Genomic DNA, 72,089 nt, shown 5'->3' on the forward strand with positions numbered 1-72,089 from the left:
TTTATTTTCAGATAAGGACGCTGGCTTTTTGCGGTTTGGTTTTGGTTTTCTTCTTTCATGTTTGAATTTTGTTAATAAAATGTTCAAAGCAATACATTTGTAATTTTTCTTCCATTTTCCTTCCAGTTCACAATTTTGTGCCGGTCTATCACATGAAATACATGTACGTTTTTGGTGGTAAATAACATGACAAAATATGTATTATTTAAAGGGGTAACTATGAATACTTTATCAAGGCACTCTTCCTTGATTACTGAAGGCCCCTTTAACACTTGTGTGGCGTCAAAGTCACGCAATTTTTTACCGCGTTTTTTGCCGCAAATTTTTCTTTTTGTGCCCCCCCAAAAATTTTGAGCACCAGCCGCCACTGATAACTATGTTACTAATGATAATACATTTATGTTTATCACTAAGTATATTATATATAGAAACAAGTATAACCCAAAATTGGTACTCCAGCCTAATGAGCATCCATGGCAAACACTGCTTTGATGGGTGTAGCTCTAGCTCCCCCCTTCATCAGCTAGTCTGTTTCTCTTATCTTTATCAAACAGGATTTTATAAATGCATATTTTACTTATTGCCATTATCCTGTTTGAATCGTCCAATCTCTATAGAGGGAATATGTGTTTATATACAGTGGGGATCGAAAGTTTGGGCACCCCAGGTAAAAATTTGTATTCATGTGCATAAAGAAGCCAAGGAAAGATGGAAAAATCTCCAAAAGGCATCAAATTACAGATTAGACATTCTTATATGTCAACAAAAGTTAGATTTTTTTCCATCATTTACAATTTCAAAATAACAGAAAACAAAAAAATGGTGTCAGCAAAAGTTTGGGCACCCTGCAGATTTGATATCTTGTACTGCCCCCTTTGGCAAGTATCACAGCTTGTAAATGCTTTTTGTAGCCAGCCAAGAGTCTTTCAATTCTGGTTTGAGGTATATTTGCCCATTCTTCCTTAAAAAAGTCTTCCAGTTCTTTGAGATTTCTGGGCTGTTGTCACGCACTGCTCTTTTAAGGTCTATCCATAGATTTTCAATTATGTTGAGGTCAGGAGACTGTGAAGGCCATGGCAAAACCTTCAGTTTACGCCTCTTGATGTAATCCCCCGTGGATTTCGAGGTGTGTTTAGGATCATTATGCATTTGTAGAAGCCATCCTCTCTTTAACTTCAGCTTTTTCACAGATGGCATTAAGTTACCATCCAAAATTTGCTAAAATGTTATTGAATCCATTTTTCCTTCTACTCGTGAGATGTTCCCTGTGCCACTGGCTGCAATACAACCCAAAAGCATGATTGATCCACCCCCATGCTTAACAGTTGGACAGAGGTTCTTTTCATTAAAATCTGTGCCCCTTCTTTTCCAAACGTACGTTTGCTCATTCCGGCCAAAAAGTTCAATTTTAACCTCATCGGTCCACAGAACTTGTTTCCAAAATGCATCAGGCTTGTCTATATGTTCATTTGCAAAGTTAAAACGCTGATTTTTGTGGTGAGGACATAGAAGAGGTTTTCTTCTGATGACTCTTCCATGAAGACCATATTTGTACAAGTATCTCTTTGTAGTGGAATAGTGTACCACAACTCAAGTGTCTGCCAGATCTTTCTGGAGGGATCGTGCAGTCAAACGTGGGTTTTGAATTGTTTTTCTCACAATCCTGCGAGCTGTTCTGTCTGATATTTTTCTTGGTCTTCCAGATCTTGCTTTAACTTCCACTGTTCCTGATGACTGCCATTTCTTTTTTACATTCCGAACAGAGGATATTGACATCCTGAAAACGCTTTGCTATCTTCTTGTAGCCTTCTCCAGCTTTGTGAGCGTCAACTATTTTCAGTTTTCGTTTTCTACACAACTGCTTAGAAGATCCCATGGTGCTGATTTTTGGGGCAAGGTCAGATGAGTCTGGGCATTTAAAACCTAATCTGTAATTTGATGCCTTTTGGAGATTTTTCCATCTTTCCTTGGCTTCTTTATGCACATTAATACAAATTTTTACCTGGGGTGCCCTAGTCAAAGAGACAATAACACTTCACCATTTAAAGCTGAACTACAGGCAAAAATAAAATGCAAACATTCATGTAGCTCTGAGTTCATTACTGCAGCAGTATAGGTATCTGGAGGAAAGGAAAGGGTCCCGCGCGAAGGTTAGTGTAAAGCAGGGGTAGGGAACCTTTTTGTCTGCCAAGGGCCATTTGGGTATTTATAAAATCATTTGGGGGCCGTATACAATTATCAACTTAAAAATGTGCCTGTTCTATTTGGTCAAACATTTAATTAACTCACCGTAATGTGATGGTTGCAACTGCTTCTCTTTGGTGAGGTGTGTGATGTTAGCTGGTATTGATGATGTTGCTACTCGCAACTGGTTTTCCAGGTTTGCGTCGGTTAGTCTGGAGAGCAGTCGACTCTTTGTGGTGGTAAGTTTTGAAAAGAACTGCTGGTGGGTACTGCTGGTGGGTACTACTGGTGGGTACAGCTGGCTGGTACTGCTGGTGAGTACAGCTGGCTGGTACTGCTGTGAGTACTGCTGGCTCTGTCTGGTACAGCTGTGTGTGCTGCTGGCGGGAAATGTTGGCTAGCAGCGGCGCCATGGTGGAGGAAGAGGCGATGTTTCCTGTATTATTGACAGGAGTGCATTTGATATCACTCCGCCTGTGACTCACTCAGACTGTCAGAACTGAGCCGAAACTATACAGGAAGCATCGGCTCCATTCTGACAGATCAGCTGAGAGACACAGACTCAGCTGCATGAGGGGGCCGGACCAAATGACTTTGAGGGCCGCATACGGCCCCCCAGCCGTAGGTTCCCCACCCCTTGTGTAAAGGCTGCAGCCTCCCTAAGTATATAACCAGAGGTTATATAAAATGGTAAAAAAAATTGGAAGGGATGGTGGCAGTAGCACCACCATCCCTTCCTGTGTAGGTATCTGGATTTTACTTGCAGTAACTTTACAGCAGGGCTCAATCTGTAAGAGGGAGAAGCAGCACAAATAGCCAGAAATATTGCACTAGCATGGAACGCGTAGGAAGGAGGGGAGATCAGAGTTACAGAAATTAGCTAATCAGTCTATTGCTTCTCCTTTCACTGTCCAATCACAGGCTGGGAGAGGGAAAATACTTGTACTGTAACACAGGAAAATAAAGTCTCCTGCCCGGCCAGACAGAGCTGTGTCATTCTCAGGACTGCAGGGACAGAAATGCAAATCGATTGGCAGGTTAAACAACCCTGTATCGACTGTATACTTTGAATCGAAATAAAGAAAAAATGGAACAAGTAGAAAAGGAGTAGGATAAAGTGACTGTGTGTGTGTGTGTGGGGGGGGGGGGGGGGGGGCACCTTTCTAGTGACAGCAATATCCTGGGTAGAGTTTTCATAGCCTGTGGCTGTTCCTAACAGAGAGCTGGAAACTGGTTGTAATTCCACAAAACAAGAGTAATGTAGTTAGTAAAAGATTCCTGACATGGTCTAGGAATACTGCTATGTATTAACTGCTGGGAAAGACTTTCAGGGCCATCTAAATAGTCATCTGTGTTTAAATGGAAGAACATATGCTTAATAGAAAACCCTAATCTTTGTGGAAAACATGGAGATATTGGTCATTTAGGAGAAATGAAATGGTTAAGTGTGTCTTGCATTGCTTCACTGAGATCATCCACAGTCCCCATGAAGTGTAAAAGGTTTATTTGAAATCTGTTACCCCCGAATTGAGTCTATAAAAGGATTTGCTGGAGGGAGATTTCCCCCCTCCCAGTGAATCACAAACACTTCCCCTTTCCCGCATCCTTTAGGTATCCAGAGAATGTCTTGAGATCCCAAAGTCTGCAGATCAGTGAGACCTTCCCCTAATAAGGAGTTGGGAAGATCAGAGCCCGGAGGGGGGAGAAGGTGGGCTGAAACTGCATGCAGAGCCACGGGGAGACTTTTATCTCCCCATCCTTCTCACTTCTCACTCAGTACTTTGCATCCTGGAGACAGAAACAAGCAGCCAGTAACAACCTGTGAGTTGGGGAGGGATGGATGTGATGGCTGGGGAGGGGGGCATGGGATGATATCCTTACCTGTCTAGATACACAGTGCTATTAATGTATATTCTCTATTATATCTGCAGTGTATGCATGATGGATAATATCACTATGTGTTGGCTTATTGCATGGGTGACTTAATATGAGCTACCCAGTTGTTGGATTAAAGGAAAGTGACAGATGAAGGCAGCCACTGCTCACTTTTTTATATGCTTGTTGCCTGGCATTTATGGAACAATTTTAGAGAAAATTAATTCTGAATGAACAGCTTCTCTTACTGTTCCTCATCAATGACTCAAATAATTGAAGCCAGTGAGTCACCAAAACAGCCAGGCACCTAGCATTTTCAGAAGGGAGTTCTTGCTATCATGACATGCTTACTTAAAACCAAAAATGTAATATATTGCAGCTTACCAACCATTAGATGTGGTGGCTGCGTTTTTTTTTTTTTTTCTGATGGTTTTCTTCCCTCTGTTCTCATGTGGTGATCTGGCCAGTAACACCCCTTCTGTATGAGACTTCTTAAGCCCTGTACACACGTACCGATCGTCGGCCGAACGATCGGCCGTCTTTTGTCCAGGGCTGTCGTGTCTGTTGAAAACTGCAAAAGACTGCACACGAATTTTGGCGGGCAACAACAGCCGACTGCAGAAGTGATGTCATGTAATGGTTAACTTTCCTTGTCTTTTTTCTTTTCTGAGCATGCCCAGTCTTGCTAATCTGCTGTCTGTCGGCCGAATTCTGTACTGACTGGCGAACAATCGGCCGTTCTGGTGTTGGCCAACAAAAATTTTAATGCTTGCACGACAGATTCTGTTTGGCCGAAAATGCGCTGTCGGCTGTCGGAAGCATCATACTAACAAGCCTACAATCGGTCGTCGGCCAAATATTTACGGCCGACAATCGGTACGTGTGTACGGGGCTTTACACCCTGGATGATGCAACAAAGAATAGACCTTTGCACCTCCGCATTGTTAATTGGTGGAAGGGTAGTGTTAGCTGTATTTTGGCTTCAATTTGTTAGTGTATTCAAATATGCTAGTCCATCTAACGCGCAGTTACAGCAAACATTGTTTTTTCTTTTTGGGGTAAAGGTTTTACATAAAGAAAAGCTGAATATTGTAAACTGTCAGTGTTAAATTATTATTATTATTAAGAATTTCTATAGCGCCAGCAGTTTACGCAGCGCTTTACAATATTAGAGGGAGACAGTAAATATACAATACAATAAAATACAAGAGGATTAAGAGGGCCCTGCTCAGAAGAGCTTACAATCTAATGGGGTGGGGCAGGTGTTACAAGAGGTTGTAAGAGTAGGGAATGAGCTGATGGCAGATTAGTTGGCGGTGTGATAGGCTTCCCTAAATGGTTTGTCTCAACCCTCTAACTATGACATCTGCATGACAGCTTGTTCTGTTGAAAAACAACAGATTACAGGCTGGATCGCCAGGTGAAAATAAAGGGAAAAAATTGATGCAGCCGTCACATCTAAGAACTGGTAAGCTGCAATAGAAGCAATAGAGTCCTATTGTGGTTTAATACCGTTTTAAGTCTTGCAATTGTATAGCATCTAGACGTACTGAGGTTGTCTTCATGTCATAGACTATCTGTTTTGTTGAGCAAGGTAGCACAATGCACGAATAATACCGTGAATAGCGCAGTAACCCATGGTAGGTGCTCAAAACACTGTCTACTCAAGGGATACCCAAACTACGGCCCTCCAGCTGTTACGGAATTACACATCCCATGAGGAATTGTAAAACTCTGACATTCGCAGACATGACTGGGCATGATGGGAATTGTAGTTCCTGAACAACTGGAGGGCCATAGTTTGAAGACCCCTGGTCTACTCTGATCAGATGAGTGAAAGCTGCAGGCTGTATTACTGAGAACATCAGACAAAACAATCATAGGCAGAGACACAAGAGATGTGTGGAATACTCAGAGTTCTTTCCCTATGTATCTGTCCTTGTGTTCTCAACAGAAAAGATAGTGATAATAAATAGAATATACTGTAAGGGATATGATATAATGAGAGATTGCACTTAGAGGAATGTGCCATGTGCTGTTCACACTGAACAAAGCAGAGTGGTTATTTGATTCCCTTGTAATGGCTCACAAGTATTAAGTTGGGGAACAGGTCATATCTTGGCTTAGCTACCCTTATAGTTTGTCATAATCCGCCATACTTGTGAAATGCACACAGCATATGCAGGTTCTGGTGCAGCCATTCCTCCATAAATTGACGGGAAAGTGAAGAAGACCTATGTGATTTTAAATAACTATAAAGGAGAACTCCTCCAATTTTGGATAAAAAAGGTGATTAGAAATCAAACAGCTAAGCGTGTGCTGGTTTGGAAACTGTGCACCCTGCGACTCCACTAATGGCGTCTTTCCTTTGCACATCTAAAGAATCATGTACTTATCAGAATGGTATTGTCAGCATGCATTTAGCAAAATCAAAATGTGATTATAGTGGTGATTTATAGTCTGGGTAGTAATGGAGCGATGGTTTGGTATAATTTCATGGGTTTGCCACTTAATCATGTCTCTGTTTGAAGATCCTAGCTCTAGTTTTGTTTTGATTTCCTGTTCTTAATCTTCCAGCATTGATAATTTGACTTCCTAATTTTTCAATTGTGAAAAAAACCTGTTAGATCACAAGTTGTCAAACTGGCGGTCCTCCAGCTGTTGCGGAACTACAAGTCCCATGATGCTTTGCAGTTAGAAGTAGGACTTCCATAGGCAGAGGCATGATGGGACTTGTAGTTCTGCAACAGCTGGAGGGCCGCTAGTTTGACACCCCTGTGTTAGATGATCACCTCCTACCATTTATTATCATACACAAGGAAGAAGCTTCAAGTATCAATTCTGTTTTTCATGTCAAAACTTGATCATCTTAGGTACTGACAAGGGTCACCAAGATCAGCAATTCCCAGTTGGGCAAGGTGTACTAGGGTTGTGCTTACAGAATGACCATTGTACTTAATCATTGCTGGTCTTTCATATTCATCTTAGGATATTAACTGAGGAGTGGCCATGGGGCTTTGTGTGCCAGCTGCATAACCTTTGAGGTTTGCTATTCACATCTGTCATATAATAGGAGAGAGGGACTGGCACAGTGCTTTATATAGGACATTATGCACTATATCATACTGGGGAGTTGACAGTTGCAGGTTGGAACACGAGAAGAGCAGTTCGTCAATTGACTATAAAGGGTGTGGCATGGTTAATGGACAGAGAACACAATGAAGCCTTGAGTGGACTTGAGTTAAGCCTTGAGGGAGTTAATAGATAATCTGGCAAACGAGAGTGCTCTTGTGGGTATAAAAGGAATTATATCATGTGTAAATCTGACATTTCATATTCTTGATATACAATAAAGATAAAAATTCAGTGCTTAAAATCAAATGGATGGGTAAGCAGCTGTACACCAGGATAGGTCAAACCTACCAAGACCTATAATATGCAGTAAAAGAAAATAAAGTGCAGCGCTATAAAATTACAAATAGTGCATAAAATCATTCACATTAAAATGTATAAAATGCCCAATAAAAAGCATGTGGATCATAAATCATAAAGCTGCGGGTGACGTCAGACTCCTTCCCCCGTATGCATTACGTCAATAGGCGTGACTTCCTCAGCAGGGGTGACCTCTGGCACTGTGACAGTGCCTTGCTTGTGAGTGTGATGCTTTATTTTTTACTTTAATAAATGTCCTTAATTAAGCGAAGAGCATTAGATCGTTTTATTTATCTTTTCCGGATTGCCATACATGAGTTTCTGAGAACCTGTTGGGTCCTGGATATACAGATCTTCTGGCTGTCTCCATATTGATGCTTACTGATACAAAGTGTTGTGACCCCTAGTGGTCGAATACAGGAGGTGAGAGGCTGTATTATCTGTGGTGGAGGAGTCACGTTTGCAGTGGTGTTTTACTTATTCCTGCTTTTCACTTTGGAAATCAGCTTTTAAGGACTTTATGATTTATGATCCACATGCTTTTTATTGTGCATTTTATACATTTTAATGTGAATGATTTTATGCACTATTTGTAATTTTATAGCACTGCACTATATTCTTGATATATGCCTGCTGTACCATGTACTTGTATGTATGTATGAATGAATGCATGAACTAGTATCCTCTTCTCTTTGCATTGCTTCCTTTGTGTTATGCCTGGTATCCCTGCCAGTCCTTCTGCTTTCCTACTAAAACTGACCACACTAGGCATGGGAGCACAATGCAGTCAGTTCTTTGGCTGTGCTGTGAAGTGAGCTTGCTCTCCTCCAATGATCAGAGGTGTCCTGACACACCCCCATGCACAGACATTCATTCGGTAGACCAGTGTTCCCCCCCCCCCTCCTCTTATGCAGCTGAGAACAGAGATTATGTGATCACTTATTACAAAATATATATATATATATATATATATATATATATATATATATATATATATATATATATATATATATATATTTAATATCTATACACAAATATTTTGACTATCATTTCTGTTTTAAACTGAATGTGATGTTTTACAAGGTGAGGGTTTAAATGGATTTTAAGTACAGACCGTAGACCAGAAAAGAAAGGGGAAGAAAAAGAATCTTAGGCTATGCGTGTATGAGGTTGTTGCCTTGATACCTAAAACATTTGACATTTTTAAAATGTAATTAAATATTCATTTATCCAGGCCATAGTACAGCTAGTAACAGTCATAATTAATTTGACTTGTCCTGTTATGTCTCCACTTATCATAGTAGTTTCTTTAGTTGTGTCAGGAACATACCTCAACACGTAGTGTAGCCACATGGGTAAGCCAGTTACCCCAATCCAATCACAATGAAATGTATCTCACATTAGATGTTGATTGTCCAAGAACATGATGGGAGGAGAAAAAGTTTTAGAAACGACCTTGTTCTAGTTACAGTACCCGTTAAAAAGTGGCTGATCTAGTGTGGCTTCGATGGCCATTTTCACAGCCTTTGTGACCAGTTGTCCTCTCTGTCCAAAATGTGCACCACACTGTCCTCAAAAAAAATGTATCTCTACAATACATAATTATTGTCTTTAACATTACAGAACACGTTCAGATGAATATGAATAACTGCTACAGGCTAGAATTACATATTTTATTCCTCTTTATAAAATATGATTTGTTTGCCCTAAAAGTAAACTTTTTTTAAATTCCATAGCAGCTGGTGGTGCTAGCTTGAAATAAGACCTTTGAGGATGCAGAAATTTGCTAAATCTTTGTTTAAAGGAGTTGTAAAGGCAGAAGGTTTTTTTTTCCTAAAGCATTTCTATGCATTAAGATAAAAAGCCTTCTGTGTATAGCAGTCCCCCCAATACTTACCTGAGGTCCCTCTACGGCCAGCGATGTTGTAGGAATGTCTCCACCATCTGGGACTCCCCTCCTAATTTACTGGGACAGCAGCGCGGTGCCACTGGCTCCTGTCAGTCAGGGAAAATAGAAAGTGGACGGGGCTGGGCCACAGCTCCATATCTGAATAACTCGACTTGGGTGCCCCCATAGCAAGCTGCTTGCAGTGGTGACACCCAACGAGGGAGGGGGGCCCAGGAGAGCCAACGAGGGAACCAAGAAGAGGAGAATCAAGGCTGCTCTTTACAAATCCACTGCAACAGAATAGGTAAGTATGACATGTTTGTTATTTTTAATTAAACAAAACACAAGACTTTACAATCGCTTTAAGGACTTTCCTGCCCATTTGTATTACCAGAAAGTTCAAAATCACATGAAAAGGTTTTTCAGCACCACATTCCCATAACACAAATATCTTCAGCTTTCTGGCTTCCACTTTGCAGCAGTGCTGCTCTGGCCTCTTATTTCATGCCCTTGTCCATTCTTCCAGACCGTCTCACAAAGCTCTGTGTTAGTATATACACACGGTACAGCTTACAGCTCCCTACTACACTGGGACATACTTTAACTTCTGGGCAGAGGCCTCCTGTCCCCTGGGTGGAGCTTTGAACCATAGCCCCAATATTAGGAGGGCACACCTGCACAAACAGGATCCTAGCTGCTGGTAGTTGGGGAACCAGGGATAGAGGTTTTATAGAACTCCATATTCTGCAAACTTTCTGGGCTTCAGAACCCAATCTTCTAATCCTGAAGAAAACTGATAATCCAGTCCTTCTCGGCATCCTAGAGCCTGCATTGGTGGGAACCCTGGGCACCATCAACTCCTCTTCATATCGTGACAAGATGCAGCACAGAAAATAGCAAAATCAACTCTATTCTATTAATAATCAAAATGGTAAAGGCCTCAGACTAATACACTTTAATTGGTGACCCATTTGTTTAATTTAATTAAACAATAACATATTAAAAAGGAACAGTGTTGTATTTGCTAAATTGCCAGACTACTAGTTTTACATTCTCTATGAACAGAACTATAATCCTGGACTGCTGGAGCTGGAAATGGGATACTTATTAGTTTTTTTATGGGGTACCTGATTTTTGGCATCCCTTACACTCTCCCCCGCAAAAGTTTGTCATCCCTGACCTACGCAGGTTTTAGTATAAGAACCATTTCTTTCTCCCATCTCACAATCTCACAATAGCCATAGGGAGCCAAGGTTAAATAGTAATCCAGATACTAGAGGAACCGTCCTCCCTGCGCCATCTACTCCCAGTTATGTCACAGCTTCCCACTAGGTCCAAAGCGCTCATGTACCTGTTGGGATATTGTTGCATATAGCCAACTAATTAGTAAACCTCTACAACACAGGTTTTTAAAGATTATTGAGAAGATTATTTTTGAAAATGGGATACCCATGGTATGTTACCAATTACTTACTTAAAGCTATTTTTCTTTACCTGGAATATCTGTAGTGAGAGTGCAAGGAATTTTCTTTTGTTAACTACAGAAAATTACACCTAACATCTTCGGCATAAGTAAACCACTCTAACATTGTAACCATTGATAGACCGTAGCATAATAGACAATACTACTTTTACCATTCTGAACTTAAATACCAGCTAGGGCAAACGAGTAGTTTATGAATACAGTCTATGACCTGTACAGCTGCATTTCTGGCAACACTACTGGGTTGACCCGAAGTGTAAAAAGTCAGAACATTTGGTAGTCTCCTGTTCCTGCTGGGCTGTATCCTGCATAGAGGAAGGGCATCTGAGGTGTCCTTATACTCGCCTTCATCCCTGTCATCTGTCTCTGTTGGCTTTCCAGGTGAAGGATTTTCTTATATATCCCCTGGTGAACATGCAGTTTGTCCAGGTTGACCCACAGGCTCGTCCTCTGTAGTTTTCACTGTAGCTTCCTCTGTACATTCCTCTGTAACTTCCTCTGTACTTTTCTCTGTAACTTCCGTTGTAGCTTTAAGCTGACAAGGATAGAACTCTGCTGCTTCTGGAGTCAACTCTGTGTCTTTTCTTGTGTGGTCTTTCTGAGTTACTGGAATGAAAGATCTCCATTGTTCTTGTTCATGGTCAAATTCATCTTCTGATACTCCCTCAAATATCTGTGTAGACGGTTGAGTAGTCTGTGGAACTTTGCCTTGTTTTCTGGCACTGGGTCTGTCAGGTATCTTCTGATCTCAGGTTACAGGTAGGTAACTCGCATGGTCATAAATTATGGTGTAGAATCCTTGTTCTGCCTTTTCCAACTTCTGGCTTGACCTAGTACACTGGACTATCTTCACACTGTATGGCATCTTCTAGAACAATCTCAGTTTTCCTGGTCCTCTTTCAGTAAGATTTCTTACAATGACTCAGCTGCTCTGCTGCTGAAAGTTCAACTCCATGAGTCTTATTGTCATAGTGTTCTTTTCCTTGAGTAGCTACCTTTTGTAGCAACCTGATAGGCCTCGGTCATCCTATCTGTCCTCGTTTTCACATACTCATGTGAGTCTTGTTTTTTTTCCGTTACTGGAGTGCCAAACATGCTATCTATGGGTAATCTTGGAGACCTTCCGAACAGTAGAAAGAATGGAGAATACTGCATATTTTCACTTTTGGTGCAGTTGTTTACATGTACTATCTGTGCAAAACAACTTTTCCAGTCCTTCTTGGAATCTGGCGACAGGGTCCGAAGCATAGACAACAAGATATGATTAAATCTTTCACATTGTCCATTGTCTTCTGGATGGTATGGAGATGTGGCACTGCTTCCCCAATGCCAAGAACAATTGATTTTCAAATTCTTTACCCCATTCATGGTGGATTCTGGTTGGAAATCCAAACTTCAAAACAAAGTCACTGAATATCTTGTTGGCAACAGTCTTTGCTGCCTTATTTTTGGTGCTTAGGCCTGAGCATACCTGGTGAAATGGTCGACTACCACTAATATGTACTCATAACCTCCTTTACAAGTCTCAAGATGGATACCAGCTCAAAAGGATAAGTGGTGGCAATATTGTTCAATGGAGCGCTAATAGGCTTATGTGGGCATTAGTCTTTCAGACAAGTGCACTGGTGGTTAATGTATTGCTTAGCGTCTCTCTGCATATGTGGCCAAAATAATTTCTCTGATCGGGTTTATGGTCTTTTCGGCTCCTAAGTGTCCCATTTCTTTGTGCAATTCTTTCAACACAAATTGATGATACAACTTGGGCAACACTAGTTGAAATCCTGATGCTGTTTTCTGTCTCAAGATTCCATCTTCATCGAGGTATAATTTGGTCCATTGTTTCATTAGTGTGAAGAGATCCACCTTGTCATTCCTGTTTTGATGGGAACCTGTTTTGGCTCTTGTACTTTCACACTGGGTTAATCACTGAGTCGTCTTTTTGGGTTGTCCTTATGTTCCCTTTGGGTATTTGAGCTACCTTCTTTTAGGTCCCATCTATTGTTAACGTTGTACGCGCGATGGTTATTGGACACAGCCAAGGCATTTCGTCTCTCTGACGTACTTGAAGTGATTGGGTTATGCACCCGATGATTTTGGGGTCCACTTCTTGCGAACACTGTTGCATGTATTGTTCAGGACTTCATGGCATATGGGAAAGTACATCCGCGTCCGCATTCCTCTTTCCTGGACGATACTTGATGGTGAAATTAATGTCTGCTAATTCTGCCACCCATCGATGGCCTGTTGTGTTTAGTTTAGCTGTAGTGAGGACATAAGTAAGGGGGTTATTGTCAGTATATACTACAAAAGATGGACAGTAGTATAAGTAATCTCAGAATCTATCACATATGGCCCACGTCATTGCTAGGAACTCTAGTTTCCCCGAATGCATGTGATAGTTCTTCTATCACATGCACAGGTGTGAGAGTTCTTAACCCGCAAGCAATGATTGTTAACTTTTTCTCCTGCTCTTGGTACAACACAGCTCCTAGTCCTTCTTGCGAGGCTTCACAGTGCAGAACAAAGGATTTACTGTAGTCAGAGTAACCTATTACTGGAGGATAAGTTAACACCTCAATCAGCCGGTTCAGCATTACCTTGTGGTGGTGGTGAGTCCAGACTATAGACTGATGGGAAGGTGGTTGACCTCTTTGCTTTGGTGATGGCTTCTTCTTTTTCCTGGAATGGCTAGTCGGTACTGATTTTGTGGCAGGTGTTGTATCCGCTGACAGTAATTCATAGAGGGGTTATGCAATTCTGGAAAAGTTATGAAAGTAAGGGCGATAGTAGGAAAGGAATCCTAGTTATTGCCTGAGTTCAACAGTCTATGGTTGGTTATTCTTCAGGGCCAGCCCGGGCACAGTGTCTGCTGGATCTATGAAATGGCCATCTTTGGCCAGCTCTTGTCCAAGAATCTGAATTTGTTTTGGAAGAGTTTACACTTCCTAGCGATTAACTTGACTCCATGTTGCGGATATCGCTGCAGTACCAACTGGACATGCTCCACATGTTCTTGGAATGATCTGCTGTGAACCAGGTTGTCATCGAAGTACAGCAGATTGATCTCATCCCTCAGTCCCATTAAACAGGTTTCCATACTGCGATGAAATTAAGCTGGTGCAGTGCTGAGGCCAAAGGGTATTCAGATCAACTCATACAGACCCCAAGGTGTGATAAAGGCAGTCAGTGGTCGACTGGATTCTTCCACAAATCCTTGATGGTAGGCTTTCCCCCGCTCTAGCACTGAAAACCATGAACTTCCTCCTAGGCTGTCCAGTATGTCCTGGAACCTAGGATTGGATGGCAGTCAGGGATGGACTTCTGGTTCAATTCTCTGTAGTCTTCTTTCTTATGTACACTATGGTTGAGGAGTATGAAGATTTTGACTCTGTAATCCATCAGCGGTTCAGCAGATCCTGCAGGTACTCTTTCACTTCTTGGTGCAGTGGTTTCGGTACAGGCATGCAACTCCTCCTAACAGGTGTGGTGTCTTTGAGGCGAAGTTGCAATTGTAGGTAAGGAATACATCCTACATCAGAGTCATCTTTGGCGAAAGCATTACATTGCTCCCTTACCATCGTCTTGGCTACCTGTTGATCCTCCTCTGGTAGGTGTTCGATAGGCACTGGTGGATCCCAATGTCCTTGATTAGCATCACTTACCAGTGACTTACTCGTGTTTAGGTTATCCCCTCGGCCTTCTGGCCCTGGCCTGGATGTCTGTGGCCAATGAGTTACTAAGTGAGTGACCACACTCACTGATTCAGTTTCACCTGAGCTGGGTATGTTGCCTTTATGGGCTCGAGGCACCCCATCCTAGTCTGCCCTGCTAACATAATTTCTCGCTTAGTTGTGTTTCAAACCGGGATGGATAGTTTGGAACATCCCTTTTGGAATGATACTAATGTCTTACCAATATGCAGTCCATCAGGCAAATGATGGGCCTCATCAGGTGTAAACAAAACTGTCTGATCTTGTAAAGCTGGTTTGGCGTGAGCCCTACACCTGAGATACATCAGTGTTTGCTGGAATTCTTTGGCTCTTAGTACCAGTCTTTAGTGTAGCACCACTTTTTTCCCTGTGATTGGCTTGTAGTAGATTTATAAGGGTCTCTGTTCTGGTGGTCGACAGTCCCAATGCTGTCCCTAATAAGCCCACAAAACCTGGAATGGTTTTCTTTCCCTTGACAGATGTCTCCTTGAAGAGTTAGTCAATGACATTATAACCGAAGATGTGTTTTTCAGCTACTTTCTCATCCTCCGATACCACAAGGGGCATAATTAGCTGTCGGGTGGTGTTACTTCCAGCTGTTAGCTGAAAAATGACCTCAATCCACCCGGAGAAGGGGATCTTAGTCTCATTAGCTGCTTTTCCTAGGAGGACTCCTGGCCCAAGTAATTCTTCAAAAGTTCGGAGCACTGGATGTGGCAGAACCCGCTGTCTCCAGCTCTCAATAATGATACTAACCTGAAAGCCTGTATCCCATAGGGCCTGGACAGGAATATCATCTATTTCACAGTTCACAAGGCACTTTTTTCCAATGAGGCTCAGTAACTTGCTGTTTTGTCTCATAACACCATCCACGAGAGTTTGCACTTCCTCAGCCACCTGGTAGAGTCTTTGGTTATGGCAGTTGGGTACCCTTTGAAAGAGATCTGGGTTCACCCTTCCAGCCATGTCACTAATGGCGTTTGAGAACTTAACGATTTTATTACCGACCAGAGTTGCACTTTGGGACACAGCGTTGGTTTGTAGCACAGGTTACTGTGGGTCCCTTGACAGCAACCCTGTCCCGTTTAACTGGTTGGATCTGGTTGTTTTGCAGTATCTCGCTAAATGTCCAGATTGACCACAGTTGAAGCAATGGTCACAGGCCATTTTCTGACCAGTTCTTTTACAAGATTGACAACATCCATTGCTCATGCCCCCTGTTACCTGAGGCCCTATGAATTCACGATCTCGTAGAGTTTTCGACTCTGACGACTGTCTTCATCTCTCTCTGTCGTCTCTTTTTGCATCTGGAGTATCAGCTTTTCCAGTTCAGAGTTGCTTTTGACAGCTGTTGGATGGTTGGGCTACTTGCTTGTTATGGGAACCAAAATATTGTGTCGGCGGTCGTTGCCAGGACATCTGGTTCCTGAGGACACTGTACGACATTGGACTGACACTATTTCCCTTTCATCGAATTGCTGGACTGAGCTTTCTTTTGCTTCTGTTCCCTTTCCATCTCCATATTAGTGGCTTCATTCGTTTTCTCTATGAGCACCTCATTTGCAATACAATGATTGTCTAAATACTGCTTTAATAGGAACTTGATGTGGTCACTTCTCAGTCCAGTACCCACTGACCTTAGAAATTTCTTTTGTACCAGCTCAATCCCAAAGTGTTCATCCGAGCCTTCTCCTTGTGAGACAAACATGCGGTCCTTCAATTCAATAGCTCTGAACAGGACATATTAAGGAGTTTCCTTACTATTCTGTGAGATGTTTATCAGTTGTTGGTACAGTTTGGAAGCATTTTCCTCCTTGTAATGGCTTTCTAGGATTCTCCTAAGTTGCGCTAGGGTCAGTCCATTCTTAATTTCCAGCATACCTCTGAGACTTAGGCCAGGTCTAATGGATTTCACCACAGCTTCCACAATCTCAAACTCAGGATACCCTTTTTGTAGTCTCATGTCGATCTGGTGCATAAGGTTTGTATAGGACAGCTTGTTTTTCTGTTCCTTTTCACCTATCTGACCAGCAATCTTAAAGTCCTTCCTGATTGTCACCTCTGGCAAGTTACCATGGTGAAGTCTCTGAGTGACTGGAATAGGTTCTTGTTTTGGATGACTGTCACTCGCGTTCTGGCTTTACTGGTTTAGTACTTAGCTCTTTTATTTGTTCCTCGATCATTCTGGAAGTTTCCTGGAACTTCTCCTACATAGTTGTCGTTTCAAATCGGCTACTTACTGTGCTGGGTTGGGGGTCTTTCTCACTGATATTTGGTGCTTCAGCACTGTTCCTCTTCTTTTCTAGCTCACAATGAACCTCTTAGTTGCTTGGAGAAATTGTGTCACTGCCTCTTCACTTTCAGCCTCGACCAGTTCATCTATCACCATGTAGTGGCGCCAAGTTTTTCCTTTCGCCATACTTGCTTCGGAGGCCTTGATAAACTGGCAAGTCTCAATGAGATCACCGACTGTCAAGTGAATCAGGTGCCCACTGATTTTGTCTTGCATCTTTTCTATATCTGTGCAGGATTATCGTGCAGCAGCGGTTAATACCCTAATTTTCTCTCAGCTTGTTCACAGACAGTGTGACCGCTCTTTTCCACTTTGTGACCTTTTTTTCTTCACCCACGGCCCCACGTTGGGCGCCAATGTTTTTGCACTTGCGTTGGGAGCGGGCTGGGTGAAACCAGAAGTGTTTTTATTGAAAAGTTTCTGCAATGACATAAAGCATGAACTTCAGTCTGATGGACAGGATAGCAACTGCTATTCTGATCCTACATAATAACACACACACACACAATATATATATATATATATATATATATATATATATATATATATATATATATATATATATATATATATGTGTATATATAAAAAACAACATTCTCATATACAGGAATAACGTCCTCATAGAAAATAATAACGTAATAATACATTGAAATTAGAAAATAATAAAGTGAAGCAATAATACAATCTAATATGATATTAAAAAAAAAAAACATAACACTATGATAATCACATTCCCGACACACTGGCGCCATGTGACGCGTCAGTGTGATCCACAAACATTTGTGCAATGTGTTATTTAATCACCAGTAGGGACAGCAACCTTTACCGATCACAGGGATGTAAATAAATCAATATAGTCCTGTTTATAGCCCTAAATATGCTCCCTCTTATCTGCAATGACATAAAGCATGGCCTTCAGTCTGATAGACAGGATAGCAACTGCTATTTTGTTACCACCAGAAGCAAAGGTCTGTCCCCCTGCTATATTAGCAGTGTTCCATTAAAATGTACACGCCATCATTCAGGCTTTCAACTCAATGCTGCCCTCTACTGGTGCTTTAATAGAAATGCCTTGAGTTTTACTTTCTCTACGAACAGAACTATAATCCTGGACTGCTGAAGCTGGAAATGTGATCCTTTTTAGTTTGTTTTTTTTTATGGGGTTTTTTACATCCCTTACACAGGCCTAACCAACTGACCTATTTTAAAAGAACAAAAGCTTGAGGTTTTGTGTGGATTATTGGTGCATTAATGCTTACACTACTGGGTATACATAGTTACATACTCTAGTTAACCTGGTTGAAAAAAAGATACAAGTCCATCTAGTTCATCTAATATACCTATCCCTTTCAAACATGGGATGTGGCTGTACGGCAACCAGTAGGACGTATTAGGAAGGATCGGAGGGGACGGTCCGCCGAGGTCCAGAGAGTGGTGAGATATTACCCTGATGTTTAGACCTATCGCTGCAGCGCTCTAGGAGTATTGTCCCATGCTTGTTTTTAATGTACTATATGTAAGTGCAATGTGTGAAGGTTTTAAATAAATGTTATATGGATGTTGAACGTACTACACTAGTTAAGCTTTCCTTTGTCCCCTATGTATATGAGCTGATCACACTTGAAACAGTAGAGGCAGAGATTGCTTGGATGGATCCATTAACCCCATGTGGGTAAACCCCTTCACTGCTGAGCATGAGTGTAAGGCAATTAACGTCGGTGAGTTTACACCTAATGGGAAGAGGCGGGTTGCTCACTAACAGCGTGCTGTAAACATTTCATTTTGGTTGAAGGAGTGCTTCTGTCACTGCAATTTTTGTTATATATGGACTTCGTTGCACATTGGACTTTGATATACATGTGTGTTTAATCATTTTACACAGGCTGATTTCACAATTTAAGTTTTATTTTTTATTTTTTTTAGATATACTCATTCACAGGATGTAAGTGAAAACATCGTTATTACATTTTTTCACAATACATCTTTTTACACATTTGAGCACTGCTGTTCACCTATAATTTTAGTTTGTGTTCTCACATGCATTTCATTTAATATTTAAAGTGGCAGCTACACATTTATCGTCAATATATTTGGTATTTTTAGAAAAACATTTTTTACAATTCCAATTACACATTTAAATTTTATTTCTTTTCGTGGCGCAGTGGTGAATGGGTGCTTTGACATTTGTGTTGGATCACTTATTCTTTTTTCTTTATTTGTCAGTAAGAGTCTGTGAGTTTTAGAGACACATTTTTTTTATCTTTGATCTTTCTTTTGAGTGCCCCAAATTTAGCTACAACATAAAAGGTTTCATTATTTCCATTATGAACACACATGATCCAAATAAATTTACAAGGAAGACCAAACAATATTACAATGACAAAAGACATTTCTGACCAATTTACTGCCCCAGCCCAGACATCTATTGTTGCCTGCCCCTCCCATACTTATACTTAACAAACAAAATTATACCAACTGCCATAAAAGGAAAATTATAATGAGAGTATGATGTAAGCTGCCATTACGGACCCTCTGCGCTAATTTGCTTGTGAAATATATAAATACTTTGTTATTTTGGCATAAGGTAGTCATAGTTAGTATGAAAAAACACACAAGTCCATCTAGTTCAATAAAAAGAAAAAAAAATCATACATACAATCGCATATACACAATCCTATACCCATAGTTGATCCAGAGGAAGGCGAAAAACCCCAGCAAAACATGATCCAATTTGCTACAGCAGGGGAAAACATTCCTTCTTGATCCCCCGATAGGCAATCAGATTTTTCCTGGATCAATCTTACCTATAAATATTAGTACCCAGTTATATTATGTACATCGAGGAAAGAATTCAGGTCTTTTTTAAAGCGACCTACTGAGCTGGCCAGAACCACCTCTGGAGGGAGTCTATTCCACATTTTCACAGCTCTTACTGTGAAGAAACTTTTTTGTATTTGGAGATTAAATCTCTTTTCCTCTGGAGGTAAAGAGTGCCCCTTGTCCTCTGTGATGACCTTTTAGTGAATAACTCAACACCAAGTTCACTATATGGACTCTTTATGTATTTTTACAGGTGAATCCCACCCCTTCCCTTTCATCTCCTCTTCTCAAGAGAGAATAAATTCAGTTCCTCCAATCTTTCCTCCTAGTTGAGCTCCTCCATGCCTTTTTGGTTGCCAGTTTGGTTGCCCTTCTCTGCACTTTCTTCAGTTCCCCAATATCCTTTTTGAGAACTGATGCCCACAACTGATCTGAATATTCCAGATGAGGTCTTACTAATGAATTGTACAGGAGCTAAATTATCTCTCTCTCTTTCTCCCTGGAGTCCATAGTTCTCCTAATACAAGAAAGGATTCCCTTTTGAAACTGCAGCTTGGTATTGCATGCTATTATTAAGCTTATGATCTACCAAAACCCCCAGATCCTTCTCCACCATTGATCCCTCCAGTTGTACTCCCCTAGTATGTATGATGCATGCATATTCTTAGCCCTCAAGTGCATAACTTTACATTTATCAACATTAAACATCATTTGCCACATAGTTGCCAAATTAAACAGCGCATTGAGGTCGGCTTGTAAGTTGGAGACATGCTGTAAGGACGGTATTCCACTGCAAAGCTTGGTGTCATCTGCAAAGCCTGAAATTGTACTTTTAATCCCAGACCCTATATCATTAATAAAGATATTAAAAGTAAGGGTCTGTTTGTCCCCTTGGAGTGAGTTTAATTTAAAGTACTGGATATATAGAAGATATGTCTTCTTAAACCATACCTAGGGATGAATACACTGAGATACAACTAATGACATCTCAGGTTCAATTGGTTTTATATACCTGCTTTGTCTTCATACAAGAACATTATTCTACTTTGTATTCTGCAAAAGTATTTTATAATGTAATACTTTGAAATGTGCATTGTTTGTACTGTTAACGTTGTTAATAAACTTTATACTGATTTAAAAAATAAAAAAAAAAGCCAGGGTAACCTTAGACCATTCAGAGTAAGAAGGATTAACCACTACCCTCTGAAATCTATCTTTTAGCTACCTTTCTATTCATTTACAAACTGAACTGAAACTTTCCAAGCCTGTAGACTTTACCTAACAAATTAGCCGTATGTGGGGAACTGTGTCAAACGCTTTTGCAAAATCCAATTATACTACGTCCACAGCCACCCCTCTGTCCAAGGTTTTACTTACCTCCTCATAAAAAGAAATCAGGTATGACAAATTCTTCTGTCTTTCATGAATCCATGCTGTCTGTTGCTTAAAAGTATTTAATAAATTTGCCTTTTCTTTGTCCCCAGTTACCCACTCCAGATTATTTTGTAAAGAGGCTACGTGTTTAGACCTAACCTTTTTACTGTTAATATATTTGAAGAATTTTTGGGGGTTTGTCCTATCTTTTGCAATCTGTCGTTTGTTTTGAATTTTTGTGTCCTAGATTTCCTTTTTACATACTCTGTTATATTCTTTGTAACATTTAAACAATGATAGTGTTATCACTGTTATCAAACTTTTAAAGTCTTCCCCTTTTATACACTGCTAATAAAGCTGTCCTTGTTTCACAATGTTCTTAGCCATTTAAATTCATACAAGATGTGTAGATGCATGTACAAGAGATTAAAGGTCAAATCTTTGAAAAGGCCAACACACAGTGAGAGAACATTGTACAAATTATTTAGTGCAATATTGTCTCTCCCCTATACTTAACATTGCCCTTCTTATCTGCCTTCTGCAGCTGGAGGCACGCCTTATTACCATCAAGTTTACCTGTGCCTAGAAACAGACCTGACTGAATATCTACAGAGATGGCAGCCACTTTTCAATGTTTATATGTTAAATCCTAACTCAGATCATAAAAGGAAGCAAAACAGAAAAAATATTCTGACCCTTCTATAATATCTGTAGCAACATCATCGCTATGTTAGCTCCTCTATAAAAATATGAGGTAAAGGTAGTGGGGTTAAAGGAAAAAAACACTTGCAGCATCTCAAAGGGGTCTCCTTTATTACTATCTGCAAGACTCACACAGGGAGTTAGAAGTCAAGCTCCTTTTTGGCTTCAGGGTCAAGAAGAACCAGCTCTTCAGAACATGACAACCACATGCCCTCTCTAGGACAGGCAACTGATCCTTGTCTCAAATTCATATAAGATCACTTTTGTTTAATTCAACACAGAGAAATCTAGCTGTACCAAATTAAACTTAACTGCAGAGAGTTACATTTAGCTGGTCCTGAGGATCCTAAGGGATCCTGTACACTTTTTTTTTCCAAAAGACCACAAATCGATAATTTGTTTTAGAGCATTAGGGTCAAAGTGATCATGTGGTATTGGTTGAGTGAAGTTTAGTAAGTTATTTTAGGTCCAAGAAAACTAATGGTAAAAAAACAACAACATTGAGAAATTAGGATATTGTATTTTCTGTAAAATCTCCTTTTTTGTGGTCCATTGAGGGGCACAAGAAGTCTTTCACCTTCAGGTTATACTGCCACCTACATGAGTACTGGAAACTGGCAAAAAAACTGTAGGCCAGTAAAAGGTAATCCCTCCTGCTACCAGCATCTGTCAGTTTTGTAGCAAAACAGTACAGAGAGCATGATTATAAACACAGAGGGGTGGGACCTGTGTCCCTCATAGGACTCCCAAGAAAAGGATTTAAACAGTACAAAAATCTGTTTTTTCTTTTTCATACATTGAGAGACATTTTTTGAAACACAGGAAGTCTTTCACCTTTGGGACATCCAAAAGCAGCCCAACTAATAGGGTTGGCTACACTGCAAACAATCATCATCCCACTCACTCAAGTCAGAAACATCTACCTGGTAGAGTTTTGAGAACCTGTGAATAGAAGGCCAAGTAGGACACAGTTGTTTTCTATTACAAAGCCTAAGAAGTACTTACATATTGAGTAGAGTCAGCTTTGCAAGGGTAGAACCAAATTCTTGAGACCAGAAGCTTGGATGATGGTCTGCCTGAGCCACCTAGAGATGGTAGGAACCCTTATGGGGTCTCTCTGTGATTGCAACAAGGTAATCATTCTTCCTAAATCCAGACAACAGGGTGACATTTTCTTTTGGTGAACTAGAACTGGACTGAGGGAAAGGAAGTCCTGGTTTGAGGTGAAAGGCAGGAACTGCTTTAGGCAGGAATAAGTCCTGGGCCTCAACATCACCTTTTCCCTATGTAAAACCAGAAATGGTTCTTTGCAGAGTAAAGTCGCCAGTTCAGACACTCGTCTCATTGAGGTGATGGCTACAAGAAATACCACCATGTGGCTAGGGGAGAGATAGGCATGGCTATAATTGGATTTAAACAGAAATGGTTGTTTCTGAAGTGCAGAGAGAGAAATTTTAGATTCCACTGAGTTACAGGAGAATGAACAGGGGAAGCTACATAGGAAACTCCTTGTACAAAGGTTCTTTAAGCAGGAAGTGAGAGGCTATTGGCCTCTGAAACAGAATAGAAAGGGCAGAAAAGTGCCAATGCAGATCCAGGCTCAGCTGTAGGAGTGAAAGGCTATGTCCCACAAAGAAACTCCTAAAGTGGAAGCCCCAAGATTCACATCAAGTGGAGAATGGCACCTACATACAATGATACAGCTTGCAGGAAGTAGCCTACCTAGATTATAGCATAATAGGAATAATAGATTTAGAGATGACCTGTCTCTCAAAACCTGGATTTCAATATATATGCCGTTAAAGCCAGTGACCGTGAAGCAGGATAGTAAATTGGTCTTTTGAGGTGGAAGATTATTATGATCTTGAATCCATATTCTGGTGTTCACCAGGAATCTTACAATATTGGTGTACCACATATTCCTGAGCCAGTCCGGAGCAATAAGGATCACCAGAATGCCTTTAATCTTTATCTTGCAAAACAGACTAGGAAGGATCTTCAAAGGAGGAAAGAACAATCAGGGTGTACCCTAAATCCCTGTACCTGGAGATAAATCAGTCTCATTTTTTGTTGAATCTGGAGGCCAGGAGGTCCACACCCATTGTCCCCTACCTCCCATGGCACGCTAAGTCTTTTGGTTTCTCCCTAATGGTTAATATACACCACTGATGTGGCATTGTCCAACCTCAAGGATGATAGTCCAGCACTGCAGAGACAGACAAATTGCCCGAAGTTCCTGGATATTGATTGGGAGACGAGACTCCTCCAATGACAATGTCCACTGCACCAACAGTGTTCCCATGACTCCTTCCTACCATGACAGACTGGCATCCATTGAAGATCTTCCAGAAAACTGTAAGGAAGTACTGTCCCAATTCTAGAGCTGGGGAAAAACTGGTCCTCTGCCAAATGAATCAATCTGTTCAGAGACTTTATTGGCTTGTTCCAAGGCCCCAAAATGTTGTTCGTTAGGAGGTCTGAAGTAAAACTGAACAAATATGATTGCCTTGAAAGAGGCTACCATCAGGTTCAAGACTGAAAAGGCTTGTTTTAGTTTGGTTGTAATAATAGTTGACAGCAACTCTTCAGGGTCAAGCTCATCAGTGTAAGGCTAAGGCTGCAGCAACTCGGAGTCAGGTTCTCAAGGGCTAATGGAAGCTACTAAGACCATAAATATACTAGTTCCAGAATCTGTAGGACCAGGCTAGGATTTGTATTTGTGAGTCAGAAAATAACTGGTGGTTGCGCATGACTGTAAAAAAAAAAAAAGACAGACGAAAGGGCAGAGAACCCGCCCTCACTTGACAGAGCTTATGACAATTCTAATGACAAAATAGTTTTCAGGAACAGGGGGAAACAGGATTCTAGGCTGCAGATGATAGCACCATCAGTAGGCTCACTGCAGGCAGCCCTGGAACCGTGTGAGTTGGGGGGCACCTGTTATGGCAGGACTCTCTCTTCTATGTTTAGAATCAGACATGTTGCAACCATGTGGTGGTACAGCAACGTAACGCTGAGGGTAAGACCTAAGGGAAATCAAAAAACCCAGACATCTGGAAGCAGATAGGGGTCAGATGGCTGGAGGTGGTCAAAGTCACTGAAGGCGGGCAGCAGGAAAAAAAGGAAACAACCCAGCAGCAGGGAGAAGGTTCCTCAAAGCTGTATGATGGAAAAGAGTGCTGGGGCATTGCTAGCACTTTGGACCTAGAAAGTTCTTTTCAGCTAACTTTTTACTAGAACTAAGTCTGGAAACCAACCCACTTGGAAACCAGTTACCAAAGGTCACGTCTAGGCTATCCTAGCAATTGCAGTCAAGCTGGATCTTCATGCAGCATTCCAAAAGCCAGGCTGAAGACAGCTGCAATGGAAGAGACAATGCGATGTAGAGAACAGTCTTCATTGAAGAAGATAAATCTTAAAGAATAAGAAAAAGTCCTGCTAGCAAAATTAGTTTGCTCGTTCACAGAGCAGAGCTGAAGAGAAGACGCCCATCCTAGTAGGACACTAGCAAAGAGAGGCATGCTGGTCGTAGGAGGTGTTATCCAGGGCTGGCCCATGTTTTTGTTGTTTGCTGGGTGTCCAATCCTCCTCCTATAGGTGTCAGTATAACTCAAAGATGAAAGAATTTCGGTGTTCCTCTATGTTATATCTGCACTGTTTCAGACTCCCATATATTGTACCCTTTGCAGATGACAGTGATACTCTTGAGAGGCCTTAAAATTAATACTGTTCTTTTTAGCTTGTTTGAATATGCACGTTGCTGATCTCTGGACTAAGAGTTGCCTAAATTTGCTGCAACATAGCCATTCATTTACATCAGAATCTGTTTAGAGGGGAAACCTTTTTAATATATTATTTGGTATACATTAATCTCTGTTTTCACTTCATACATCAGAAAGGAAGTACCTGTTCCATCACCTGTACTGTGGTTTGTTCTTTAAAGTGATACTACAGTCAAAAGGCAAATACACTGTTGAATTAACTTTATGTGAACTCTTCTACATGCCAAGATATAGAAAACTCTGTATAATGAGTCCTGTGATCCCAGCTACTCATGGCAGAATGCACAGTCAGGTCCTATACTCCTTGGGATCTCTGTGAAGAGTACATTATAGTTGAGCAAATTATTATATCTCATATTAACCTAGTATCTTGTAATAACAAAGTGTCTATTTTCTTCCTCTGTAGCATATGGTGCCTTGTTACTTTAACAATATTACATAGTTGGTAAGATTGAATAAAGACACCTGTCCATCCAGTTCAACCAGTTTGTGAGTGTTTACGTCACTACCATTTCCCATATCCCTGTATGCTGCATTCGCTGGGATGCTCATCTTACTGTGGGAGGGAGTTGTTCCACATCCATACTGCTCTATGTATGCTGCTTGCATGCTACTGCTAAGCCTGTGATCCACCAGGACCCCCATATCCCTTTCCACCCTCAATTCCCCCAAGCGAGTAACTTGCATTCATATTTTTAGCCTCCATTAATTTACATTTTCAATATTAAAGCTCATTGGCCATGTAGTAGCCCACCCCTTTAATTTATTGAGGTCTTCCTGTAAATTTGCAATATCTTATTGTGAAGTTATTACAAAGCTTAGCTGTGTATCAGCAAACACTAAGAACTATTAATTCCAACCTCTATATCAATTATTATCAAGTTGAACAGGATTGGTCCCAGGACAGAGCCTTGAGGTACCCCATTTACAACTCCAGACCATTCAATAGATAAGCCATTTATCACCACCCTCTGGACACTCCTGTAACCAGTTATCTAGCCAAGTAAATATATTATCGTAAATGCCAGCTGACCTCAGTTTGTATATTAAGCGTTAATGAGGTGCTGTATTAAAAGCTTTGCCAAAATCCAGATGCACTACATCTACAGGATTTCCTATATCCAGATTACAGTTCCCTTCCTCATAGAATGTTAACAGGTTGGTCTGGAAAGAACGAATTTTCATAAATCTATGCTTGTTACTACTAATGATACTATATTATTCTTGCATATAGTCAGTTTTCACTTGCAAGTGGGTGTGGCATGTTACAAATTAGAAACAAAGACAGACACCAATCCCTTTGTAAGTGTATATGTCAACCAAATATTGGTGACTATAAAATGACATAAGGTGTATGCAACAGTTTTGTTCACCCAGGTTTTCCGATTGTTCAATAGTATTTTCTAAATGTGTAGCCCAGTTTTCTATCAGTATCTTGTTGATGTTTAATGTCGTATATAGAATTATTATTATTATTTTCATAGAAAAAAGCAAAAACCGACAAAGTGGTTGCAAACTCAAATTCCCAAACCTGATTTATTCTCTATTAATTTGCTATATTAACAGTGCGATGTGTGTGTGTGTGTGTTTTTTTAATCGGAAACCTTTTTCCTGTTCTCTGATGATCAGTGTCCTCCCTCTGCTCTTCATCTCGATCTAAGGGAGCCAGGTGGGAGGGGCTGAGATTCTCTGCTCCCCTATGATAATACACTGTGAGGTGTTGCAGCTTCAGGAGGAGAAGCTTCAGAGAAACAGTACAGCCAATGGAGGCTGGAGGAGAGGGCAGGAGAGGAGATTGTGTTCTCACTGCACACTACAAAGTTGAAAGGGAGAGAGGGAGGGGAAAATTGCAGACACACACAGGGGAGAGCTGCAATGACGGAGGCATGTAAGCTGCCCACGATTTCATGGCTCAGCAGCCATGATAACCGTGGTGGGCAACTCACAGAGGGGAAGTCAGGACCAGGCAGGATCAACAAGGTATCTTAGGGACAATTTCTTTTTTTTTTTGGGGGGGGGGGGGGTTACAACCACTTTATCTTTTGTTTGGCATATTTGTTTGACCAGCATGTGGTAAACAAGCTGCATACCTTTCTGGTGTATTTATCATCCTTCTACAGTCACTACAACAGCCCATTCTAGGACCCACTCCAGCTTGTCATTAGACAGTGAGGGAATAGCAGAGCATTGATGATCTCACTCATCAGGAAGCCTCTCAAGAAGCCAGTGCTGGGACAAGGTCATCCAGCACCTATGGCAAAGATGCCAAACCTCCTTAGGGTTAGGGTCAGGGCGCCCTCATCCCGGCAATAAACCATTGCACCCAGGTCAGCTGCCCCTCCTGCCCACTCCTTGTCCCAGCCCTGCAGGAAGCTCTGTGTTAAATGGACAGTGCAATGGTCTGAGGTCATTTTTAGCACAGGTCTACATTCAATGTTTGTTATGCCCATGAATTTCAATGTGTCTGTTTTAAGTATACTATCACAGAACAAGAACCTAGGTCTGTGGTACTGATTTTGATAAGATACATGCATTATAACATGATCTAACTTTTTATGTAGGTCTAAGAAGCCATGGCTAATAAAGGTCCTTCATATGGCATGAGCCGTGATGTCATGTCCCGCATAGAAAAAAAGTATGATGATGAATTGGAGGCACGTCTAGTGCAGTGGATTAAGCTTCAGGCCGGTGCTGATGCAGGGGAACCACCAGAGCAGGGAAGATATGGATTCCAGCAATGGTTGAAGAATGGCGTGGTAAGCATGGAGTCAGAATGGGTTAAAGTTCACAGTTCTTTTGTTCAGGATCACACCTGAGAACTTCTGTACAGGAATGCTAAGCCATAGCATCATATAGTATCATATATATTTTGAAGGCAGGTTTGAAAAAGATGCCAAATCCAGTACCTCTCCAAACAGTCATCTAGTAGCAGTACAGACATTAGACTTAGGTTACTGAAGAGTGTTAATCTGAGTCGTATTACAATTCCAGTTATCTCCTTGCATCATATTTTAATTAGCCAATTATATAGGGACAATTGTAACCAAAAAGTTAAAGCCTGACTGCAGTCAAATTTTTCATACATTTTTTTTTTTTCTAACAATCATCTGCCCCCATGGGACAACACATATTTAGTACTTAGTCCCATGTAACTAAGTGCTCTCTAAAAGAGAAGTTCAGAAAAAGAAAATAAACCCACATACTCCTCTAGCTGGGTGCAGTATTGATTTGATGTTGCAGTTGTCGCTCTACACCGAGAACTGAGCGAATAAAGAATGCTGATTGCCCGGTTCTCGGGTCCCCTCTGAGCACAGAGTGGTCAGTGTCAGCACCCTGTGCTCTGCCCTTCCAGCGCTCACTGGAGCACAAGGCTGTGGAGAGGACAAGAACAGCTGGCTCAGGTTCTCAAAAACATGCTCAGAGGCTTAGTCAGCTGGCAGTCAGGCATCTGGTTGGATCCTGACATTATTTTCAGGATCCCTGCAGAGCCTGGACTGGCACTGTGATGCTTTGGCCTACTGTCCGCTCATTCTGGGTTAACAAGAGTGCAGAACTAAGTGCGCTCCCATGACTCACAGGAGAAGTATGGCCAAAAGAGCTTTGGCCATACTTCTTCTTTAGTCTAGTTATGAAGTCTGAATTGCCACCTTTCCCTCTCCATGTGGAAAATCGGACAACAGCTTGGAAGGAGACAGACCTGTCATAACTGCAGCTTGTCTCGGCACAGACCACTTTCCTGAGACAAGTAGAGACGGTATGCTAACACTTACTCCTTTTCCTTCTGCATTCCTCTTGTCTCAGGGAAAGTGCAGGCAAGAAAGGCAAGACAGTCAAGACACTTTCTTTAGCTCTCCAAAACGTGCTCTAAAGATGCTGCATTCCAGATTTTTTTCACCACACTGTCAGCGCACCGCCCCACTGTGAAAGCCTTTATTGATTTTAATGGGAAGCATTTTTCGTTGAGCTTTTCAGGTGCTTTTTTTTTTAACGCCAAAGCGCTTGAAAACCTCCTGTGTGAAAGGTCTCTAATAGTAAATATTCCAACAGACACACAAATGCTAAAAAAAAAAAAAATGAGACTCTAACCCTTCCTTTGCTATCCAAAACATCACTGAAAATTTACCTGGGGTTGGCTGAAAAATACTTTTGACAAAGAATCACAATAAATTAAAGTTGTCTAAGGACTACTATCTTTTGGTCTTTTCATAGGTTCTTTCAAAACTGATAAATAGTCTATACCCCAGGGGATCACAGCCTGTTAAGATCCCTGAACCCCCTCCCAGCATGGCCTTCAAGCAAATGGAACAAGTGGCTCAATTCCTAAAGGCGGCCGAGGATTACGGAGTGGTGAAAACTGATGTCTTTCAAACCGTAGACCTGTATGAAGGTAAATCCTGCCGATATTAAGTCACAAGCATAACGACAGACCAGATATTCTCACTTGTAGAGATTGGAAACATATCCTATGCTGATTATAATTTCGAATCATTTTGAAAATGATTTAATAAGAAATACAGATTTCTTCTTGTCATTAGATCATATACATATCATTGAGGATTTTGTTAAAAAGCAGAAAATATGTGTGTTTGATCTCATTTAACTACTTGTTGGCAATCACCTTGCTTATAAAGCACTGATTTCAGGGTTTTAGAAATTAGGAGCTTGCCAGCAAGATGCTTAATTTTTTAGCATAGAAATTAACCATATAGTTTAATTCTAAATGTGAGTTGTTTTTCACCAGTCCTAAGGAGCTTCGCTAGCTCAAGGTTGGGCTAGCAAAGCCAAGTAGGGCTGCCACCTGTTTAGTATTTTACCATCATGGGCTGAAACATATGGCTCATTGCCAGTGTTAATCAAAAACAGATCATTAAGTCCACTATTTGTTTTAGAAAAATTGGGTACATTTTGTACTATAGCTGTTGGTGATAGAAGAAAAGAAAAGCGAATACATTTGCCCCCGTCTATTCACAGCCAGGTCCTATGCCTCTGAAACCAGGATATTTTACTTTCCTGTAATATCCCTTTTTTGGAGTAAATCACAGGCGTGTTAATTCTTAGACTATTGGGTTATGTTCCACCTCCAGGTGGACACTGGCAAATAGCAAAATTTCACATCGTCCAATATAACCCCTCCCACTACCAGCATTTCCTCAGTTTTGTCAGCAGGCAATATCCGAGTTTAATCAGAGGGGGAGAGATCTGTGTTCTGTGATGTACTCCAAGAAAGAGATTTTACAAGTGAGTAAAAAAAAAAATCAAATTTTATTAATTGTACATCATAGGGGAAGAGTTCATTTTTAGACTAGTGTGACATCCAAAAGAAAATCCTATGAGGGATGGTCAACAGCAAACAATGGCTAAGGGGAAGCGGAACAATTCCCCCTCACAAAACATGTAAAGGAATAACCTGGAAGGCCCATACAAGGCCACCTTTTGGACCTTCCAGCTACGACTGGTGTATGCCATGGACTGAACATCCACCAGGTAAAACTTTGTGAATGTATGGCAGAAGACCAGGTGATCATCTTGCACACCTCTGAAACTGTGGCCTGATATTGAAAAACCCACAAAGCCCCAACATGTCTGGGGAAGTGGCCTTTCACAGGAAAGGGAGGAGCCCCACCTTTTAAGTCCTATGCTCAAGTAATGAATTGTTGAATCCATCTAGCAATTGTGAATCTAGAGGCAGCCTCTGAGCCATCAGGCAACAGGAATAGACCTTATGGGGATAAAGAGAAGGCACATTTAATAAATACCTTCTCTAACTTTGTCTATACAGTACAAAGGAAAATGGGGTTGATCAAGTACTTAATACGGATAGTACTGATTTAGCCCTAAATGATCCACAATGGATCAAAATTGATACAGTATGGTTCAGAAATACTGATCCACTGTAAAAAAAAATGCAGAATTTGACTGCAATTTTACAGAGTTTGCGGTGCGGGTTTTATTGAAGGACATGTGACTCAAAATTTTTGCTTACAATGGGAATGTGCGTTTTATTTTTTAACTCCCCAAACATGCTCCAAAGATGCTGTAAGCAGGATTTTTATCACTGCAACAGAGACACACTGCCACAGTGTAAACACATTATTTGATTTATAAAGGGAAGCATTTTTCTTGAGCTTTTCAGGCACTTATTTTTAATGCAAAAGGCCTTGGAAAACTCCTCAGTGCAGGGCCATCTTACCGAATGGGCACGCTGGGCAGTTGCCCGGGGGCCCCACCTGCCCAGCAACCCAGCCCAAGCCCCAGCCAAGCATTAGTCCCAATTCCCATGTGCATCCTGCCGCCAAACTTAGCAGGTGGCAAGTGCCTGTCGGCCCTCCATGGGAACAGGCACACATAGGACAGTCGAGGGGGAGCCCACAACTGCAGGAATGCCTGTCTGCCTCCACGGAAACAGGCACACATAGGACAGTCGAGTCTGACTCCCGTCCGTGTGTGTGTTCACCGGACCCAGCCGCCGAACCTGGAAGCTGTCATTAGCTTGGCACTGCTGTGCCAATAAATATCGCCTTATCTAAAATTTGCATTTTTATTCTCATGGGTGATTGTGTAGGCGGGGCCTCAGTGCACTGCATTGCCCAGGGCCCTTTAATGCTCTTAAGATGGCACTGCCTCAGTGTGAAAGTGCCCTTAGACAAAATAAGGGTGAATAAAGCACTTTGACCAGCTGGCTTATACCCAAGGGTCCTCAAAGAGTTGAGCTCAGTTTCTAAGCCATTGCGTCTAATTTTCAGAGACTCATTAATGACTAGCATAGTACCACTGGATTGGTGTAAGGCCAATGTGGTGCTTATATTTAAAAAGGAATAAAAGTTTTTACCAAGGAACTACAGATCAGTTAGTTTAACTTCTACAGTGTGGAAGATACTGGAGGGTTTAGCAAAAGACCACATAGAAGAGCTTTTGTTAGAAAAAAATATTTTAAGGAAAAGCGTAGACTCACAAAAGGATGTCTCCAGCTAACAAGCCAGTCCCAATGTATTATTTAATTGGGCAGCTATGTGGAAATGAGGTTTAATGATGATAAATGTAATTTTTTTTGCACTTGGGGGCTAAACGCATGAATGCATCATACATTCTAGGAGAACAGCTGGGGAAGTCAGTGGTTGAGAAGGATCTGGGTGTTTGGTAGATCATAAACCTAATAAAAGCATGCAGTGCCAAGTTTCTTAAGCTAGCAAAATAATTTCATGTATTAAAAAAAAAGCATAGACTGCAGAGAGAGCATATTTAATGTACTAATCATGAGTAAGACCTCCGTTCAACATTTACTTAAATTTTAGGCACCAGTTCAGAAAAAGAATATCAGAGAACTGGAAAAAGTGCAGAGAATAGTATTCAAACTGATAAGATTTTTTTTAATGGTTGAACTAGATGGGCATAGCACTAACCACATCCAGGCAGTGGAGAGCAATCTTCTTAGGATGTTCTGGTGCCAGACAAAAAGAAGGCAACACTATGTCCTAATTTAGGTGAAATGCTGAGACCACCTTAGGCAGGAAAGGGTTTTGTGGTCTCAAAAGAACTTTGTCCTTGTGAAGTGCAGGAAAAGATTCTTTACAAAACCTGAAAACTCAGACACCCTCCTAATCGAGTTGATAGCCACAGGAAAGGCAACCTTTTTGCTAACAGAGAAATATCCTTAATAGGTTCAAATGGTAGCCTCTGGCGTTTTGGAGGTCCTCAGGGCTAAGAACTCATCCAAGCTTGACTGACAAGGAATAAAATCTGTGTCGGGATGAAGCTTTCCCTTTTCACACCAAGAAAAGTATGTTTTCCATGTACAGTGGTAAACCCTAGGAGAAGAGGGCTTCAGCAAAGTGGGAATCAGTCTGCAACACCCGTCCCTCAGGACTTGGGCTGTAAACAGTCAAGCTGTCAAAGCACATGACCATGAAAGTGGGATGGAACACATGACCTTGAGAAGTCAGTACTGTCCGATATGGCCCATGGCGAGTTTGACTACGTCTGAGTACCACACCCTACTGGGCCAATTCAGGACAATGAGAATCACTGCAATGCCTTCTCTCTTTCCATCCATAGGAAGCAGACCTACAGGAGTTTTGAGAGAGGGGAATGCATAGATCACTTTGAACTGAGTCCAAAGTTGGTGAAACACCTGTGGGTGGAGGTACCACTCTCTGTTATTCAGTCGTTGGCAGCTTAAGAAATCTGCTTACCAATTTTTGCAACTCCAGGAATAGGAATGTGCCCTGGACAGAATAAGAACATGTAGTCCTGCCCGAATGAGAGTCATCTTTGCTTCTCAAAATGGGGACTGACTTCTGGTACTCTCCTTGTTGATTTACATAAGCCATTGCCATGGGACTGTCAAATTGGACCACGATTGGCAGTCTCCACAGCGGGGGGATTCAGTACTGAAGAGCAAAATGACTTGCCCTGAGCTCCAGGATGTTGATTGGCAACCGCGTTTCCTCTGACGACTGCCTCTTCTGCACTAACAGGGAGTCCAGGATGTCCCAATCCCAGCCTGACAGGCTGGTGTTCATGGTCAGTATTTTCTACACCACTCAGAGAAAAGTTTTCCCCAACTCCAGGATAACCTGGTCTTGGCGTTCAGAGACATGGGGTGATCCAAGGACAGAGTCCTTTTGTCTCATGCCATCAGAATTGACAGGATTGTTGAACTGCAACAGTCCTAAATGAATCTGAGTATATGGGATCGCCTTGAAGAAAGCTACCATAAACCCCAGCACTCTCACACAGAAGTGAATAGAGAGGTTTTCCAGGGAATTCAACTCCTGCTCCTTGGGCCAATGGATCTGAAGCTTTTCCTGGGGCCATGTCCAAGATGAGGCTCAGATATTTTAGGTGCTGCGATGGCCTCTAGTCGACTTCTAGAGATATAGGCCTTAGTCCTGCAGGACTTAAACCATCTGTTGCACATTCCACTCTGGGCCACACTCAGAGCCACAAACTAAAATGATGTTCCCCTACTACAAAGTCCAGTTAGCCCCAATGAAGTGGAAAAATAGGGATGTGGAGGGTAGGCATCATTGATGTCCACTGAAGTCAGGAAATTCCCCCAGATGGAGGTAAGTAACCACTGACCATACAGATTCCGTATGGAACATTTGAATATGCAAAAACCTATTCAAACGCTTCAGGTCCAAAGTGGGTCGCACATCATCAGTTGGCTTTGGCACATTGAACAGGTTTGAATAGTAACCTTTTTAGTTCTAAAACAGGGGCAATGACCCCTTGAGAGTGCAACTGGTCTAGGGCAGCAAACAGGGCTGCTTTTAGGCGTGTGCAGTAGGCACAACGGCATGTCACATGTGGGAGGCAAGATGTGAAACTCCAGGCTTATAGCCTCTGAATGCAATGTTCTGAACACAAACATGCAGAAGGTCCATATGGCTGTGAAGGCTGCCAAGCATCCTCCCTCTTGCAAAAGTGGGGATTTCCTCTCATTGAGAAGCCGACTTGTTAGCATCTTGGCATGTCTGGATCCCTGCTGAAAGAAACCTCTCTTTTGCAATCCTGAGTTCTGAAAAGAAAGGAACCCTTCTTGATTTCAGATGAAGACAGCTTCTGCTGTTTCATTAGAGAAAGGATAGTGCCCATTCCTCTGGTGATTTTTTTTATACAGGTTTCCAGAGCATGGCCAAAAAGGACTTTACTCTCAAAAGAAACACATTCCAACTGCTTCCAGCAGGAAAGTTTTGCTGACCAGCATTTTAGCCACAGCTATCCCCAGTTGTACCCCGGGGTCCAGGTACTGTCCCTTCGGACACCTGGTTTGAAAGGATAAGGTGGCAACCTAAGATCCAGCCAGTTTTTGGTGAAATAACACCAAATCTAAATCCTCCTGAGAAGTTCCTAAAAAGACAAATGTTATTGGGATTCCATGACTTTAGCTGAATATTAGAAGGCACAGCTTATTCCAAGGGGGCTTCAAGTTTCTTTTCTCCAGAAGGAAGAAGCTCCTCTGGCTGCACAAATAACACAGGAGGAGTCTACACTACAGTCTGCATTGTTAGCCAAGCAGCTGAAGGAGTTCAACTTCTAAAGGTCTACTGAACAGGTGTACTCTTGGAGCGGCACCTACACATCATCCCCTGTGTTGAGGGGAGGGAGCCCAGGACCAGGGTAGATAGGAGATTGGACTTTTGTCTTCTGTGCATATCTTCATACCCACGTGTTATGTTCAGACTTTTTCCTTGAAGAAGGAATTACTAAATTTTCCGAAACATGTTGAACATGAACACGAACACATCAGTGTGAGCGCTGTGCTCACACTGATATGGTTTATCCTAACACCCCATTTTTCTCACCCTGAATTATTGGTGATAGACCTGCATTTGTTATTACTGTTTCTATATTGTTTTTATTTCTTGTCATGTTTATTAATAAATATTATCTTTTATGCTACCTTTTATACTATTTATTCTCTGCCCTTAAAGTCCCAACTAGGGTTTTTTTTCCCCCTTTGTAGGAGTGTGCCTTTGGGAATGTTTGACTATTCTTCCAGGATCGCATTTGGGAGCTCTGGCACTGATGTGGATGAGAATGCCTGGCTCACAGTCTCCACTCTAATTCATCCCAAAGGTGTTTTATGGATTTGAGGTCAGGACTTTGTGCAGGCCAGTCAAGTTCCTCCTCCCCAATCTCGCTCATCCATGCCTTTTATAGACCTTGCTTTATTCACTGGTCCACATCATTTGGTGGAGGAGGGATTATGCTGTGGGGTTGCTTTTCAGGGTTTGGGCTTAGCACCTTAGTTCCAGTGAAGGTAACTCTTAAGGTGTTAGTATACCAAGACCTTTTGGACAATTTCATGCTCCCAACTTTGTGGGAACAGTTTGGGGATGACCTCTTCCTGTTCCAACATGACTGCACACCAGTGCACAAACAAGGTCCTGCACAGAGTCCTGACCTCATAGAACACCTTTGGGATAAATTAGAACAGAGACTGTGAGCCAGGCATTCTCATCCACCTCAGTGCTGACCTCGCAATCGAGCTTCTGGAAGAATGGTCAAACATTCCCATAGACAAATTCCTAAACCTTGCACACAGCCTTCCCAGAAGAGTTGAAGCTGTTATAGCTGCAAAGGGTGGGCCAACTAAATATTGAACCCCACAGACTAAGACCGGGATGCCATTAAAGTTCATGTGTGTGTAAAGGCAAGCTTTCCAATAATTTTGGTATATGAGAATGTTCTTAATTAGTTTTTTTTTCACTATATAAACATAATAATATACACTGTGTGTGTGTAGGTATATATATATATATATATATATACCTCAAATGAGGATCACCTTCCCTGGGAAAAAAGGTAGTCCAGACAGCAGGACTTTCTTAAAATCTAACTTGTAGCCAGTTTTATTTAAAATGTATAAAAATGAAACAAAGAAAACAGAAGTATCTCCCCCGTGTTTGGCTTCTTGAGTCCCAGGCCAAGATCAATTTCTTGCTCCGTTCCTGCTTTATGTACTGTATACCACCTGCTGGTGGTCACTAGTGCACCACAAAATCTGGCCTGGAATAAACACTGCCAAGATAGCTCAGAAAACATGGCCCGGATTCCACCTTAGCTTCCTGCTTATGAACGTATGCAAGGTGATACATAGCGTCCATCAATCACTTCGTCTTTCATAATGTCACAATACATATGTGTGTGTGTGTATATATATATATATATACACAATCATACACACAAACACTGTTTAGCCATAACTTAATGACCACTGAAAGGTTACATGAATAACATAGATGATCTCATTACAATGGCATCTGAAAGATGGTGGAATATATTAGGCAGCAAGTAAAATTGTCCATGAAGGTGATTTGTTGAAAGCAGAAAAGTGGGCATCACACTTTGTTGTGTATGGGGCTGTGTAGCCACAAACCAGTCAGGGTGCCCATGCTAACCCATGTACTAAGGCAGAAGCTCCCACAATAGGCTTGTGAGCATTAAGATTAGACCATGGAGCAATAGAAGAAGGTGGTCTGGGCTGATGAATCATGTTTTCTTTTACATCATGTGGATGGCCAGGCGTGTGTACATCACTTACCTGGGGAAGAGATATCACCAGGATACAGTATGGGAAAAAGGCAAACCAGCAGAGGCCTGTGATGCTTTGGGCAATGTTCTGCTGTGAAACATTGGGTCCTGCCATTCAAGTGGATTGTTACTTTGACACGCACCAGCTTCCTAATCATTGTTGCTGATAAATACACCCCTTCATAGAAACAGTATTCTCTGATGGGAGTTGTCTCTTCCAAAAGTATAATAAGCTTTGCCACACTGCAAAAATGGTTCAAGAATGGTTTGAGGAACACAACATCTAGTTTGAGGGGTTGACTTGACCTCCAAATGCTCGAGATCCTAAACCAATTGTGCTTCTATGACATGTGCTAGAAAAACTAGTCTAAACCATGGTGGCCCAAATCACAACTTACAGGACTTAAAGGATCTTCTACTGCCAACTTTGTGCCAGATACTATAGCATACCTTCAGAGGTGTGATGGCATCCATGCTTCAACGGGTCAGGGCTGGTTTGGCAGCGACAAGAGGCTCTTTTTTGGCCAAAAGGGGGATCTACTTAAAATTAGGCGGTTGGTCAAAAAGTAAGGGTCCTTTCACACGGCCGCTCCGTGTGTCCGCAAATCATCCCATCCGTTTGCGGATGATTTGCGGACATGATGTAAGTGAATGGCACTGCGGATGTCAGCGGAATACCATCCGCTGACATCCGATTTTCCTCCTTTCAGTTCTGTTCCGTTTTTTCGAATGGAACAGAACCCTATTTTTTCTTCCGTGTAAAAAACGGAAAGGAAGGAAAATCGGATGTCAGCGGTGACATCCGCAGTGCCATATACTTACATTATGTCCGCATATCATCCGCAAACGGATGGGATGATATGCGGGCACACGGAGCGGATGACAGAAATGAAAAAAAAAAAGTCCCGCAGCGGACCTTTCACACGGAGCGGCCGTGTGAAAGAAGCCTTAAGGCTGATCAGTGTATACATATATTGATACATATGAGAAATGGTTCCAAAGGGTCAGGTCACACTAGGGGTTACTAGAGCGCACTCGTTTAGAACTAAAGCGTCTCTTTCTACCTAGCCAACACAGCGAGACATCACTTCTATGCTGCTCCCTCTCTGGTAAGCAAGATTCTCTACCATTTTGGGCATTAATGCCGCAGCAATGCCAAAGGAGCAGGAAGAGAAGTTGCCAATGCCAGGATCGCTAATATTTTAGATTTACCTAAAAAAAAAAAAAAGATTTTTGCTCTGACAACAGTAAAAGAATAGTATAAAGTCAGTACACTTGCCCTTAAATGCGTGATCTTATGTAAGATAAGTGCAGACTAGCAAAATTGTGTAATGTATGTGTAGAGAACACAGAACATACATTTAACTTTGTTTATTAACAATGTATTCACAGGAAAAGATATGGCTGCTGTGCAGAGGACAATTGTGGCTCTTGGGAGTATTGCAGTCACTAAAGATGATGGCCAGTACCAAGGAGATCCCTCCTGGTTCATGAAGTAAGTGGTAGAACTCAATAAGTAGATTATTTTCCAAACAATTGATCAATTTTGTTGTTTATCCTGTACAATGACCATTTAATTTGGTTTTCCCAGAAAAGCCCAGGAACATAAACGGGATTTCTCTGAAGACAAGCTGAAACAAGGAAAGAATATAATTGGTTTGCAGATGGGTAGCAACCAAGGAGCCTCCCAGTCTGGCATGACAGGCTATGGCCGCCCAAGACAAATTATGAGTTAAAACCACAAAAAAAGGGGCAAGATTTGTTAACCTCTTCACTGCTCTAAGAGTCCCTAAGCAAATCTGCAGCAATGAAAGGGCGAGACTAAACCTGGTTCTCCTAGTCATTCCACTATTTCCATTTCAGAAGAAACGCAAGCATAGCCATTCCAATGATAAATATCTAACAACGAAAGGATCCATCGCAAAAAAAACAAAAAAAAAAAAAAAACACTTTTACTTTTGTATCATAAAAGTAGTCACTACTTTCCAAAACAATTTTATGCAGCTTTCGAACTATATTTTCAATTATTGAAAGTGAAATGTAATTAAACATCACAAGGTTTTCTGAAATAAGGTTGGCTGCTTGAGATCCAGTCTTCATTCATGACACCCATTCCTTCCCCTTGGTATATGTCCATCCTAGTAAAAGGGCCTGTCTTGTTCTGAAACAATATTCTTACAAGGCATCTCTATAGTGCTTCTTTACTAACCATATCAGAAACAATAGTTTTGTAATGATTAAATAACTCAATGTTGTTCATCTGCATTTCATGCTCCTCTCTTATAGCCCCCATTCCATGCTTTTAGCTCACACTTAGCTATTTTCATTTGTAGAAACAGATCTCCATGTAACAAGGTCTTCACAATACACTGCTTATCATTTCCTTGCTATGCAACAGCATATTTTCTATTAAATCCGACAGTAGTTAACGAGGTTAATTGTCACCTACATTTTCAACCGTAAATTTCTCTACCAATTTAAATCAGTGTTTAATATAAGGATTTTTTATTGTTTTGTTGGTCAAAATAAAACATTTTAAACCATTAAGATTGCATTTTGATTTGTATTTTGTAAATACATTGCGCTACCTACACTGCTGTATTTGAATTCCAAAAACTTTGTTCAGTGTTGGTGATGGTTGGTTGGCCACTTGTCTGGTAATGGTTGGTTGGCCACTTGTCATCTTTCATTTTCCTGAGGAAACTTCCACCTTCAGACCGCCTGTGCCATGTATGTTACATACATAGTAGTTGAGGTTGAATAAAGACAATAGTCCATCCAGTTCAACCTATGTAGGTGTGTGTGTGTGTGTGTGTGTGTGTGTGGCTGTAATCATCTCTCATACCCCTGAATGTTTTGATCCTTGAGATGTACGTCCAAGAGTCTTTTGAACGTAGCCATACTCCCTGCAGTTACTACCATTTGTGGCAGAGAATTCCACAGTCTTGTAGCCCTTACTGTAAAGAACCCCCTGCGTAGCCTGAGGTTAAAACGCTTCTCCTCTAAACGCATTGTATGGCCTCATGTCCTCATGCATTCCTTGCGACTGAATAGGTTTTTTTTTTTCTATGTTGAGATCACCATTAAGGCATTTGTAAATCGCTATCATGTCCCCTCGCAGGCGTCTCTTCTCCAGGGAGAATAAATCAAGCGCTTGTAGACGCTCTTCGTAATTAAGGTCCTCCAATCCCCTAATTAGTTTAGTTGCCCTTCTCTGGACTCTCTCCAGCTCTAACACATCCCTCCCGAGGACTGGTATGCATCAGGGGATTTGTCTGTTCATATCTGGCACATGCCCTGCACATGTAAGTGGACTGCAATAAAAACTGATGCATAGGAATTAACACTGCAGCAGCCAGAAAGTCAGTCAAGTAATTTGTTTACATGTAGGGCTTGTAGTCTTCTTTTTCCTAATAGACTTAGTATCCAAAATTACAGTGGCTGTCAAACTAAATTAATTCAGTTTGACACATAAGAATCCATGGTTTTCCACCATCTTTCTAATGGATATTCAGTTACATCTAAAGATTTGCTTTTACAGAAGAAATGTGTTTCTTGGAATATTTTAACCAATTATGTTAAAAACACAAATCAGCATTAAGTACACCCTTTGAGTAAAAAAGTACCCAAAGCAATAACTTTGTTTTTTTTTTAAATGATGGAATGGTTAGGGTTATAAGGCTTGTTGGGTTTTTCTGTTTCAATATATTTTTTCATGTACAAACATGTATAAAAATACATGAAATTAAAGTGCATCCAGATAGTTTCCAGAACTCAAAAGCATCATACATAAATGACTGCCAGGACCTAAGAACAAGATATAATCTTTGACAATGATAAGCTCTATACAGAGCGAGTGACACTTCAACTGTTGGGTGTTTATTGTGAAAGCCTTGGTTCTGCCCTGTTGGGTTTTTATTGCTGTCCATGCCCGTATTTGGGAGATTAATCCTACTTATTCTACTGACAACTGTCACTGGACTGGAAGTAAGGGACAATTTAGATTTTTTTTAGTTGTCACCGGAACAGGACGGGAATAGAGGGGACATCTTTCCATGGTGAAAAAGGTTAATTGCTTTGCAAGGTCACCTTGTAAAGTAAATTGGAAAAACCATAAGACAATAAATGGTTTTACAGAAGAAGAACTGCAGAATGCTTCAACAGATGTTTGTGAAAATTCTAATTTTTCCAGGTCATGGTAAAGCTAGTAGTAGTCAGTCACATTCAACTTGACTAATTATGAAATGTTGAGGTTGCTTAGCTTATCCAAGCCATTTCTTTAGTTCCAGTGAGTGTCAGGAATATGCTCAAGCATTTATTTCCACACCACAGTCCATGGTAATTGGCTTAAATCCTGTCACCATTGAATGTGTAGACGTCGATTGTCCAAGAACAGGATGGGAACCATGAAGGTTGTGGAACCACCCTGTCTTAGTTTCATTATCCCATTGTTGGTGTTAGGAAGCCAGCATATGTGTTAGTTCCTCAATTTAAATGGCTAAAGGTGTGAATTGTTGTCAAGTTACTGGGGTAGAGATGTTAAAGGATAGGTGCACCTTGTGAACAAACTTAGGGTGTAACATGTTCAGCATCCTTCCCTACACCCCCCTTCCTTGTGATAGTGCGTGGGGGTTCTTCTCCCCGTCCCTTATGTCACCATTTTAACCACTTCAGCTCTAGAAGGTTCAACTCCCTTCATGACCAGGCCATTTTTTGTGCTATGGCACTGCCTTATTTTAACTGACAATTGCGTGTTCGTTTAACGCTGTCCCAAAATAAAATTTATGTCCTTCTTTTCCCACAAATAGAGCTTTCTCTTGGTGGTATTTGCTCACCTCCGCGTTGGTCAGTCTTTTTTTTGTTTATAGCGCAAAAAAACAATTTTGAAAAAAAAAAAAAACTATTTTTTACTTTCTGCTATAAAACATTTTAAATAAGAAAACCGTAAAAAATCAAGTTTCTTCATTAATTCAGGCCAATATGTATTCTGTTACATGTTTTTGGTAAAAAAAAAAAATCTCAAACGTACATTGATTAATTTGTGCAAAAGTTATAGCATCTTCAAACTATTGAATTTTTATTTATTTATTTTTTAATTATGGAATTACTTTATTACTCCAAGGTGGTTGATTTAATAAACCTGGAGAGTGCAAAACCTGGTGCAGCTGTGCATAGTAGCCAATGAGCGCCTTACTTTTAGCTTGTTCAGTTAGGCTTTGACAAAAAATACCTGGAAGCTGCACCAGCTTTTGAACTTTCCAGTTTTAGTAAATAAACCCCCCATGTGTTCTACTTCTCCCCAGTTCCATGTTTATTCTTGGCTTTGGAGGTTTCTTCTAAGGCCCAATCTGGGTAGCCTCAAACTTGTCTGTGTCCTTGTCGCTAGACGTTGTTGTTGTTACCATCAGTTTAATGTTGCAGAGTCCTAATAACCCCCAGTGGGTGGAATACAAAAGGTATTACAAGTTATATTACAGTGATAGTTACCAAACATACACACTCACCATAAGGGGGCTGGAGGACTTTGGTTACGAGAAACGACTACAAACTTCTACTCCCTGGAGAAGATGTGCGTAAAAGGGGATATAATCCCAATACACAAATCTTCAAAATGGTGCCTCTAGCATTGGGAGGAAACCATTTAACTTAAGGTCTCTAAAGAAGACACAGAATGAAGTTGGATAAGTAGCGGTTCAATACCAAACTATTTAAGGGTTTCTTTACTGTTTATGGAAGGGAGTTCACCTTCCCTACTGCTCTGTTTGTTGGTGTAAGCAAGCATAGTAGATAAATTAAACTTTTAGATGTGTTTCTTCGCAAACGCAAATGGTAGTGACAAACACGCATACACACTCAGGTTGAACAGAATGGTCTGGTGTCTTTATTCAACCACACCAGCTATGTAACTTGTCAATCAAAACTTGATAGAGTAATCTGAATCTTAATTTTTTTTTTTAAATCAGAAACCAAGTTTATTGAAGAAAACAAGAAATACAGATTGCACACAATTCACAACATTCCCAAATACAGGCACATCCATATAACTGAAACAACAACAATAACAAAAGATACCCCCCCTGCTAGGAACTGCCCCCAACAGAGAGGTAAAAAGGTATATCACGGTTATCCAGAGTTAAGCCCCTTCCCCCCTCCCTCAATCACCAACAGTTCACAATTAATGCAGAAGGCGGTCCAAGACAAAATCCTTAGGAGCCAGGCCAGGAACCGGTGGCCAACCTCTCCATATCTTATCATATCTATGCGGGACCCCCTCGGTGTTGGTAGATTAAGCGTTTACATTGCAAAGTATTACTCATGGCCTGAATCCCCATCTCCAACGTAGGCGGAGATGGGGCAATCCAGTGCTGTAGAATAACCTTCCGGGCCTGAAACAGGGACCTGGTAACTGCCCATCTGATATTGGCATCGTCAGTGAAGTCCTCCACCACACCGAGAAGGCAGGGCTTTGGGTCCACCGACACTGAAAGGAGATAGGCGGCATTAATGGTCCGGACCACCGCCGTCCAATACCTGTGGAGCTTAGGGCAACACCATAGTAGATGAATGAGATCACCATTGTCCCTGTGGCAAAGAGTACACAGCGGGTCTGGACACAGACCCAGCCTGTGCAAACGTGCCGGTGTGCGATGCACCCGGAGAATTAAATACAGTTGTGAAAGTCTTTCTGAATCTTAATTTTAGAATGTCAAATTTAAAAATAATATGTAATTCGCATGATGAAGTTTGGGCCTGGACAAAATCTTTTCATGTGAACGAGGATGGTAGTCTAAAGGTGTTGAACCGGTTTTCCATTTTGTTGCTATTTTTTAACTAGCTAAAATTGGGAATTGTTCATATAACTGATGAGTAACGAACAGGTCATGACTTGACCTATATTTTTAGTGGATATTCATAGTTTTGCATAACAGTGCATGGTTACTTGTGAAAGATTAATATCGGTCTTCTTATTGGGCTTTACTTATTTTGAGTCTGATAACTTCAGGGTCCAAGCTTTCTGGAAGTCATCCAGTTTGCCTTACAGTCTGTCCTATTTCTCAAAGCTAGCCCTGGATCTTTTCTAAACTATTGGCTTGTTTTTTGCAATGCTAAGCACTCTCAGGAGCTAGAAGAGGAGGGAGATTGAGGTCAGACAATGCAGGAACTGTCAAAGTTCAGGTCACCACTAACCCCTTAAAAGCAGACAGTTTTTCACTAAATATCACATCAGCATGCAACTCGGAACACCGATATGAAATCATCTTACATTCTTTAGTTAAACATCTTCTGTCACTTACAAGTACTGTTTTTCCACTTCCTAGTTGAGTGAGGCACTGGTGATGTAACTAGGGCCCTTACATATGAATCCTTAGAAGGTTCTTCCCCCCCCCCCCCCCCCCCCAGATGATGTGCACAGTCACATGTTCCACAAAGTGTAGACGGTTGGATTGTCTTTAGTAGAGTTGACTACTGGAATAAGTGTAAGGGGGTTATTCGTTAGATCTGAAGAAGTGGCTTGGATAAGCTCCAAAAATGTCTAAAACCGAACAAGCCGACTGCAAAGCTACATTTCATGGCAGTTCTGTGGCACCTCTGACCTACCAAACAAACTCTGAATGTGGTCACATTTGTTCATTAAAATGTCTGTCTTACCAAGCCCCATTCCTTTTATTTAGAAAAATAATCAATAAGCTGCTGCCTTTGACAACATGATATGTTATCAATATAAATTGTGCATGGTTTGGGCTAATGCATTCATTCTCAGAATCCTATTAAACCCGATCAAACAGCAGCATACATTCAGTAGCACATTTTGTTTTTAAAAATATAATAAATTAAAACACACGTTCCTCTTTCTTTAATGGACAGAAGACAAGGAACCTATATTTGTTCATGTAAAACATTTTATTGCTTTTAAAATAACATTTTCATCAAGCAGATCATATTCATCAGAACACACAGAAACTCTTCTCCAACAATCATACAAATAATAAATTAACTTGGTTGTGTAAAGCTCTCAGTATATAAGGTTTCATGTAACCTGGTGAAACAGTTTCATTTCTATGTATTTCATTTAATTATCTGGTAAACAGGATCACAGTGAAGGTAAAAGGTCCAGCATGTATTCAGACATATAATCTAGAATTGGCCTCAATCAGTGTCATTATGTCACTGGTTTTGGGACCCTTCAAAATATAGTTACAAACAAAATGCACCAATTTCTTTACAAGGAAAAATAAAAATATATATAATAGCGGATTTTTTTTTAAAGAATCTGAGCTCTGGGTAAAAACTTCTATTTAAATAAATATCTAAAGAGCCACAAGGGTAAAAATCCATTTTGTGTTCATCAAATTGGCATCATCACTGTGCTGCACACAGCTGTTGGAGGGACCCAGAAGGTCCTCCCACTACATGCTACCTGCAGAATACAATGCCACTAACTCTGAAGAACAAGCGAACAGCAGTGATTGGTCTTTTTAACAGAAAACTCAAAAAGGCTAAATACAGGAGTTGTTTCATGCTGCATTACTGCACAGGTCTGGTAGCACGAAGGACATGAAGATTTAAGTAAGAATGTGCATACTTAGACAATATTTATTCAGCCAGGATTTCAGTTTTACATTTTTGGACAGAGTATAGAAGTTCTAACAACTAAGGTTGAGCTGCCATGGTGAAACAACTACTTACTCTAATTAGTGGTGCTTTGTTACTGGCTCAGAATACTGCAGAATCTTGCTCAGTAGTAAAGGAATATAGCTATGGAACAACATCTTGCAGGTCCAGTCAGCAACAGACCAACTCTTTTAAGAAAAAAATAATTGGCCTTTGGGATTCTTTTACTGGTGAGTTTTTTCTGCTGTATCCCGATAAACAGAGATTTTCCCACCTGCTGTTTAGGAGACCATGAAGTGAGGAAAATACTTTCAAATTGAGAGAATGAAAACTGCAAAAACCAGACAAATGTTCCAACCCCTTCTCACACTATCCAAAACTGAAAAATTTATTTTGTCTGAAATAAATTCCAAATCAAAAAAGAGCCTTCCTATTTTTTGTGTGTGCTTGAAAAGTTCTTAATGCATGTTAAAGTGAATGTGGTTATGTTCTACAAAGTGTATAAACTAAAAATTTTCACTCCTTCCCTTTGTGTCTGGGGGAGGACCCTGGATCCTCTCCTGAGGTTCCTTACTTAAAGGTGAACTTTAGTCAGGAAAAAAGGGCCCTGCCAGAGCACTTCAGACTGGCTCCTTTTGCAGGTATAACTATGTAAAACATAAAAAAATGTACCTAAAAATCCAGAAATACACTGCCTCACCCTGCTCTGCACATGCTCAGTTGCTTTCCATTTTTTTGGCATTGTGCTCAAAATCAAGGGCCAATCTGCTGACATCCTAAAAATGTACTTCTGCTCAGGTGCTCTGGGCTTTAGCAAAATTATATCCTCCAGCAAGAAGAAACAGGAACAATGCTGGAGGAAAGTTATAGCACACACGGAGTTTTAGCATAATTGTTGATGTGAAATGTATGTTCCTTGCTAAAGAACATTATTTTTATAAAGTTGTTATGGGTAAAGTTCTGCTTTAAGTAGAGATTAAAGCTGGCCATACACTAGCCGAAAAATCGTTTGAGCTAATTTTCGAAAAATTAAAAATTGGCCGTGAGAGCAGACGATCGTGCCATCATGTAATGACCGCATTTCGAACGTAAATCGTTCAATGCACATAAATGAATCAGTCTTTCATTCAGTTTGTCACATATACCTAGTGCAAACAGTTCAGCTGAGAAACACATTAACCTTTCAATTTATCGTTCATTCGGCAGAATTTTCAAAACTGTTCCTTCGATTTTTCGGCTCTGAAAAGTTAAAAACTATTTTCTATTTGTGAACATTAACTGGACGAAAAACGAACGATCGGACCAAATGACAAATTTTCGAACAATAGTGTATGGCCAGAATAAGCCTTACATCCTCTGAACACTAAACCCCTGCCCTGTGGTTCAACTGTCACATGGCACAGCCTCAATGGTTAATAGGTGAATGGTAGGGATGGCTTTAACTTTGATTTAAAGAGAAACTGAGGTCCTGTGTTTAGCCTGGGCCTAAAAATGAGGGCCTGCCAAAGGCCCTAAAGACAGATGTAGGTTCCTGCAGGGAACACAACGTACTCTGATATCACTAGCAATATCCATTTTTTCACTTTGAATTTCCTTAGAAATTGTAGGAATGTTTGTCTAATAGTCTGGATCATAACATCTATCCAGCAAATTATGCACTGTAACCATATTTTACAAAAATGAGGTCTGAATTTCTAATGGCAACTATTTTGGAAAGTAAAGTCTTTGATGTGTCCACTATCTCACTAAAATTAAAACAATATATTTATAGAGAGCCTAGTATGGTCTGGATTTCATATGAGCAGTTCAGCAGCTGTGAACCCAAACTTAGATATATGAACTAGATGGCTTATTTACTATCAAAGTGTGCACAAAGCAGAAACCCACAGCAACCAATCCATACTAACTCGTTCACTCATCTTTGCTCTTCCTTGTTGAATAAGCCCTCTAAAAAAAATCATATAAAGTGCTTTGGAAATTAAAACAGCTTTTGGGATTTATAAAAACAATATATACTATTTAAATATTCCATGTCTATATTTATTCAAGTGATAAAACCATATTTTAGGCATCATCAAAATTAAAAGTATACCAAGTTAAACAAATCATCGCAATTAATAGGTTTAGCCCCTTTTATACTCTTTTTAAATTATCATAGCAACACACATAATTGCTTTCACAGCTCAGTAAACTGGGACGAATAAGGGCTGTAAGCAGAGATTCAGCACTGTGTGATATCAGTGACAGTGCATGGTCACTGTGCATAGCACTTACAGCACTTTGTCCGTTCGACCACTAAAGAACAATAGAACTACAGGTAAAGGTGAACATAATCACCAAAATCCCAACTCTTTAAAATGTCTACCTATACAATTCCATGCCAAAACGCTACTTTAAAGTGTAAAAGAAATGTCTATAAAAAGACCTGTGAAAAAGTCAGTAAATATATATACTTATACTCTGCAATGCAGAAGGGGACAGGCTTCGTGTAACAACATGATCCTTCGTGCAAGATCCTGGGAACCACAGGCATCCTAAATCCTGGCCTCTTCTCATAATTCTCAGGATCTCGGGGAGAATCATGACATCTCCCTTGTCTAGGTGCTATAGGTAAGGTAAATACATGAATGTATTTAATAAAATATATAATTTTTTATCCACAGTTTTTTTTGTTTACACTTTAGTGTGGCATGTTGGCAGGGGCCCTGAACAAATAAGCAGGATTTGTTTTTTGGTGCAAGAGGACATTATCCGTTATGGGATTATCACTCTCTTTGTCTCACAATCGTATTTCTGCATTCTCACCATGTCACATGTCCTTCTGGCGGAGACTAGAATAGTCTGTAACGAGGCTTATTGCACTGGCATCAGCATTAGAAAGTCTGCCCTGCCCTGAGCAATGACATGCAACCACTGCTGCTGAAGCACATACATGTAGACAGCAAGTGGATGAACAAGGCTGAAAGAGACCAGCAGCATTGGTCTTTTAGAAAACTGTATTTTCTAACAGAAAAAAAAACATGATAAATGTGACAGTATTTTAACACAATAAATATTATCCAGCTACAGTTTACATTGACTTTAAAGCTACTTAAAACACTTTTTAACATGAGAAAGTATTCTATTATATTTTGTAAATGGCTGGAAAAACAGATTTGGTTCCCAAGCTTTTCCTAGGTACACCCAACCATTCAATATATGGTAAATCTCACCACACCACTGCCAACCAAAAACCTGTATTTAAAAGGTCAATTTTTAAAGGACAGACGGAAATCTCTTATAAAGGGACGCTAAGAGGTCTTTTTATAATCTTGAATTTTCCAGGGTCATGTGTTGTAAATGACAGTGATTCTCCACCGGAAATGTTTGGTGAAAACCACATTCTCTGCTTTTTAAATAGACCAAGTGTTAAAAAGAAGTTTTTGTTAAAATGAACTTGACATGTCGATATAAACAAACATTCCCAGTAAAATGCAGGCTGTTCCTGCATTTGTATTCAATTCAGCCAGATGAACTGTTATGCCGGATGATGGAAGGACCGGGCCTAAATAAAATCTGAAGAGAAGCTGAGGCTCTGTGCACAGACTGGGCACTAGGGTCCTCCCGAGCCATAAATGAACTGATCCGAAGAGAAGTGGCAAAGCATTTTACAAGTATTGTTGATTTTTTCACTTTGGTGGCCACAACAGGTTCACGATTTTCCCTGCAGAACAAAAACACGACAGCGCCTCTGTTTTGATAAAGTGGCATTATTTGGTGCCCTGTCATAGAAAGGCTGCTATTGAAAGACTAAAAAGTGGACAAAGCGATCTCCTAATTCAGGAGGATTGCTCTCTTTTCTACAAATCTGAATCTTAAATAGCTAATACATGGTCAGACTTCATCTACTAAAGCAGTATAATCAGCCACAGGAAAAAGTCTCCAGCAGGGATGCAAAGTGTTGGTGTATATATGGGTATGGGGTAGGGGTCTCTCTTTCATCACAAGCGGTATACAACGGTAAGCTTAAAAAACATGCAGTAGAATTCCTTTAATTTGGCTACCTGGACCTATCCTGATAAACAGTCAGGATATCAAAAATTCAGCTTATGAAAGATTTAAAATTTCTAAATTTTTTGCTTTAAACCACTTATAACATTGTGTAGTGCTGTAAATATTACAGAATTTTCACACATACCTAAAAAATAGTGCTGGGAACAGGAAGAATACGTTACTTGTAAAATGTTCTAGTTACATTCAAATGGTATGCAATAAGTAGCCCAATAACCTGGATTATATGATAATTAGATACTAGCCGATCCTGTGGATGCTGAATTAAAGGAATTCCACTGTATCGTAGGTAGAAAAATATCTTGTTGGTAAGGAAGAAGTGAAATCTATTTTAAAGAAATCATATCTTCATAAAAATACACTGAAAGTTTGTCCATAAAAAGACTTTTCGTTTTTGTTTTTTTTAGTTGCAGTGTCACTTTAGGATGCTTAAAAAATGATCACCCGTATTAAAGTTAAATCAGTAAATAAATTCTGTGTACAATATGCTTGTTTACAGCTCCAGCATCTGAAGAAATTACCTAAAACCATCGGATTTCCATAGTCCTCATTTAACGAGATAAGATAAGGCAAAAATCCAATATTACATCTGGACAAGCACAAACTGTTTTGTATAAACCACTGGGTTCTGTTCTTAGCATTTTCTTTTTTCCTGACTCAAACTTCCATTTTACTTGTATCCAATATCCTTTAAGTCGTGTATATTTATATCGACACTTAATGAGCAACTTCTTTCATATCTTTGTGCAAATTAAAGTCAGATATCAAGCCTTGCCTATGTCCTGTTGTCCTGTAGACGCTATATTCTCTCTAATGTGATTTAAGTTGTAGTGATTCCTATGAACAGTACTGCAATCTTCGTCGTCATCCTCTTCTTCCTCACCCTCCAGTACAGTACCTTTTAAACCACACAGAGGTAATGACTCAGTCTCGGTGCCTGCTTCTAGCTGCCGGGGGCTAGGAACAGCTCGGTGTTGGGTCCAGATGCAAGGGGAAACATCACAGCTAAGATCTAGATCTTTACTACTGGATATCCGAGAAAGATACAGCTCCATGGTATAGTACAGGGACCAAAACACAGCAAAACATCCCAGGAGCATCAGAGTCTGAGAAAGTAAAATCATTATGTTAGAACAAGAAAAAACAAAACAAAAACATTTAGAATAGCTCCAACTAAATGAGGTCTTTCAATGAAATCATTCGTTTGCATTGTTTTATAGCTCCGATTAACTAAGACAACTATGCTCTGAAGATTGACTATCATTGTGCAGTTCCTGCATTCTCTCCCCTTACATCCTTCACTCCTGTATCTGTCAGCGTGTTAGCAGTTTTTCCACCTAAAGTAGATGTAAACCCCAACCACTGAGCTCTCATATACTTTAAGGCTGGCTATACATGTTCAATTTTCTGTTAGATGTACCACAAACCACATAATATGAGGTCAAAGCTAAATACTTTCACTTGTATCCAATTAGGCAGGCCTTTGTACTACATAGTTGAAGTGTAAAAAATTTTGTATAATGTATGGCCAGCCTAAGTGTAACACATTCATGTAATATAAGAAAAAAATGACTTGGTGGCTAGAGGTGTGATTGTCATCATCCCTAATACATCATCAAAAATGCTTTAAACCTCATTATATGGGATTTTTTGAGGCAATCCAAACAAATAAGAATATTTATTCAAAACATTATTACTTATAAAACGACAATTACAAGCAATTTAGACAAAAAAGCTATACATTTGTAAACATGAAGGACAAAAAGACAAATGAGAGAAAGTCATTGTAAATGGGCCATATTCACAATTCCTTTCTCTCATTCGTCTTTTTGTCCTTCATGTTTACAAATGTATAGCTTTTTTGTCTAAATTGCTTGTAATTGTTGTTTTATAAGAAAGTAGAATTTTACAGGAAGGAAAATCTTTGCAATGGGTCGCTGTTGATATGTTTTATATTTGTATGCTTAAAATTAGATCATCAAAACTACTATGCCAGGCTTGCAAATATACAGTGGGTACGGAAAGTATTCAGACCCCCTTACATTTTTCACTCTTTGTTATATTGCAGCCATTTGCTAAAATCATTTAAGTTCATTCTTCTTCCTCATGAATGTACACATAGCACCCCATACTGACAGAAAAACACAGAATTGTTGACATTGTTGCAGATTTATTAAAAAAGAAAAACTAAAATATCACATGGTCCTAAGTATTCAGACCCTTTGCTCAGTATTTAGTAGAAGCCCCCTTTTGATCTAATACAGGCAGGAGTCTTTTTGGGAAAGATGCAACAAGTCTTTCACACCTGAATTTGGGGATCCTCTGCCATTCCTCCTTGCAGATCCTCTCCAGTTCTGTCAGGTTGGATGGTAAACGTTGGTGGACAGCCATTTTTAGGTCTCTCCAGAGATGCTCAATTGGGTTTAAGTCAGGGCTCTGGCTGGGCCATTCAAGAACAGTCACGGAGTTGTTGTGAAGCCACCCCTTCGTTATTTTAGCTGTGTGCTTAGGGTCATTGTCTTGTTGGAAGGTAAACCTTCGGCCCAGTCTGAGGTCCAGAGCACTCTGGAGAAGGTTTTTGTCCAGGATATCCCTGTACTTGGCCGCATTCATCTTTCCCTCGATTGCAACCAGTCGTCCTGTCCCTGCAGCTGAAAAACACCCCCACAGCATGATGCTGCCACCACCATGCTTCACTGTTGGGACTGTATTGGACAGGTGATGAGCAGTGCCTGGTTTTCTCCACACATACCGCTTAGAATTAAGGCCAAAAAGTTCTATTTTGGTCTCATCAGACCAGAGAATCCTATTTCTCCCCATCTTGGAGTCCTTCAGGTGTTTTTTAGCAAACTCCATGCGGGCTTTCATGTGTCTTACACTGAGGAGAGGCTTCCGTCGGGCCACTCTGCCATAAAGCCCCGACTGGTGGAGGGCTGCAGTGATGGTTGACTTTCTACAACTTTCTCCCATCTCCTGACTGCATCTCTGGAGCTCAGCCACAGTGATCTTTGGGTTCTTCTTTACCTCTCTCACCAAGGCTCTTCTCTCCAATAGCTCAGTTTGGCCGGACGTTCAGCTCTAGGAAGGGTTCTGGTCATCCCAAACGTCTTCCATTTGAGGATTATGGAGGCCACTGTGCTCTTAGGAACCTTAAGTGCAGCAGAAATCTTTTTGTAACCTTGGCCAGATCTGTCCCTTGCCACAATTCTGTCTCTGAGCTCTTCAGGCAGTTCCTTTGACCTCATTATTCTCATTTGCTCTGACATGCATTGTGATCTGGAAGGTCTTATATAGACAGGTGTGTGGCTTTCCTAATCAAGGCCAATCAGTATAATCAAACACAGCTGGACTCAAATGAAGGTGTAGAACCATCTCAAGGATGATCAGAACAAATGGAAAGCACTTGAGTTAAATATATGAGTGTCACAGCAAAGGGTCTGAATACTTAGGACCATGTGATATTTCAGTTTTTCTTTTTTAATAAATCTGCAACAATGTCAACAATTCTGTGTTTTTCTGTCAGTATGGGGTGCTATGTGTACATTCATGAGGAAGAAGAATGAACTTAAATGATTTTAGCAAATGGCTGCAATATAACAAAGAGTGAAAAATTTAAGGGGGTCTGAATACTTTCCGTACCCACTGTATGCTTCCTGAACAAACGCTTATTATATAGCAAGTAGGGTTGCACTGATACCATTTTTTTTTTTTACCAACAAATACGCGTACCGATACTTTTGGTCAAGTACTCGGCAATACAGAGTACCAAAACAGTGCGATTTGGGCCCATAGAAAATGAATGGCCTCAAATTGCACTGCAAAGACTCGCATGTATTTTGAACATGAATGAGCTGCAATTCCCAACTGAATCACATGAGATTTCCGCACAGCTTCTGTGTGAACCGAGGCTGAAGTCACTATGACAAGCCAAAGTCAGAGGAGCCAAAGTATAGCTTACTATGGCAGTGAACAGGTGACACTGATAAAAGATGTTCATAGCATAGTTTATTTGTCCTAAATAGTTACATAGTTAGTCTGGTTGAAAAAAACACAAGTCCATCTAGTTCAACCAATAAACCATATTCTATGTAAAAAACAAAATAACTGTTAAAGAAATAACAAGGAAAAAGAGAATGTTATTAAGTCTGTTTATAAAATGTTGGATTCTCAGCACAGAAAGATTTAGTTTTTAAACAGATGTATGATTCCTCGCAGGTCTACAGTTATGTCATGTATAAGGGAGTAGGACCATGTAGCATTATTCATCATCAAAGTATAGCTGCACATAGGTGATAACTGCTTGTCACAGAAATTCATCCTGTTTATACAATGTCAGTGTTAAAAATCACTGTAATATTAAAAAGTAACCGCTTTAGTTAAAAAAAAAACATTTCCCTCTGGGTGATCGGTGTACATTTCAGGGTTATAGATTCCTAACTTTTGTCCCTCTGAAGAAATAGCACTTTGTGTCTATGTGCAAAGTCAATGTAAATGTGAGTGAGTTCTTAATCAGCTGCTGTACTTGCAGGGATCTAATCAGGGGGAAATGGCAGGGTCTGCATACCTTTAGACATGATTTCCCTTTGAGAGTGAGCGTCTGACCAAATTTGACATTTTTGTTGCAGGGGGTGCCTAAAATCTGACTTGCATCTTAATGCAGACTTCTGGGAAAATCAGTAAGCCAATCACACAAGCAGGAAATTACATTTCTGGGGCACGTTCTGTATACCATTCTGTGTACAGAATGCATCCAGATAGCCATATTACATTTGGACAGAAAATACAGCATTATATATTAAGTACATGACGCCCACGCTATAGCCGAAAGACGGCTACAGCGCCGACCTAAATTGCCGGGCGGGCGTACATTGATGTCCTACCGTGCACGGGCAGCCTGCGCGCTCCCTGCGGAGCGGCCCAGCTCGCTCTGCGATAAGCGAGTCCATGAGACTCGCCTGATCACAGATCGGAGTAAGGGGGCGGTCCCCCCCTTACCATGTGATCAGCTGTCAGCCAATGACAGCTGATCATATAAAGTAAACAGCAGCCGGCGATCAGCTGTTTTTTCTCCTCACACTGTCAGTGTGAGGAGAAAAAGAAAATGATTGCTGGCTGCTGTCAGAGGAGAGGGCAAATTGTGCCCACCAGTGCCATCTGCCAGTGCCCACCAGTGCCACCAATCAGTGCTCATCAGTGCCACCTATCAGTGCCCCATTACAAGTGTCACCTACCAGTGCCTATCATTGCCCATCAGTGCCACCCATTAGTGCCGCCTATTAGTGCCCTTCAGCGCCACCTATCAGTGCCCTTCTGTGCCACCTACCAGTGCCCTTCTGTGCTGCCCATCAGTGCCACCTATCAGTGCCCAACAGTGCAGCCTATCAGTGCCCATCAGTGCCGCCTCATCAGCGCACATCAATTAAGGGGAAAAATTACCTGTTTGCAAAATTTTATAGCAAAACTATAAAAACTGTTTTTTTTTTTTTCAAAATTTTCAATCTTTGTTTGTTTGTCCAGCAAACAAAAAATAAAAACCCCAGTAGTGATTAAATACCACCAAAAGAAAGCTCCATTTGTTTAAAAAAAAAAAGAAGATAAAAATGTGTTATTTGGTACAGTGTTGCATGACCGCGCAATTGTCATTCAAAGTGCGACAGCGCTGAAAGCTGAAAATTTGCCTGGACAGGAGGGGGGTTTATGTGCCCAGCAAGCAAGTGGTTAAAAATTAAAATTGGATTTTTGTAAGAACTTACTGTAAAATCCTTTTCTCCGAGTCCTCTGACAGACGGAGCTCACCATGTTTCTTCACTATTGGGATGTACCAAAGCAGTTTAGGCATGAGGGGTGGGAAGAACGCAACCAAAAACAGTTAACACATTTCCAAAGGCTAAAAACTTAGCCAACAGGGCAACAGGAGCTCAAGCAAACTAACTGGAGCTCAACCCAAAATGAAAATTAACCCCTGAAGAGAAAAAAACAAGTCTCTTCTTCAAATAGCAGCCTGCAAAACCTTACGGCCAAAGGAGGCATCCAAAGATGCCAGCAGATCGATCTTGTAGAATTTTGTGAAGGTGTGCGCAGATGACCAGGTCGCCGCCTTATGTACCTGAGCCACAGAAGCCTGATGGCTCCCACACTCCAAAGACATGCTGGTAGGTTAATTGGATCCTGTATAAAATTTGCCCTACTATGTATGTATGAATGTGAGTTAGGGACCTTAGATTGTATGCTCCTTGAGGGCAAGGACTGATGTGAATGTGTAATTTATATGTAAAGCGCTGCGTAAATTGACAGCGCTATATAAGTACCTGAAATAATAATAATGGCAAAAAACCCAAGAGGCACTCAGTGCTCTAGTAGAATGGGCCCTCACAGGGAAAGGAGGAACCTGACCCTTTCATGAATATGACTGAACAACAGTCTGTCTGATCCACTTTGAGATGCTTGCAGCAGATGCAGCCGAACCTTTACGGGATCCCTCTGGAACGACAGAGAATCAGACATCTGGAAGAAGGCCAATTCTTTAGGATGCTTGGGCTTAGGACAGAGCGAAGGTAAAACAATATCTTCATTAAGGTGGAAGGCTGACACCACCTTAGGGAGAAAAGATTGGTTAGGTCGCAGAACAACCTTAGCCCTATGAACGACCAGATATGGCGCGCGGCAAGACAGAGCAGCCAATGCAGACACCCTGTGAGCAGAGGTGATAGCCACCAAGAAGGCAACCTTCTGGGGCAACAAAAGCAAAGAAATTTCCCTGATATTCTCAAAGGGAGGACGTTGAAGAACGGACAAAACCAACTTCAGATCCCACGGAGGCAAAGGGGACCTCCTCAGCGAAGCCAAATGACGCACCCCTTGAAGAAAGATGCAGATCAAGGAATTGTTTGCCAAGGGACGTTGGAAGTAAATGGCTAAGGCCGATACCTGACCTTTAATCGTGCCCAAAGCCAAACATTGTTCCAAAGCCAAAACCCTCGCCATCAAGAAGGAGCGAGGATGCAAATTCTGCGACTCACAACAGGAAATATACATCTTCCAAGTGCGATGATAAAGCTTCCTGGAAGTCGTCTTTCTAGCTCTCTCTAGGAATCACAGAATCCTCTGTCCCTCAACACCTAGCCTTCAATAGCCACGCCATTAAAGCCAGCAGATCCTCCCGCAGAGGCAGCCACCAGGGAGGCTCAACGGCCATCTTTACCAGGTCCTTGTACCAAGACAGATGAGGCCAGTCTGGGGCCACTAGAACCACCCGCACCTCTTCACCGCCAGCCTGCGGAGGAAGCAGGACAACAGCTGAATCGGAGGAAAGGCATAGAGCAGCCCATAGTGACTCCAAGGCACCACCAATGTGTCCACAGCATCGGCCAGAGGATTTCGAGCCCTGGTCACAAACCGCTCTACCTTTCTGTTTAGACGAGATGCAAACAGATCTACCTCCGGAGTTCCCCATCGGGCACACAGGAGGCGAAAAACCTCCGGATGCAGGACCCATGCCCCCTGATCCAGGGCCTGACGACTCAGGTAATCCACTTGCCAGTTCTCCATTCCCGGAATGTGGACAGAGGAAAGAGTCGGAGAATGTGCCTCGGCCCGAGGCAGAATTTTCCTTGGCCACTCCGGGCCACTTCCTTGGCCGCTCCGGGCACTCTTGGTGTCCCCTTGGTGACTGATGTAAGCCACAGCCGTGGCATTGTCGGTTTAAACCCGAACCAGGAGATCTTGCAGCCAAGGCGTCCAATGGAGCAGGCAAACCTTGATCGCCCTAAACTCCCGGACATTTATCGGCAAGGACAATTCCACCTGTGACCACGTTCCTTGGGCACATAGAGTATCCAGTACTCCACCCCAGCCCGACAGACTGGCATCTGTGGTGATTACTGTCCACAACAGCGGCAGAAAAGACCTGCCCTGGCTCAGAGTGGGCGACAGAAGCCACCACGAGAGCTCTGACCTCGTGGGATGACTTAGACATATCATCCGGTCCAAGGACTGCGGAGCCTTGTCCCACTTGGCAAGAATCCCTGCTTGTAGAGGCCTTGTGTGAAATTGGGCAAAGGGGACCGCTTCGAAGGCTGACACCATCAGCCCCAGGGCCCTCATACACGTCCGCCTGGAGGAGAGATGGTTGTCCTTCAGGGTCCTGATCTCGTCCTGCAAAGTCCGAAGTTTGTCTTCTCGAAGGAAGACCCTCGTCTGAGAGGAGTCTAAGACCATGCCCAGATAACTCAGAAGCACTGATGGGGTCAGCGCAGACTTCTGGAAATTGATGGTCCACCCGAACTCCTGAAGCACCTGAACTATGAATGACAGTTCGGCCGACAGAGTGGCACAAGAGCTCGCCCTCAACAGGAGATCGTCCAGGACCGCAATTCCTTGTTTGCGCAGCAAAGCCAGCACCGGAGCCAAAACCTTGGTGAAGACTCTGGGAGCGGAAGCTAGACCAAAGGGTAACGCCACAAATTGGTAGTGCTCCTCCGCCACCGCAAAGCGGAGATACCGCTGGTGCCCTCCGTAAATAGGGATGTGCAGGTACGCATCTTTTAAATCAATGGAGGCCAGAAAGTCTCCTTGTTGCAAGGATGCCACCCCCGACCGAATGGATTCAATTTGAAACTTCTGTACCCGCACAAAGCGGTTCAGCGACTTGAGGTCCAGAATAGGACGCACCTTGCCCTCCTTCCTGAGCACCGTGAACAGGTTTGAGTAAAAACCTCAAAACCTGTCCTGCCGAGGAACTGGAACGATCATGCCCTGTGCCAGGAGATCCTGCACTGCCCCCCCTGAGAGCTGTTAACCGATCCGGAGACAGATCGAGATTTGATGGAAAGAACCTGTCTTCGGGGCAAAACCAAAATTCGATCTTGTACCCTGTACGAATCAATTCGTGAACCCACCTGTCTTAAATCCAAGGCGTCCAGGGTTCCTGAAAGTAACGCAGACGTCCCCTCACCCCTGAACCGGGTGAGGGCGTCCCTTCATGCTGAGGAGATGCCTTCCTTTTTGCAGATTGAGGGAGAAGAGTACGCTTACCTTTGTTAGGCCCTTGATTAACTCATCCAAGGAGTCACCAAAGAGGCGTCCTCCCAAAAAGGGGAGATCAGTAACAGCCTTCTTTGAAGCCCGGTCTGCCGTCCAGCTTTTCACCCACACCATGCGGCGAATGGCAATCCCCACCGTAGACACTCTGGCAACCAGGGGAGCCGTGTCCAGGGCCACATCACACAGGTACACCATGGCCTGGGCCATTTGATCCGTGAGCTCAATCAGAGTTGGAGGAACCAATGCAGCCGTGCAACAACAATAACAAGTGCAGGTGGCGGGAAAGTGATTCCATGCACCTGTCCATCGGGTCCTTAAATGCCTGGGAGTCTTCTACAGGGACCACCGTGGATTTATTCAACCGGGAAACAGTGTGATCCACCTTAGGCGACACTGTCCAATGACTGGAAACCGAGTCTGAAAAGGGGTAAAGGCGCTGAAAATGCTTGGGCACCACCATCATGTGTGTAATGCACCTCCACTGCTCATTCCCAATATTATGAAACTCCTCGGGACAAGGAAAAACCTGACCCGACTTCTCGACTTTGCGGGAGCCAGAGACAACCCACTTCCCTGACTGTGTGGGCTCATCATCCAAATTTAATGTTTCCCTCACTGAACAAATCAGTGCTTACACAAGCGTGCGTTCTCACGACACAGCTGAAGAGGACTTATCCTCCTCACCGGACTGTGAGGACAGAGATCCCTCAGGGAGGGTGTTGTCTGTGGCAACCAAATCAGGTCCTGAATCAGAGGACTGAGAGGGCATTGGCCTTTTAATAGCAGTGACTTGGTTCATCACAAGATCCACCTTGGATGCTAAAGTTTCTAAGGCTGCACACAGACACCAGAGAAGATGATCCGGAGGGTCCGGATGCACAAATAAAGTCAGAAGGGGAATATTTACCCTGGGACTCCATGTTGCATAAGGTGAAAAAAATGAGTACACTGGCCCTTTAAATCGCGATCCGCACCGCAATGCCGCGATACAGCCGGAGTCCCCCTTTAATGCTACTAAGTATCCTGACAGGAGCAAGGTACGTCTGAGGAATGCCCCAAGGATTAAAAACCCCTTACTGTGCCAGCAAACCTGAGAGCAGCCGCTCTGCCTACAGTCTTCAGCGTGAGTGAGGAGAGGAAGTGACGAAACAGCACTAGAGGCCAATGGCTACAACAAAATGGCGCCCATTAGAAAGCATAGGAAACACTGGGAAAATGGCCGCCACCCATACAGCGTGCTTGCTCACACTAAAGATGGCGCCCGAAACGGCGCCAAGCCTCAGAAAAATGGCTGCAGCCCTCACAGCAAGTCAGCCTGATGCCCACAGCCAAAACGGTGCCAATCATACAGGGAACCCAGGAATGAGGCCACCACAGGGACCCACCTAAGGGGACCCCCCGGATGAGGTAACAACCCCAAGACCCCCCCCCAGCGGGAACGGGGAGGGCAGGACCGTCCGGATAGGCCTGGGGTATCTTTGCAGAGACACACAGCCTGCTATCCCCAGGAGTGGGCCCCATCTTCCCCTCAGATGACTGTTACAGGGACACAGGGGACGCAGCATCATTCACCATACCATGGACCAGGGAGCTCCGCTTCGAAGCAGCTCGCCTCCCACCCTAAGTGGGGGTGCTGTCAGCCAAGAGGGGTACGCTGCAACTCAGGGCGTTCCAGGTTGATGCGTCCCGGCGAAGCATCCGTTTGCAGGCTCGTCCCGAACCACCGGGGCTCTATCGTGGCGAAGCCTGGGCGGACCACAACCTGCTCCCGCTCGTAGGCCAGGCTGGGAGACCTGATTATCTAGATTATCCAGTGCGAATCTCCAGCCCAGCTGTCGCTTGTAGTTCACCAGGAGGATTCCCCTGACACTAGCTAGCGATAGTGAGTAAAGATAAATAAAAATAAACATTTCTCAAAAGAAAACAAAAAACTGAGACCGAAGTCCCAGCAGGGAACCTAGGTCCTACTCCTAAACTAGGCAGCAAGAAACTGATTTTAGAGCAGTGTGTCTGGGGTAATGTCATGAGGGACAGCCCCAATAGGCGTGTCTAGTGAAAAGTTTTAAATGCCTATTACCCAATAGTGAAGAAACAGGGTGAACTGCGTCTGTAAGAGGGCGTAAGAGAAAGGGAATTTTTAATAACATTCAATTACAACATGACTTGTGTCGCAATTATATAGGCTATAATATATTTTTTTGTCCTTATTTTTCTTTACCACGAAAGTGGAAGCATACTTTAAGTGAATGTGTTGGTGAAATAATAGATAGATGTCCTAGAACTTTTATTAAAATTGTGTGTAACAAACTAGTATTTGACAGAGTTTAGCAATCATGTGCCACGGTAAAAAATGGGTACCTTCTCACTGATTCTTACCCGAAGGGTGTTATTGGTAATGATGTAGCTTTCCTGTTCAGATATCTCCAGGCCAGGAGGACAAGGCAGGGAAAAGTTTTCATTGAGAAACTCACCACTCTGGGCAAGTTCCACCAGCCTAATAAACAGAAACCAAGGTTATGCATACATCAGTTTTTTTTTTTATAATAAATGGCCCTTCACAGAGGAAACGTGTTCTGAAATGTTAAGCTCATTTCATAGGTTATCCAAGCAGCTTTTTCAGTTATTATGAGTTCCAGGAACATAATTCAGCATTTATAACCACGTGTATCCCTGTTACCTTTACCCGATCACTATGAAATGTGTCAAGGCAGTCCAATGATTGTCCAAGAACAGAATGGGAGGTGTGAAAGTTTGTGAAACATCCTTGTTCTAAAAACATAATACAATAGTACGGTCAGGGGTGTTTAATGAAACCAGTGGGTTTGTGTGCAGGATCATAAGTTTGGAGCATCCTTGGCAAACCAAGTAGAAGAGCAGTGAGTGTGGCCAAATTGCGTTAATGGTGGGAAGGGTTTGAGAGGCGTGATTAAATAATAAACCTCCCCTTCGAGTTGAGTCCCTCCTTTTGTGGATAGACTTCAACCCCAACATTAGTGTTGATGGACTGATTGATTTCTCCTAGTATTTAACCCTAATGCTTACTAATTAGAACAACTGCATTTAAAGCACAAGTTCACCTTTTGGAACATGTTCCATGTTCCACTCATATTTACCAGCCAGTTCATGCAATCCTCCCTTGGCATGACAGTGGACGGGTGATCTTCTCTCTGCACCTGCTGTCACAATTCAAAAGCAGCGCGACCGTGTTTAGGATCTGTTTTAAATACTTAAGGATATGTATTTGTTTAGATCCTGTTCCTAAACATACACAGGGGACCTGATTTTTCTCTGCTGCAGTTAAGACTTAGAAGTCCTTTTTCTTCCCGAGCCTGTGGCTGGATAGTGCAAGGAGAAGCAGCAGGCTAATGAGCTCATCTATTTGTCACTATTTGTCACCCAGTTCAAACTCAGGGACTTACACTGTTTACATAAGAGAAATGTATTTATTTACATTTTAATTAATGCAAAATTGCATTAATTTGTACCCTTCATATCTGACTAGATTTTGGTTTAAGCAAACTTATTAAAGCATACACAGTGATCATAAATACATGCTGGATAACAGCAAAGAACAAGAGCACAAAACATTTGGTGCTTGGATTTAGTGCCCGGAATCCTGACCTTAGCAGGACTATATACCCTATAAGGCTGCATTCACACCTGGGTGTTTTGACTAGCGAGGTGTGAATGACAGATCACACAATGCACATTTCAGATGTCATTCATTTAAATGGCACCTAAACGCGGTGCGGTTCTGGCATAATAAATCGTGCTGCAATTGCGGCAAACCTTTTTTTGGGCGACGAGCTTCATGCAATGTGGTTCGCTGCGATTTATCATGCAGTAAACTCTGCAGAACCACACCGTGATTTTAGGTGCCATTAAAATGAATGGCATCTGAAATGTGAATTGTGCGATTTGTCGTTCACACCTAGGTGTTTTGAAATTGCAGGCAGAATTGCGACAAATCTGCCCGTGTTTCAAAATGCCCAGGTGTGAATGCAGTCTAAGGCCCCTTTCACACTGTCCGCTGCATCGGCGGACTCCGTTTTTCTCAGCGGGGGATCGATCCGCCGATCCCCCGCTGAGCAGGTAGATGGCAGCTCCGTCTCTGCTCTGTGTACGAAGATGGAGCTGTCAGGTCCCCGCTGTCCCCTATGGGGAAATCAGTCGGTCCGTTCTCATCCGATCCGAATTTCACGGACAGGATGGGATCGGATGTCATAGGGATGCATGGGGCATCCGTTCAGATCCGCCTGACAGGCGGATCTGAACGGTCCACATGTGTGACAATATGCCCAACAATAAATTCCCAACAATAAATTCTCTTCAATAACAAAAACAGGAATAGAAAAACAATCTAAAACAGACACACTCAACATTAACCACTTGCCGCCAAATCATGTACCTGTACGTCATTGGCTTCAAGTGGTTGTACCGGGGTGATGCTTGCAGCTGGTCGCTCAGGTCTCCCGGTGAAGCGGCGGAAGTCGGTGGGAGGGGGGAGACCCGAGCAACCAGCCAGCATGTCCGCCGGCTGGCCGGAGACCTGAACAAAGCCGGGATCGGCTTTGATCAGGTCTCGGATGTAGTAACCCAGAAGCGACGTCACAACATCTCTTTGGTTTACTCTGGAGCCCACAGCACCAGTTTCCAAAACATAAAAGTATTCAAAAACGCTGATCTCTGCGTTTTGAATACTTTCAAATGAAGAGGAGTGGTTTGGGGTCTTATAGACCCCAGATCTCTCCATAAAGAGTCCTGTCACTGCCTATTACTGCCACAAGGAATGTTTACATTCCTGGTGACAGAAATAAAAGGAAAACAAAATTTTTTTTAAAAGGGACAGTGTAAAAATAAATAAGATTTTTTTTTTTAAAGCGTCTCATCCCTCCGTGCCCCGCGCACCAAAGCAAACGCATACGTAATTTGCTGCGGCAAATGTAAACAGTGTTCAAACCGATAGTTAGCGTCAGAGCAATAATTCTAGCACTTGACTTCCTCTGTAACTCTAAACAGGTAACCATTAAAAAGGTTTTAAGCGTTGCCTATGGAGATTAGTTTGCAGCCATTCCACGAGTGTGCACAATCTTTCACATTATGCAAAACAATTGGGCTAACTTTACGTTTTTTTTTTTATTTATTTAATTAAATGCTGTGTTTTTTTCCCAAAAAAATTGTGTTTGAAAGACTGCTGCGCAAATAGTGTGACATAAAATATTGCAAAGACCGCCATTTTATTCTCTAGGGTCTCTGCTAAAATATCTATATGATGTTTGGGGGGTTCTAGCAAAAAAATACTGACTTTAACTTGTAAACAGCAAATGTCAGAAATAGGACTGGTCTTCAAGTGGATAAAGTGAACCAATCAGCTTAAAAAATTAATTTCCAATTATTGATTCCATATAGTACCAACATTTAGATTTCTTTTTATTGACATTTTCTCACCTTCTTCTCTCTGCAACATCTTCAGGTGTCCAGGAAGAACCATAAAGTGTTAGCTGCCATGTCTGAAAAACTCCTTTTTTTAAAGTTTCATCTCCTGTATAGGGTAAATACATGGTTATTAGATTTGTCAGGATATCAAAAAATCCCACATAGCTGCATATACAGAATTCAAATATTCATCAGAAAGAGTCAACAGTTTTGGGGTTTTACCTAATGATTTTGCATATGCAAGTAGGTACACAGAGATGTGACTAGCATGAGGAAAACTCAAATCTAATCTTAGAAAATATTATTTGATATAGTTGATGCTTGGAATAGACTTCCAGCAGGGGTAGTAAGTCAGTCAACAGTAAGTCCCGGTTCACACTAGGGCGACCTGTGAGGCGACCTGGTCGCCTCACAGGTCGCCGCAGGTCGCCTCCCATAGGGAAGCTGCGGACCCGTTCTAATAGGAGCGACACAAGTCGCTCCGACCTAGAAAAAGTGTCCGGAGCTTCTTTGGGGCGACCAGGAGGCGACCGCCATAGACTTCAATGTTATGAAGTCCGTGGCGGCCGCTCCGAGGTCACGGCGCGCTGCTCGCACCGCGACCTCGGAGGTCACGGTGCGAAGTAGCGTCGCCCCTATGTGAACGGGGCCTAAGTGATTTGCTTGGAACAAAACACAGATAAATATAAAAAAAAAAAAAAACAAAAACAAATACAAAATGGGGCAGATTTGATAGACCACTTGGTCTTTTTTCTGCAGTCACTCTTCTATGCATCTATACGGTCTGCCAGAGCCTAAAATCAAGGCTCTGCGTCTGCCAATGAAAAAAAGCAGGTATCAAACACAATGAGGTTCCAAGGGGATTTGTAGATAACCACAGTAAAGGCAGCTCCAACTACTCATCCAACCAGCAATGAGACATGAGTACAAAACAACAAATAAAGGAGTGCTCCCAGCCCTGTGGATGTCAATTGATCCACAAGCCCTGGAAGAGATAAAATCAGATTTCATGACATGACATGCAGGAGTGCCCAGACCGATACATCAGCAAGCCAGTGGAGAGGAGAAACACATAATCCCAAACACTGAAGGAAGACACATGATCCCGGTCCCAACAGTAGGTTACACTGCCCAGGAGTCTCAGGACAGTGGGAGAAGTGTGTAGATAATGGGGGTCACCGAGATGGCACATCTGCCTGAAGTCCTTTGTCCCGGACCTGGATGCAAGGTCATCCAACTGTGGAAAAAGCACCCGAAAGTCAGCTGGTAAGGGCGAACTGAAAGTCTCGGAGAGTACTCAAACCATGATGAAGGAGCACGCCCCTGAAACATGTTATCAAGGTGACCGGCTTTTCTTTCTTGGTTTGACATGGTTCGAGTGCTCTCGAGGACTTCCAGTTTGTCTGCACCAGCCGACTTTCCGGCGCTCTTTTGCCAGGTGTATGACATCACATCTGGTTCCAGGACACAGGCAGACGTGAAATCTCAGTGACCCTGGTGGCTGTTATCTAAACAGTTGTCCTGAGGCTCCTGGGTGGTATAACCTACTGTTGGGTCCGGGATCACGTGTCATCTGTTAATGTTTTGGATCATGGGTTTCTCTTCTCCGCTGGCTTGGTAAAGTATCAGTCTGGGCACTCCTGCAAGTCATGCCTTTTAACTTTACATTAAAGTGAAATCTGATTTGATCTATTCCTGGGCTTGTGACTCTTGACTTCCACAGGTCTGGGAGCGCTCCTTTATTTATTGTTTCCTGCTCTGCTAATATAAAACTTACCTAGGTCAGTTACCACCAGTCTGTACATTCCTTCAGCATTTTCTCCCCAACAGCGAACCGTTGAAAATGTCCAGTCAGAAAAGCCACTTGGATCACTTAAATGAGAAGGATATCCATTATATAACAGGCACCTGTCAACAAGAATTGTGAACTCTATATAGTTTAATATTTGTGAATAATTCTACATTTTTATGTCTATATCCATCGTTCCTCTTAGACATCACTACACTTACACAAGTGTATATATCATTTTTTTGTCCGAGTACATTTGTATGCTGAGAAACTAAGATATTTTAACTGGTGCTCAGGAAGAACTGCACACATTTAGTTATTTATTCCCCAAATTTCTGTCATTATTTCAACATGTAGATAAAAAGCTATCACAAAGGAAGCAAGATAGACGTATTAACTAAAGGCCCATAAACCACCATGTTTAAGGGCTGGTTCACACCACAATTTCGGTGTTCTGGATGCTTTTCTGCTTGCACGTTTTGATGCGTTCCGGTGCTTTTAAATGTTTTTCCCCCTCTTTATTTTCTTTATCTAAATTAAGACATGCGTTCTGGTGCATTTGTGATTTCGTTTTGCAGTGTGCCAGATTCATTCCATAGGGAAAAAATACAGCATGTTCTACTTTTGTTGACTGCACTGGAACACACTGTACTGGTATGAACTAGATGCCATTGGAATTCATGTGTTTTTGATGCTGAATAACAAACGCACTGGACTGCATCTGGTGTAAACCCGGCCTAAATAAAAGAGCAGATATGGTAAGGTAAAACCTAATAAAATGTAAAACTGAATGTACCTGAAATATCTTGGGTTGACGTGCACACAAATATATTTTTAGATTTAAATGTAAAGCCAGATAACCTGAGATGTGATCATTCAGCAGGAAATGCATCTCATTCATAACACCTACTTGTCCATCTTTCTCGTGGCTCCAATGAGGGATGACACCCCACTGGGACAAAAGAGTTGTATCTGCAAGTTCCCACGTCGTGGGTGTGTGATAGTCACCATCACTGCTACATGCTCCAAGGTCCTCATTCCAGAGAGCAGGAGGTCAGAAGCAGTCACTAGAAACAGATAAAGAAGCATGTCATATAGAAAGAAGAATAATGCATGGGTTGTTCATCTGATGGTTATAAAATAGAGTAAGGGAAAATGGAATTTGATATGAGCAAAATCAATGGACTATAAAAAGTTATAACGCAGATGAAGATACAAAATTGAATCAAGTAGAGGACAGGAAAATAAGGTCTAACTTTCTATTTTTTTGGCATTTTCCAACTTTTTCATGGTAAAATTAGTTTTTTTTTTTTTTTTTTTTACAGTTTAGACAGTATATAAATAGTGGCTGGGCAAGAAAAAAAATGAATACAGGACTCTTTGTTTCGCAGTGTAGCAGAGAATTAAAGTGCACTTATTTGTATTACACCTATAATAGCAGTTTTAATTAGCTGGGCACCTTTAGCTGCACGAACTGACAGAAGGTTGCCTGTAGTTGAAGTCTTTCACAACTGTAAAGTCATCATAGCTAGTCTTCTGTGCAGAGCTTCTTTGTTTAGTACGGCAACATTTGTAGGTTTTTGAGCATCAACAGCTTCTTTAAGCTTTTGCCAAAGCATTCCAACTGTATTCAGGTCAGGTCTTTAATATTTATTATTGCGCAAACTTGAATTTAAATACTTCCTTCCCACATACCATGGGTATGGCATCCCTCAATGACAGAGCTCTCGGTGAGCAAAGGTATCGGTGTCACTAATCTTCCTTGCATTCTATATTTTGCAATCTTTCTTGTTTAGTTGTTGGTGTAAATTAGTCAGTCAGTTGAAGCAGTATTTAACTCAAAAACAAACATTTATTATATTGCAGCTTGCCAATTCTTAGATGTAATTTAATCTGATGATCCAGCCAGTAAGTTCGTTTTTCAACAGAAAAGCTCCCTTGCAGTTACAGGGATGAGACAGACAATTTAACACTAGCAGTGGTGCTTGAAATGATCAGCTTTTTTATGTATGGAAAACCTTTATCCAAAAAAAATAAAATAATGGTTTACTTTAAACGATTTTAAAAGTATTAGCTGGAGTTTGGCTTCAATTTGTTACTCTTTTTACTGCTAGTACATCTAATACTCCCCTCCCCCAGGCTTATAGTGCTGCTGTCCAAAGGTGCCCCTGTGCTCATTCATCTAGAGTGGGGACACTTTAATACAGGAGGTATGTTATTGGCCAGATCCCAACGTGAAAACAAAAAGGGGAAAACAGCCTGAAAAAATAAAAATAATGCAGCCACTACATCTAATGAATGATAAGCGGCAATATATTATATTTTTAGTTTTAGGTTTATTACCGCTTTAATGCAATTCCCTGGATGCTAATCTGGTTTTCTCTTCCAGCGTCCTTATGATTTGAGGACCACAGTTTTCAAAGTCTATTTAAGTATGGCGTCCTATAAACAGCTCAATGAAAGTGATGCTCCCGTTTTCAAATGGGATTTACTAAACGGGTGGAAGCATGTTTACATTGTAAAAGCCAGACTTTAACAGGAGAAGTTGAAAGCAAACTGAAAAAGCTATGGTTGCCTATATCCCTGGATATACTGAAAATTGATTCCCTGTAGATTTTGTAAATTTTCCCACTTACAAAAGAGATTAAGGGTCTATCATTGTTATCATAGGTGTATTTTAAACGATAGAGACAGAATATCAACCAAAAATCCAGACGAAACACATTAATTGAGTTGCAGTTTAATGAGTAAAATGGATATTTGATCCACTACCAAACAACAATAATTATGGCTCCCACAGACTAGCTACAGTATATACTCATGTGGTACACAGATCAGTCCTGTCACTTTAAGAAGGTGCCCCTGACAACTCGTTCTATGTATAAAAGACATCTGTCCACGGAATCTCTTTCTTCTATTCATACCTCACCATCATGGGCAAGATCAAAGAACTGTCAAAGGATGTCGGGGACAAGATTGTGGACCTGCACAAGGCTGGAATGTGCTACAAGACCATCAGCAAGAAGCGTGGTGAGGAGACAACTGTTGGATTGATTATTCGCAAATGGAAGAAATACAAAGTAACCATCAATCGCCCTCGGTCTGGAGCTCCATGCAAGGCTTCGCCTCATGGGGTAAGGATGATCATGAGAAAAGTGACGGATCAGCCCAGAACTACACGGGAGGAGCTTGTGAATGATCTCAAGGCAGTTGGGACCACAGTAACCAAACAAACCATTGGTAACACAATATGCTGTCATGGATTGAAATCCTGCAGCGGCCAAAGGTCCTCCTTCTCAAGGAAGGCACATGTACAGGCCCATCTGAAGTTTCCCAATGAACATCTAAATATTTCAGAAAAGGATTGGGAGAAAGTGCTGTGGTCAAATGAGACCAAAATTAAGCTTTTTGGCATTAACTCAACTCAATGTGTTTGAAGGAAGAAAAATGCAGACTATGACCCCAAGAACACCATCCCTACAGTCAGACACGGAGGTGGAAACGTTATGCTTTGGACTGTTTCTCTGCTAAAGATGCAGGCCAACTTTGAGGGGTCATGTATTGTAAAATCTTGGCTGAGGACCTTCTTCCCTCAGCCAGAACACTGAAGACGGGTCGTGGACTGAAGATGGGTTCTAGCATGACAATGACCCATAACATACCGCCAAGGCAACAAAGGAGTGGCTCAAGAAGAAGCATATTAAGGTCATGGAGTGGCCTAGCCAGTCTCCAGACCTTAAAATGTTACTAAACACAGGACACTGCTTTCACTATATCTGGTCTCCCACAGTACACAGAACATGCGAAACACCTTTTCCCATCAGCAGTATTATGATTTCTATCAGGTTCTGGTGAAGCTTGTAGGAGGAGTTTTCATACTGCACTGAGCTGTTCTATGAGGCTGCAGGGCTCCTGATTCTCTGTCTGGACAGTAATGATTGATCCTGTGCTGATCACATGCACTCTCCTAAGAAAAAAAAAAAAAAAACTTTTCTAGCAATACACATCCATCAAGGCATGTACAGCTCCAAGGGCTCTGTCTTATCCGGACATGTTTTGGAGTCAGTGAAAGAGGAGGATCTTTGCATACAAAATCAAGCAGCCTTTTTACACAATGCAGAAGATTAACCCCTTAGATTCCACAATGAGTATGACTAGCACGTTTAACTGCATATGCAGACTGATTTTACTGCTGTGGGTTTAGTAACACTTTAATCCTGAAAATTTATGGAGGGAGCTGAAACTTCAGGTTGCCAAGTGACAGCCAAGAAATCTTAAGAATTTAGAGAAGATCTGTAAAGAAGAATGGACCAAAATCCCTGAGATGTGTGCAAACCTGGTAACCAACTACACTCTTACCTCTGTGCTTGCCAACAAGGGTTTCTCCCCCAAGTATTAAATTATGTTTTACTTGGGGATCAAATACTTATTTTACTCACTATATACACCTATGATAAAAATTATAGACCCTTTATTTCTTTGTAAGTGGGAAAAACTTACAAAATCTGCAGGGGATCAAATAATTGTTTTCCCAACTGTATGTGCGACTCGACTAATAGTGTGATGTAACCGCTGGTCATCCACCTGAGACTCGCACACTCTATTTTTTTTTTCTTCAACTGAACAAAAAAAAATAAACTGACAGCTCAGGTCGACACCGCTGAACTAACTAAGTGATGTTAGTACAGCAATTAACCCAGCTGTTCTACTGTGCTCTGACAGGGGGGACGGCCCCACACCAGATCACTCCAGTCAGCGCTCTTATCCATTGGCTGAGCGCGTTGATCAGGAGCTGTTTGGCAGACCTTTTTCAGTTCTGTTGTAATGGCTGCCGTACACATGGGCTGAATGTTGGCCAGTTTCTATTGAATCTTAAGCTCTGCATGATTAAATTTTAGTTCCATATGTGAAAAGTTTACACCTTAGTGTATAGAATACAAATCTATCCTGGTCTTTGTGCCAGAAGTTGGTGCAAGGTAGTCATTAAACCTTTCATTTGGTCTGAAGCAAGCTGGCAGATCGGAAGGTAACTTGGGTGCTCAGTACATGTGCATCCTGAGCAGCCAAAACAACTGTCGATGCACTTGGGTATTGCAAGCTTTGGATTACGCAAAATGTTTTCACTATTATTATCACAGCGGTGGATTCAGATTTTGATTTATTTGGGACTGTCATTTACACTTTATTTCTTGTCTATTTGGATAGAATGGTCACATGCACTCTACCAAGAAAAAAAAAAAAACTCTCTAGCAATACACACCAAACTGTGCACATGCAACCCGACTCCAAAGGCTTTCTTATCCGGACATATTCTGGAGTCGGTGGAAGTAGAGAAGGATCTGTACATACAGAATCATGCAGCCTTTCTACACAATGCAGAGGATAACCCCTTATGTTCAACAGTGAGTATAATAAGCTTGCTTTACTGCATATACAGACTGATTTTACGGTTGTGGATTTAGGAACACTTTGAATTTGCGTGCGGCCGTAAAATGGCGACAAACGTCAGTACCCCATATTTTCTATAGGCAACGCTTTAAAAGCCCCCTATGGGTCACCAGTTAGGGAGGAGGTCGT

At 41.7% G+C, this 72,089-nt stretch overlaps 2 protein-coding genes across 2 annotated transcripts in view; one reads left to right on the top strand and one right to left on the bottom strand.

Annotated features, from left to right (window-relative positions):
• Positions 1–3,884: 3,884 nt before the first annotated feature.
• TAGLN (transgelin) lies at positions 3,885–39,492 on the top strand. The gene is made up of 5 exons (XM_082273179.1): positions 3,885–4,005; positions 28,105–28,299; positions 29,753–29,930; positions 38,975–39,077; positions 39,174–39,492. Exons 2-5 carry the CDS (start codon positions 28,117–28,119, stop codon positions 39,316–39,318), a joined length of 609 nt encoding a protein of 202 aa, XP_082129305.1. The 5' UTR covers positions 3,885–4,005; positions 28,105–28,116; the 3' UTR covers positions 39,319–39,492.
• A 10,802-nt stretch (positions 39,493–50,294) lies between these two features.
• Positions 50,295–72,089, bottom strand: part of PCSK7 (proprotein convertase subtilisin/kexin type 7) — a 147,694-nt gene continuing 125,899 nt past the window's right edge. Inside the window, exons 12-16 of the mRNA XM_082274129.1 lie at positions 67,423–67,579; positions 66,501–66,595; positions 64,736–64,829; positions 61,664–61,781; positions 50,295–51,351 (exon numbers count right to left, since the gene is read on the bottom strand). Coding sequence (XP_082130255.1) covers positions 51,010–51,351; positions 61,664–61,781; positions 64,736–64,829; positions 66,501–66,595; positions 67,423–67,579 — 806 coding nt within the window. The 3' untranslated portion in view covers positions 50,295–51,009. The remainder of the gene's footprint in view (positions 51,352–61,663; positions 61,782–64,735; positions 64,830–66,500; positions 66,596–67,422; positions 67,580–72,089) is intronic.

Source organism: Pelophylax lessonae (genome assembly GCF_965119305.1).
Source record: "Pelophylax lessonae genome assembly, chromosome: 12".
Lineage (NCBI taxonomy): Eukaryota > Metazoa > Chordata > Amphibia > Anura > Ranidae > Pelophylax > Pelophylax lessonae.

Excerpts from the sequence above, each read along its gene's own strand:
- TAGLN (XM_082273179.1), top strand. The coding sequence starts at position 28,117 with ATGGCTAATAAAGGTCCTTCATATGGCATGAGCCGTGATGTCATGTCC. Across the intron at positions 28,300-29,752 it reads AATGGTTGAAGAATGGCGTG|GTTCTTTCAAAACTGATAAA; the intron begins GTAAGCATGGAG and ends GTCTTTTCATAG. Across the intron at positions 39,078-39,173 it reads GATCCCTCCTGGTTCATGAA|AAAAGCCCAGGAACATAAAC; the intron begins GTAAGTGGTAGA and ends TGGTTTTCCCAG.